Raw genomic sequence first — 72,089 nt, 5'->3', positions numbered from 1 at the left:
ACTACATTTCATTCTGAAGTTATGATAGTAGGCTAGAGTCAGTAGCGTCTTAATATAATTTGGTGTTCAAATCTGGGCTCTGTCCCAGGATTTTCTGCATTTTTGGTTTCCTCGTTAACAAAAATTTCTGATGTATGTGCTATTTGTTTTCCGCATTATATTGTTTATCTTTATAATTGAAATATCATAGGTTATACATAAAATCAATTCAATTAGATAAGTCCATCGCAATTGTTGGATACGACTTGATTGATTCTTGGATATTGATCTTTGGAATCGTCCAAGTAATCTCACGGTATAATCAGGTTCACATACTTATATGTTTACATTATTATTGTAAGATAAATAGATATAAGCTCCCAATACCTCTTCATCATCTTCCTTTGGAAGAAATGGATCATTTTGTACATCTAAACTTCGACCAATCATGGGAGTGCTAGCAGGATGCACCTTGTCCATATTGAATTACCTGAGTATCTTATGGACATATGCAGACTGGTGGATTAATATTCCACAGGCTCGGTGTTCTAGTTCAAGTCCTAGAAAAAACCTAGTTTTCCCAAGATCTTTCATCTCAAATTCAAATTTCAGATAACTTGCGGTTTCTCTTATTTCATCAAGAGTACCTATTATATTAATATCATCAACACAAACAGCTATAATTGCAAATACGGAACTCATTTTCTTTATAAATACGCAGGGGAATAACTCATTATTTGTATATCCCTTCCCAATCAAATAATCACTTAGACGGGTATACCACATCCGCCTGGATTGCTTTAATCCGTAAAGTGAACATTTCAACTTAATTGAAAACGCACTCCGTGGTTTAGAGTTACTTGATTCGAGCAATGGAAGGCCATCATGCACTTTCATGTATATCTATGAATAAATATCCCCGTAGAGATATGTTGTAACCACATCCATAAGCTGCATTTCAAGTCCTTCTGAAACTACCAAGATAACTAAGTAGTGGAACATTATGATGTCCATTACGGGAGAGTATGTTTCCTCATAATCAATTCCAAGGCGTTATGAGAAACCTTGCGCCACAAGGCGAGCCCTATACCTCAAGACTTCATTCTTCTCATTACGCTTTCTGACAAATACCTATTTATGTCCTACGGGCTTTACACCTAGTGGGGTTAGCACTACCACACCAAATACCCGTCTCTTTGCCAGTGAATTTAATTCTTCCTGGATTACAACTTCCCATTTAGGTCAGTCAGTTCTTCTTTGACATTCTGCAATAGAGCGTGGTTTGATGTCATCGTGCTCAATGATCTATTGAGAAACAATGTACGCAAATGCATCATCAATCTGCATGGAGGATCTTTCCATCAACACGTATGCACTCTCATAATCCATAGAGATTTTTTTGTTCTCTCGAATCATTTCAAACATCGGAGCTTCCTCCAGTATTGATTCATGGATATAACTATAATCAGAGACAATTTCATCAGAGGGATTATCTGTATTGATGATAAATGGATCGGGTTGTGCCTTACTCACTCTTTTCTTCCTTGGGTGAGTATCTATCGAACTAGGTGGTCTTACCATCTTCTTTTGGGGGCGACGACCTCAGCTACACTTCCAAAAAGTGTATATTTGACACCTCTATATAAGGTGCATTTTCCCGTATTAGGAATTTCTAACCTTGCAGGCACGTTTGCAGCTGATGTGTGATCTCGTCACTTTAGCGATATCAGCGAATGCATCAGGCATTGAATTTGCCACATTCTGAAGATCAATAATTATTTTCACTTCACTTTCACATTGTGAGGTGCGGGGATCAAGATGAGACAAAGTGTGAACATACCACGACAATTCATGTCGTTCATACCTCCCCCTAACGACGGGTAGGTTGTCTCATTAAAGTGACAGTCTGCAAATCTAGCGGTAAAGAGATCGCCTGTCAAAGGTTCTAAAAATCGAATAATTGTTGGGGATTCATATCCAACATAAATACTTAATCGTCTTTGGGGACCCATATTAGTACGTTATGGGGGAGTAATAGGCACATATACAACACAACCAAAAATGCATAAATGTGAAATATCAGGCTCATATTCAGTTACCAAATGGTACGCATAAAATGGTTGGATAATAGTGGGTCTAAAGAGAATAAGTAATGCTGCATGCAATATGGCGTACCCCCAAGCAGTAATAGGCAGGTTGGAACGCATAAACAATTCCCTAGCTATTATATGTAACCTTTTGATGGTAGCTTTTGCGAGACCATTTTGAGTGTGTACATGGAGTACGGGGTGCTCTACGTCAATTCCGATTGATATACAGAAATCATCAAATCCTTTAGATGTAAATGCTCCAGCGTTATCAAGTCTGATAGACTTGATTGGGTAATCGGGGTGGTGAGCCCTCAAACGTATAACTTGTGCCAGGAGATTTGCCAAGGCAGCATTTCTTGTGGACAATAATGCGACGTGTGACCAATGGGTTGAAGCATTTACAAGAAACATAAAATACGTGAATGGTCTGCATTCTAGATGTATAGGTCCACAAGTATCACCTTGTATTCTTTGTAAAAACAGAATGTTTTGTTTTATGTCTTTAGCATATGATGGTCTCGCTCCTGTCTTTACTAAAGAACAAGTTTTGCGAAATGAGTGGTGTGCTTTTGACAAAGTCCACGAAGTAGAATGAGAGAGGGTTTGCACATCAGTTGCTTTAGATGGCAGTGGCTGGTAGACATTGTTACTTTGCACTGTAAATGTCTTTTGTCCCATTTTACTTTTCATTTAGAAGAAAGGATGTTCGTGTGAGTTCTTTAAAACAAGGATCATCATATGACAACCTGGGTTCCCCAAGCAGTCGTTCCAAAGCTTGTACAAGTCACTGTTCAACAGTTCATCGTTGGTAACAACATGTGATTCGATAATCCGAATAGTAGTAGTGTACAAACCACTAGAGTGACTCATTAAATTCTCTAAAATGTGTTTTCTTCCACACGTATTATAGATAATATTTATAAATTCAATTCCATTTTCACAGTGAGTTTCCAAATGATAACCATTTGCACGAATATCTTTAAAGCTCAACAAGGTACGTTTAAATCTTGGTTCATATAGAGCTTACGTGACTTTAATCATTGTGCCATTTGGCAACAAAAATTGAGCATTGCCTCGCCCAATGATCACTTGTGATGATCCAATCATCGTATTCACAGAGGATTTATAAGGAATTGAGTCAACAAATAATTACCTTTTTTTTAAATAGTGTGTGTGGTGCCACTATTAGCTAGGCACTCAATCTCTTCTGAGGATGACATTCCTACAAGTAAATAGTATTTCAAAGAATTCGGTCACACAATTCAATAGCTCGTGCTAATCTCCTGTTGACTGACCAGTCTTTGGTTTGTCTTTCGCGTTTCATCCATCGTGGGGTAAGGGCCCAGGGCAAGAGGAAACTTAGCTTGCACTAGCTTCTCATGGTCCAGAACAGAGAAGGCATATCATGCAATAGATTATCAAAGTAAAAATTAAATCCAAAGCATAATAAATACCCATAAAAATTAAAAGTTGTTGATCCATCAATAAGAAAACGATAACTTAAGACTACTTAACATAGTCTAAGTCATCAAAAGAAATATTTAAACCAAAGTCTGCTAAACCATAAAGCAAGAAAATAAAAAAATGTTTAGGATCATTGGATAACTAAAAAAAAAGTAGTAATCAATCAAAATCAGGTGTTTCCATTAAGGCATGGTTCTTGTTGCCCGGGAAGTCTGAAATGGTGAGTTGATCTCTGGGGCATGATCATGTTCTTTCACATAGTGAGCTTCTTGATTTATATATTCCCGGTACTTTTTGTAGTTGGCTGCTACCTTGGCACTAGCCCTGCATTGCTGGTACTAATGTCCGGAGATTCCACACCTGTAACAAGGTGCATTGCCATTCTCGACCTTCTTAGGTGTGGGGTTGTTATGTGTTTTTTCAACAGTGTTTCCCCTACCACTAGGTCTAGAAGTAACATCTCTAGACCAGGTATTTGAATGGACTCCACGCCCATGGCCCATTCCACGATGACCCTTTTGTCCTCTTCCACGTGGGTTATTATCCCCACGTGAGTATGGAGCATGAGAATATGAATCAACATTTTTAACCCTCTTTTCTTTGGGGTGTTTTCCTTTGTTATCCTTGCCATAGTTAGCCTCGGGAATTTTTTTATTCCCGGGGGCTCTAGCATTGTTGTTTTCTAGAACTTTGTTGTTCCTTTCGGCCACCGCAATAAGTTAATCAACTTGCTAAAAATTGTTATTCTCTTATTATTAACCTCTACGTGGTATTGGTTGGATAGAATAACATATGACAAAGAGAAAGTAGACAATGTCTTTTGAATCATATCCATATCTGTGAGTTTTATCTCACAGAAATTTAGGCGAGCTTGTAGCTTAAGCATGTCTTTCTGGAAATCACCTACCTTCACATAATCAAGAAAGAGGATGTCATTCCACTGTTCATTCAACTGTGGGAGAAGAGAATCCTCGATGTTCCCAAAACGGCTTGCTAGTTCATCCCATATTTCTTTAAGAAACTTTAAGTGTTGGTATCCCCAAAGCAGATTAGGGTCAATATGTTTCTTCAAATATCGGAGGGCTTCAGCCTTTTATTTTTCAGTTGCTGGGACAACATCTTTGTCAGTAGAGGGTTTGATGGTATGGGAGCATTCTTGATGGTCAAAATGAATGAATTTTTTTATGGTCAAAATGAATTTCTTAGCAACCAATTCCGATACCATCATTCAAGGACATGACCAAACTTCTTTATGGTCAAAATGAATTTCTTAGCAACCAAATTTCTTGATGGTTCTATTTGTGTCCCAGTCAACGGTCGATAATACTTAGTCAACGATGTCAAACAAATTAATTCCAATAACATAAAATAAAACGGCATCAATATTTCATAAAATGAATCCAAATTATTTATGATATTCTACATATATATTATTAATAAACACGTTACAGTCAACGAAGTTCTAACGGATAGAGGGAAGCAAATGTAACGGCATACATAATGAGCAGAAAAGAACATGTTGCAAAAATAAATAAAAATTCTAAGACCGTTTTTTTCTTCATAAAGCAAATAACATTCATAATGACATACAAAAGAAAAGAAACGGGCATGCAAACAGACAGAAAGGTACGTCACAATCAATAAAATTTTAGCAAATATATACAGACACATTAAGAAAACAGTGCAAAGACATAACGCATATGGAGGACCAGAACAGATTAGACGTGATTGATAATAAAATTAAAAAAAATTGCTTATCATATGACGCATACAAAGGCAACCAAGATATACAATCAAAATTCATCGACATATAGAAACCAAAATGACACAAAATTTTATGATCCAGAATGAGATCAGAACAGACAAAACGTATGGCATGTGATTTTAAAAATAAATAAATATTGTATATCATATAGTCTAAATAACGCCCTAGGACTAATCAATGTTCAAATCATCAATCCTATGTATTATCAATTATCAAAACACAACAATCATGTATTAAAAATTAATATGTAATATATTAAACATCATAATATTTAGCAATTGAGATTCTGAAACAAACAGAAGAACAAAAACTTTTTGATTCAAAATTAAAAAACAGTGTGTGATATGTAAGGCGTAAGACGCAATCAATCATCGTTAAGCATATAAATCAATCAAGGTTGTTGATAGTGGATTTTAGGTAAGGACTAAAATCGTAAAATCATGATACTGTTAAGCCTCGAGAAAATGGTGCTAGTGTACTTAGCAAATAATGCACAAACGAGCACCCGAATGCACGATCGAGCATTCGAAAATATGGACAAACGAGGAAACCTGTGCAAAATGGGGAGAAAAATAATATCAATAAAATAATAAAAAGGAGCCTATGGGGACCGGGCCCACCGGCCGGCCGGTCATGCCTCCGTGGCCGGTCCTGCACCTCTTTAAATTATTTTATATTATTGTGTTAGTTTTCCCTCATCTCATGAAGACTCCTTCATTTGAGCAAAGTCCTTCGTTTGAGCAAAACTCTTAGTTTCTCCATACTTTCCATCAAAGTCCCTAGCCGTGGCCGGTCCCACACCTTGCAATCCCTTATTTTCTCATATTATTATTTCCTTCATCTCATGAAACTCCATCGTTTGAACGAAGAGCCTAGTTTTTTCAATATTTTCTCAAATATTTCTCAAACCATGAAAAAGCCAAAAATTCAAATGGTCACATGACTGACTAGGCTTCTCACGTCAAAATTAAAATATTATTATTTTAATATTCTCAAAATATTGGTTGCACGAGCAAAATCGAGAGTTTCAGTCAAGATCAAACTCTTCTGAAAATCCAAAATAATGCTCAAACGCGCATCATAAAATACCAAAACTCTCAGGACTGAGACACGGGCGATATGGTGACACGGGCATGCCACCTTGACCGACCAAGGTCCGCCATTATGCTTGCAAGGAGCTGGTCCCACACTCTTTCATAATTTTGACCTAATTATCTCTCAACAGTTCATATTGGGTCCAAAATCTCTCCAACCAACTTGGGATTTGCTCAATAGACCATCAGCTGGTCCCACGACCACCAAGGGCCAGTCCCATGACCCCTTGGTCGGTCCCTCATCTCTCCATAACTAGGTTTTATTACCTAACGCTCAGACAAGCACTATTTTAATAAATGATTAAACCAGCATTTGATCATCCTTTCACCAACTGGTCAACGAAGGACTTTGGTGCATGCTCACTCGAGCATCTGGGCGCTACATGGTCGTCCATCATCCCATGTAGTCGGTCCCTCCTTCACTCAGTGACTTACTTTCAGCAAACCATCAATTGATTGGCAATTGATCAAAATCAGGGTTTCGAACGAATGCTCTGCAAATCATAATTCTGAGCAAGGTTAAACACTAATAACTTTATGTTGATACAGCAACCAACATCAATATTAATTATATACTATTCGGTCTAGCTACTAATATTTTAATTAATATTTTATTTGTTCATGCAACGAGTAATTCATCGAATGAGCAATATTTGCTCAGATGCTCGAATATTGATTAAGCTATCAATATTCAGTAGTTCATCAAATGAGAAATATTTTCTCAGATTCTCGAATAGTGATTCAACTATCAATATTCAGTAATTCATCGAATGAGTAATATTTGCTCAGATGCTCGAATATTGATTCAACTATCAATATTCAATAATTCATCGAATGAGCAACATTTGCTCAGAAGCTCGAATATTGATTCAACTATCAATATTCAGTAATTCATTGAATGGGCAATATTTGCTCAGATGCTCGAATATTGATTCAATTATCAATATTTAGTAATTCATCAAATGAGCAATATTTGCTCATATGCTCGAATATTGACTTAACTATCAATATTCAATGAGCAATATTTGCTCATATGCACGAATATTGATTCAACTATCAATATTCAACAATACATCATACGAGCAATATTTTCTCAGACGAGCAATAGTTGCTCAGACTATCAATATTCGCTATGTTGATTCAATTATCAACATCATTCATTCGAGAACTATACGTCCCGGCAGACATGTTCAATCCATGAATCGTAGAGCATTCGGCAATAATGCTCGACTGAACAATACTTAGACTCATCGTCTAATCAAGTCAACGACTGACTAATCAAATACACGTCTCCCTTGCAGACTCCACGTTGGTGAGACATCAATCACGTCACATCATGGGGGATATTAATTAAGGTTTTGGTCTGGCGAACTACGGCACGTGTGTTCATCCACGATGAGAAATGTGAGTAAGTCGTGCAAGCAGTTGAGGAAGTTAGCAAAGTAGTGGATAGTCAACCAAGTCTCCGCACGACCTGGAACTGGTTAAACCACGATTTCCTACTTTCCCACTCTTTCACTCGAGAAACCGTCACACTTACTAGAGATCAATGTATCCAAATTCTAGCAATATAAATAAGTTTATAAATTCACGAGTGAACACAACATTGGTCGAATAGACAACATCCATCTTCTAACCAATAATCATCGTGTGAGCAACAATCTCTCTCAATTGAGCAGAATTAAAAACCATTCTTCATTTGCAGAAACCCACAACATATTCACAATCCTTGATCATCATTGATCTCACACACTTCTCATCTTCCCTCCTACATATCAACCCTCTTCCCTCTTTGTGACCGAATTGACTCTAGAATAACCATTTCTTGGTTTAGGACGGAGTCCTACAGATTGATCTCTCGAACTCAAAGCACTCCCGTGCAGTGCATCTGTTTGAGGTTAGGAAGTTTTCTCGGTTGAGGAGGCTCCGTCCGCACAGTCGTTTCTCCACTTTCTGAAAAACTAGCAAATAGTTTTTCCCCATCAACAGATTGGCGACCATACTGGGAGATTAACCTCTCAGTAGCAATCTCAAATTTTCACAAAGATGGTTGGTCTTAGGTCTAACTCAACTACTCCAATTCCAGTCAGAATCTTTCGAATGGTAATGTTCCTCCTTCCAACACTCTATCTGATGGCACGGTCGATGGATAAATCCCAACATTGATCGAGTTGGCACAGGTACAGGAGATCCACACAAGGAACATGGACCTGATAAAGAGACGATAAACAACATACTTAATTTCCTCGTCAGGTTGACATCAGATTTGAGCGGCGCCTCCGCTCAAGAAATTACGACGTTAAGGGCTAACCCCTCAACTGATGATCATCCCCAAGCCAATAATTTCACTACTTTTGATAATCCGGTGAATCAGGAAGTTACACATTTAATCGAGAATCTATGTGAACTCCTGCACTTCTCCAGATATCAACGTATGAACACGTTTGTTGCACTCAACCAAATATCATCTGATGTGCGAATAGTTCCATCATTTCTACTAGTTGAGGAAGTGCCCATGGCATCTGAACATTCGATCAACAACATCACCTTCATTGAAGAAGACCGAATGGCAGAAGAAGGACTAACTGCTTTTATCAAAGACTCTGAATTCAGGAGAGCTCTTATCGATACAGGCGCTTCTAAAATTATCATCACTATGAAGACTCTTAAGGCATCCAAAGTTCCACAAAGCAAAATCGTTCATCATCCCATATTAATGACGGGTTTTGATATAAGCTAGAGCCGCACATACGGATACGCCTATGTGGATTCGAAAGTGGGACATATTCAATCAACGGTCAAATTTCACGTGATTGAGAAAGATCCTGATTATCACATGATACTCGGGAGACCGTGGCTCCATGATAACAAGGTTGTTCCCTCGATATACCATCAATATATGAAGGCTTTTCTCAACAACAAGATCGTCCGCATTGCAGACTTATCTTCTCCTTATGCTCCGTTTTGTGATGCCGAGTTCCTAGAACCACCAAAAAGCATCCCCGAACCTCCAAGCAAGATCTATAGTACTGCACTCCCTGGTTGGAAGCCTATTGAGAAAGATGCTGACAAGCCATCATCTTCAGGTGCTAAACCGATCAAGCCATCTGCCATACCACTCAAGCGTCACCAGGATCAAACTACAATTCTAAGAAATCCAACTTTATAACTAGCTATGATGCGGAAGGAAGAGTCACTTATCTCCAATGCAAAGATTAGTAATTAACAGTGGAGGTCGATGAAAAATCTCCCCGTCCTGAAGAATTATGTCAGAGCGAGCAATCTCCTGATGAAGAAATTCAAGATGCCCCACAGCAGTTACATGATGGCACAGATTCCACTACTGATGACCTTGAGACAATCAACATCGGAACAGAGGAAAATCCAAGCCCAATCTTGATCGATTCTGCACTGTCACCAGAAGAACGAACAAGATTAATAAGCATGATGAAGGAGTATCAAGATATTTTTGCTTGGACGTACGAGGAAATGCCCGGTCTTGACGACAAGTTGGTCACACTTTACTTGAAAATATCTCCTGGCTCCAAGCCTGTCAAGCAACCTCCCAGGCAGTTCAGACATGAAGTTGAGGAACAAATTAAAGTTGAAGTTAAGAAGTTACTAGAAGTAGGATTCGTCAAACCCATTCAACATCCGACCTGGATAGCAAACGTTGTACCGATCAAGAAGAAAAATGGTCAGATCTGATGTTGTGTAGATTTCAGGAACCTGAAAAAATGATGCCCAAAGGACGACTTTACTTTTTCCAATATCGAAATGCTCGTTGACGCAACCAGTGGCTATGGCATGTTCTCATTTATGGATGATTACAATGGTTACAACCAGATCAAGATGTATGAGCATGATGCTAACAAGACTGCATTCCGAACGCCCATCGGGAACTTTCATTACACGGTAATGCCTTTTGGATTGAAGAATGCAGGTGCTTAACGAGCGATGACCGTTATCTTTCATGATATGATGCATAAACAAGTAGAAGACTATGTTGATGATGTGGTAGTCAAATCAAAAACTCGATCATCCCATCTAGATATTTTGAGACAAGTCTTCGAAAGATGCAGAGAATACAAGTTGAAGATGAATCCCATGAAATGTGCATTTGGCTTTTCTTCTGGGAAGTTTCTAGGGTTCCAGGTCACGGCAGAAGAAATCAAAGTCGACCCAGACAAGACCAAAGCTATTACCACCATGCCTCCTCCACGCACTGTGAAGGAGCTTCAGAGCTTTATGGGAAAGTTAAACTACATCCGACGTTTCATCCCTGGATTAGCACAACTTATCGCTTCATTCACTCCTCTACTGAAGAAAAGAGCAAACTTTGCATGGAAGATTGTCCAACAAGATTCATTTCAAAAGATCCAGCAGATACTATTATCACCCACTGTTATGAAATCCCCAGTGCAAGGACGACCATTTATACTCTATACGACCTCTAGTGATATTGCTATTAGTGCTCTTCTTGCTCAAGAGTACGAAGAAGGTGTCGAGCGTCCGATCTACTACTATATCCGTACAATGAGAGATGTTGAACTCCGGTACCCTAACGCCGAAAGAGCATGCTTAGCATTGGCTCATGCGATTCAGAAATTTAGACATTATTTGCTGTCAAACAGAGTCGTACTTGTTGCTAAAGATGATCCTATAAAATTCTTACTGTCAAAACCAGTTTTGATAGGCAGACCTGCAAAATGGTTACTACAGATTTCAGAGTTTAATATAATGTACGTCTCACCCAAAGCAATCAAGGGAAAAGCAGTTGCAGACTTACTCGCTTCCTTTCCAGGGGAAGACATCACGTTACTACACGAAGATGTGTCGAGTGAATTTCCAGAAATCTCAATCATTAAAGAGGAAACGTAGTTGTTATACTTTGATGGATCATCCAGTCCTAGCAATGATCCCGGTGGAGCGGGCGTCGTTCTAGTATCCCCGTCCGGTGAAGTCTTTTCTCATTCATTAAAGTTAGATTTCCACTGCATCAACAATTCAGCGGAATATGAAGCCTTCTTGCTGGGATTATCCTTGGCCAAGCAAGCAGGATCAATGCACCTGGAAATAAGAGGAGACTCAAACTTGTTACTCAATTAGATGAATATTGTACACTCTCTCAAAAAAGTAACAATTGCTCCATTCAAAGCCGAAGCACAAAATTTATTAGCTCATTTCTCTGAGGAAACGATCGTCTATACCGGTCGTACCAACAACAGACATGCTGACTGTTTAGAAACTCTTGCATCCAAACTACAATTTGAAGCGTTAGAGAAGTCCAATGTACAAAGGCGTTATGTGTCATCAACCTGGCTCACTCAAGTTGAAGATTCTCAAACGAGCGACTGGCGAGCACCTATCATTCACGAATTGAGGAGTTCTCTTACATAAGGGAAAAATAGCCTCAAGGAATTGAAGAACTTTTTTCTGCTACATGGAGCACTATATTATCGCAATCCTGATGGATCTTTTTCACGGTGTCTTGGAGATGAAGAAGCGAGTGAGAAACTCAAGCGCGTACATGAGGAAATATGCGGACAAATGTTGGTGGTTACACTTTACATGAGGCTCCAAAGGCTCGGATATTATTGTCCCTCCATGGAAGCTCAGTCGAGAATGTTGCAAGGGTCTTGTCCCAAGTGTCAGACACCACCTCATCATCTGGAAGCTCTAACGGTCCATCATACTGGGGACCGGAGAGAACCTTACATCAAGTACCTGCGCGACAATGATTTACCATCAGAGAAGAAAGAAGTAATCAAACTCACCCAGAGGGATAAGCGGTTTGTCTATCGGGAAGGGATTTTGTATCGCAAAATATTTGGTGGGAACCTATTGAGATGTTTGGCCGAGCATGAAATTCCAACAATTTTGAGAGAAATGCATGAAAGAGAACACCAGGGAAAAATGAAATTATTTATCCAGATCCATGAGAAATATTACTGGCCGACCATGGAAGATGATGCAGCAGCCTATGTTCAGAAATTTCATCAATGCCAAGTCCATGGTAACCTCATTCACACTCCTTGTATCCTATTACATTCTGTGAGCATCCCATGGCCTTTCTATAGCTGGGGACTAGACATCATTGGAAAAATAAATCCAGCGTCTTCGAAACAACACAAATACATCATCACAACGACTGAGTATTTCACCAAATGGGTTGAATCTATTCTCCTTCGAAGCACTACTAGAGTCACTATTGCATCCTTCATCAAGGAATACATCATATGCATATTTGGTGTTCCTAAACATCTCATCACAGATAACGGAACTCCTTTTTCCAAAAAACATGTGAGAGAGTTGCTTGAAGAATATGGTATCAAGCAAATTTTCTCTACACCGTACTATCCTCAAGAAAACGGACAAGCGGAGAGTAACAACAAGACTTTGATCAGGATTCTCAGTCGAACAGTTCATGATAATCCTCGAACGTGGCATGAACACTTGCCTATGGATTTATGGGCCTATCGAACCGCACCAAGAAGCTCGATCGGAACTTCACCATACTCCCTCGTGTATGGAGCCGATGTTATACTCCCAGCAGAGATCAAAATTCCTTTCGCAAGGATTGCAACAGCCAGTGAAGTGCAATGGGATGAAGCCGAAGTGTCTAATTCAAGAATTGCTGAATTGGACATGCTCTAGTCAAGGAGGGCCAAGGTAGAAAAATATGTGGAAGCTTACAGACAGAGGATCTCCGGAGTCTACAAAAAAATGGTAAGACCTCGAACATTTCAAGTAGGAGATTTGGTATTAAAAAAAAACAAAGCACATTCAACAAGACATGTCTGCTCCAAAGTTCTCTCCAAAACGGGAAGGGACATATGATCTCATCAAGGCAGTATCCAGTGGATATTACAAGATCTTGGTTGTTAATGGAGGACTGTAAGGAAATATAATTAACGGTAAATGGCTCAAAGCATATTATGCCTGATCAACAAAAAACAATTACTTTTTCATCATCCAAGCATATTTTAAAAATGTAATTTATTTTCCTCCAAAGAGCGTACAAAATGCTCATTTGTTCATTAAACATTTCATCAATTGAACAAAATTCCTTCATGATCAATTATTCTACCTTACTCAAAGAAAAATCCTATGCCTACTTGAAACAACAATCATAAACGCTCATCTAGAGCACACTATCTAATAACATATAATTCTTACTGGACATCATTTTCAACTTCGTCTGAAGGTTTTCGGTTCTCACCCTCAGATCCTCAATCTCCCTATCGACCCGTATTGAATCTAGAGCTAATGCTCTCTCCTCATCCATGATCGCAGTTGAAGAAGAGATCATACTGGCGACAATGGCGGTCCTATCAATCTTGATAATTTCAAGACGACGATGAAGCCAACCCACATTGAATTTCAGAAGCTCACAATTTTAAATCACGTCATTCCATATATGAAGCTCCATGTTCTTGACATCACGCAAGTTCTTCTTGTTCATCTCGTCGATGATAGGAAGAAAACCTATCCATACTTCCATGGTGGAGATATGCCCATACTTCCTCCAAATTTTGGTGTACAGTGATGCATAACACTTGGGAACGATGAAGCCGCCGATAAGCTGATTATCTGGGCAAGAATTTTCTATAGAAATGTCTAATGGGAGGCTGGCCGTGGGATACTCACAAAATGAAACTCCAAGATCAACGTTTACAGAGTTGATTGAAACGTCGCCAACACGATCGTCATCATCAACTACGACTATAGACTTTCCATTTTTGTTCTTCCATGCTTCAACAACATGAATATCAACCTGCAATAACAAACACTCAAGATCAATAGAGATTTGGATAAACGTTCTTTCAAGGAAAATCTCTACCAAAACTTACAGATGTCCTAGTATCCGCATGAGAAGTTTTGAAACGAGCAGGGACCTTAACAGTCCGCTTGGGTCTCAAGTTATATGGAGAAGAAATGGAAATATCGGTCACCCTGATGCGTCTGCAAAAAATATTTTCTTTTCAATCATCCATTGAGTACACAAAAGAAAAACAGAAGAAAATTACTTCATACCAAGTTGGGCGCTTCACTTCCCCGCTTTGATGGAGATGCACTTCGAGGAGATGACCTACTGTCAAACATACTGTTGTGAGGTATGATTTTGATTAAAATTTCTTCCGCACGATAAGGCTCAGGAATGGAAGAAAGATATTTATGAACTTAATAAGCCTTGAATGTTGTGAGGTATACAAGATGCAGTAGGTACTTATCTTTTACAAATGGTCAAATCAGTTGTGAGTCTTACTGAAACCCTAAATTCCAATTAAAATCGATAATGGAGACACGGAGGAAGTCAATACTATAGTTCGGGATTGACTGTTTGTGTGTATCACATGTTTTTCCCAACTCATGCGATGTTTGCACAGTCTAGCAGACGGATATCAGTAAACATGGGTCTATCAAAGAATTATGATTGGTTGTTGCACATGAACATTCGTTTACTTCTTTTAATTCAATCAAAGGCGCAAGATAAAGGAATCAAATACATAATGAAAGGGTTTGCATTCAAAAAATCCTAATTCAATGCATATGAAACAAGGTTTCTTAAATAATCAAAGAGATATCTACTATGAAGATTTAAAAGATGTTCAACTACTCATGAGCAAATGAGACTAATCATCAGATTCATCATTGTCTCTGCAACTGCCATCTTCTACGGAATCTTCGCCCGACTCCTCTTCAGGGCCATTTTCAAAATCAGGAACTTCCTCCAAGTGATCTTCAGGATCGTTGTAAATTGCATCCAAGTGTAGATGGTGGATTTTCGACAAGGGCTAAAATCGTAAAACCATAATTATACATGCTTTTGATCCAGCAATCAGATGAGTATTGAGGCTCATGTCTCTCATCGAAGCATGAAAGCTCATGCCACAAGAATCTTTGACTGAGAATACTGTCTCTCAGAGTATATGTAGATGTGTAGTCTCTCAGCTGAGGCAACGACATATCTCATGAGTACTGAGCAATTTCATTAATTACTTCTATATATAATCGAATGATTGGACGACTCCTAGACAGCTCGCCTGCTAATATAGAGCAATAACGTCTTCAGGATGTAAGAATGTTTTCCCTGACTATATAAAGAAAATATCACGCTTCAACAAGCTCATATTACTCAATTCTCAAATAATTAATGCTCCTGGAAAACATGCCTGCTAGTATAGAGCCATCAATTAATTATCTCTAATCCTTAAATTCATTAACTGAATATTCAGGAATATTCTACGTTCTTCATAATATTTCGTTATTTCAATTTGTGGTTCTTCCCAGCAGAACTCCATGGGTTAGTGATAAATATTCAACGTACGGGTATCTGAGCCGCTATCGAGTAATCCCCGACCAAAATGGTGCAAGTGTACTCAGCAATAATGCACTAACGAGCACCTGAATGCACGAACGAGCATTCCAAAATACAAAGGAACAATGAACTTATGAAAAATAGGAAGACAAATAATAATAATAAAATATTATCTAAGGCGCTAGGGGACTGGGGCCACCGGCCGGCCAGTCACGCCGTGGCCAGTCCCACGCCTAATTTTATATTTTATCATATTTTTATTATTTTCCTTGATCTCATGAAAATCCCTTCATTTGAACAAATATCCTTCATTTTAAGGAAACTCCTCAGTTTCATGGTGTTTCCTCCGTATCAAAGAAATAATAAAAATTAGGAAAGGTATCGCGAGACCAAGCCTACTAGCCGTCCGGTCATGCCCTAGTTGTGGCCGGTCCCACACCTTGCATTCCTTATTATTTTATTATTATTTCCTTCATCCCATGAAATTCCTTGATTTCATGATATTTCCTTCACATTAAGGAAAAGATATAAAATTAAGGAAGACTCGGGGGACCGGGCCCTAGCCGGCCGACCATGCCCTAGTCGTGGACGGTCCTACACGCCCTTTGTTTTATTATTATTATTATTATTATTATTTATTTCCCTAATCTCATGGAAACTCCTTCACTTCAAGGAAACTCCTTAGTTTCAACAAACTCCTTGACTTCATGGTATTTCCCTAAAATCATGAAAATAACATAAAATTAGGAAAAGTGTCATGGGACCGGACTCATTGGCCGGACGGCCATGACTTGGTCATATCCGGTCCCACAATTCATGATTTCTTTATTTTATTATCATTATTTCCTTCATCTTATGAAGTTTCCTCAATTTGAGCAAAAACCTTGAATTCTTCATATTTTCTCAAAATGTTGCTCAAACGCGCATCAGAAAATATCAAAATTCTCAGGATGGAGACACGAACACTTTGGTGACATGATCATATTACCTTGACCGACCAAGGTTGTCTCTTTGGCTTGCAAGAGGCCGGTCCCGCACATTTTCACCATTTGACCTAATTTGTTCACATTAGGTTCAAACTCTTCCAAACAACTTGGAATTTCATAAAACGATCGACAGTCGGTCCCATGACCAACCAGGGCCATTTTCATGACCCCTTGGTTGGTCCTTCATCTCTTCATAATTTATTAGGTTTTATCACCTAAGGTTCAAACGAACATTATTTTAATGAAGGATTAAACCAGCATTTAATCATCTTTTCACCAACTGGTCTTCAAGGGACTTTGGTATCTTGCTCACTTGAGCATATGGGCGTTACATGGTCGACTCATCATCCCATGTAGCCGGTTCCTCCTTCACTTTATGGTTGATTTTCAATAAATCATCAATTGATCAAAATTAGGGTTTCGAATCCAAAGTACAAAACATAATTCTGGGCAAATTCAAACACTAATAATTTTTCGTTGATCCCGTGATCAATATTTTAAGTAATTATACTCGGTTCAGTTGCCAGTATTCTAAATTAATATTTTACTAATAATTCATCAAACGAGCAATATTTGCTCAGACTAAGAAATATTGGTTCAAGTATCAATATTCAACAATCCATCGAATGAGCAATATTTGCTCACCTTAACTATCAAAATTTACTCGATAATTATACCTTTGTCTCAACAGACACGTTCGATTCACGAGTATTAGAACATTTGTAAATCACGTTCGATTCAGCAATACAAGGACTCATCGTCCCATGAAGTCAGCAACTGACTAACTAAATACACGTCTGCCTTGCAGACTCACAATCACGAGATATCAATCGTATTACATGGGGGGATATTAACTAGGGGTTTGGTCTGGCGGTCTAGGGCACGTGTGTTCATACACACGATGAGAATGTAAGCAAGTCGTGCAATCAGTTGGAGGAGTTAGCAAAATAGTGGATGGAAAATCAACCAAGTATTCGCACGATGAGCAACTGGTTTTAACACAATTTACACTTTCCTACTCTTTGACTCCAACAACTGTCACACTTCATGGGATCAAGGTGTTTAAAATTCTAGAAATATAAATAAGTCTCTGAATCATGATTTAAAAAGAGGATAACCTTTCGTCAAACAGACAACAAGAGATTAACATCTCAACGTCTGAGAAATTACTCTCAACAGAGCAAAATTCAATCAATCAGAACTTATCTTATTTCTCCACTCAGAATATACAATACACCTACAATCTTCAATCACCATTGATCTCACACGTTTCTCAGCTTCCTTCCTACAGATCGACCCATCCTCTCTTGTAACCGAATTGACTCTGGAACGGCATTTTCTAGGTTTAGGTCGGAGTCCTACATATTGATCTCTCGAACTTAAAGCACTCCCTTCTTGCAGTGCATCTATATGAGGTTAAGCATTTCGCTCGGTTCAAGGATTCCTCCGCACGGTCGTCTCCTCAATTCCGTAAAAACTAGCAAATCGTTTTTCCTCATCTATAGATTGGTGACCACAGTGGGAGATCATTCTCTCGGTTGCAACAATTCTCATAAAGATGGATGGTCTTAGGTCTGGGTTGGTTACTAACTCGGGTTAAACACCCGACCCTAATATCGCAATCTCTAATGGTACCGCCAATACCACTCCTTCGGCGCAACCTGCCACTACTAATCCTCCAAACACTTGTACTCCGATAATCACCCATGAAAGTCACGGTACTGGCGCCATCAACAATCCACTCTTCTGTCGATTTCCTGAAAAACCAGAGAAAATACGCCTACCATAGGCGATATCATGAAGGTGCAAGAGACTCTTGTCAAGAATCAGACTGACATGGCTGCCACTCAGAAGGAACTATGCAATTATCTCAAGACTCTTACAGACAAGATGTCAGAGAAAACTCAGGAGAAAGGAAAAGCTAAAGAAACATCTTCGGACGCTGATCCTGAAGTCACTCCAATCTATGTAGTAGATGATGAAGAAGTTCATAAAGCTAAAGTTGCAGACAATCCGCCAGCGAAGGAACAGCCCAAATTCATCACTCGTGAAGACTTGGAACGCCTCTTGGAGGACCGTGGAAAAGATAAGACTTCATTTGTCCATCGTCACCAACCTCCGTACCCTGCTGCTACGCAAATGATTCCTCTGCCAAAAGGTTACACCTCTCCAACATTCACCCTTTATGATGGAACAGGCAATTCCCGAGAACATGTTTCTCGATTTCTGTAAGCATTGGGTGAACATGAGCACAACCATGTTGTCCGTATGAAGGAATTTTCAAAGTCTCTGAAAGGAAAGGCATATAACTGGTACAACAACATCCCACCAGGAAGTATCAAAAATTTGGGGAAATGGTTAATGCTTTCTACAGAAAGTATTCTTCGTTTCAGAGCAAATTACCCTCTCTGATCTCGGAAGGATGTTTCAAAGGAGCAACGAACATCCTAACGACTATGTAAAAAGGTTCAGAGTTCAAGCTTTGGACTGTCATGATCCAAATATCACAGAACAACAACTCGTGGACTTGTGCATCAATGGAATGATTCCAGTCTACATAGCTTTATTGGAAAAACTCAGGTTCCAGACTTTCTCAGAACTTCATGAAGCGGCTAAGAGATCAGCAACTACTGCACCTGCTTTATTGGAGAGAGATAAGACTACAAAGACTGAAGAACCACGAAAAACTCGAGGTAGAAGACGTATAATCAACAAACAATACAACCTCCAACCTTCCACAAATGTTTTTGTAGAAGGGAGCAAACGAAAAGCCGAGCCGCAGCCAAGCATACTTCTCCAACCCCTTCGAAAGCACAAAGGAAGGATAATCAAACTCGAGATGCACAAGCTCCTATCCAACACGCAGGGGATGATCAAGAAGCACCTGATTTCCCTTTTCCCATTGAAGAGGTGATTGAATTATTAGATGTCTGGGTTCAAGAAGGTGCAATCAAGTTACCATATGTCAGGAAAAAACCAACTGAAGAAGACATGGAAAATCCTCATTACTGTCGTTTTCATAGATTCATCAATCATCCCACAAAGGACTGCAGAATCTTGAAGCGCATATTCCAAGAAAAGGTCGAATCAGGAGAACTCAACTTGGGAACTGAAGGAGTACACATAGATCCTCTTCCAGTCAGAACATTCACTCTTTTTGAACCGCCTGTCAAGGAAGCAGTTCAATCCTTAATCGAGCATGTCCGCGAATTACTATACTTATCAAAGGCTCAAAGGGGAGACATGTTTGCTGCATTGAATCACATTGTGTCAGGTAAACGTTTATTGATTCAAGAGACATTTCCTGAGCCTCCTTCAACAACAGACAAAGAGATGTACGACTGGGACTTCTCACCACAGTCCATCTCAAGGAAAACGAGTTCAAACGATCATTGGTTGATGTTGGCACTGCTGTCAATGTTATCCCTCTGAAAACTCTCAGAGTTGCTGGTATCACACGAAAATAAGCCATTCATGCTCCAGTATCAATCACGGATCATGAAGAGACACCTAAAAAGATGCTTATGGCCACATTACTCTTAAGGTGAGCATAAACTCAGCCTGGACAGAAACAAAATCTTACATAATCCGAGAAGATCTAGGGTATGATATGATCCTTGGACGTACGTGGATTCATGCTGGAAAGGTAACTCCAACACCTTCAATTGCACATTTTTCCATCGAGGAAACCTATGATTCGGAAGAAGAAATAGAAGATACGTCACCGTTTGAATATCTGAAGGAAGTCAAAACCTTGACGGAAATGACATAAAAGCCTGAAGAAAATGCAAATGCTTTCATCAAAAGGTTTCGCGCTCAGGAAAGTCTTATTCCTCCTTATTTGTCCATATTATCAGTTTTCAAACATGCTGCTTTGGTTCGAGGGATTTAATACACCAACAACTTAGCTATTGCAAGATGCTATGAATGGATAACCTCACCTCAGCAATATTTCACTAAGTGGTTGGACGCAGAACCTCTCCGAATCGAACACCTCACTAATACAGTCATTGTTGAAATAATGGCTGAATTCAACAAGCAGTATCTCAAATATTCTCCTATGCGCGAATGTCCATATGTACCGTAAAATTAGAAGGCTTCAACAACACGGAATTCCACTGCACGAAGAATTCCAAACCAACAGAAGATATTCAGGGCGCGGACGATCAAGTCTAACAAGTTCCAGGAAGGAGATTTAGTTCTCAAAGCAACTAAGCGTAACTTTCATTATGCAAAGAACTCTAACTGGGAAGGACCTTTTATGATCTCTAAGTCTGTTGCTGGTGGATAATCAACATGGATAGCAAGGAGAGTGTGGCCGTAATACACAAAAATTGGCTTAAGGCCTTTGACGCCTAAGGTCCTAAACGTTTGAGGTATTAGGTGTTCAAGGCACCAATGCCCAATATACCTGAATTTGGCATTTAGGATTTTCTTTCATTGTATTTTAATTCCTCCAAAATGTTTGCAATACTTGCATTCAGTAATTTGAATCCATTAATTTATCAAATTTCAGTTTACTTAAAAAAAATCTCTATCAAATCCAAAGAAAATCTTCAATCATCTACTTATCAAAAACAATCAAAACCAGAAATAAAACCTCACATCTCCCTGAAGTTCAGAAGTCCAAGAGGTTATAGAAGGGAAATCAAAGAAAAACAGCAAAGGAAGATTTTCGCTCCTCTGCATCCTTCAAGACTTGTAAGGCCGCCTTTTCCATGTCCAGCTCTTCATTCAGCCTAGCAATCTTTTTTTCCCTCCATCACAACATCATTGGGAAAGGGTATGTTCTTCTCACAGGAATCCTTAATAGCATTTATCTTCTTACAAAGCCACTTCACGTTGAAGCCAAGCCTCTCAGAATTCTGCAAATTGAACTCCCAATCAAAGAGTACATCTGGAGTAACAGTATTTCTGGCCCTAGCGCATATACCACTCACAACACACAAGATAGCACTTACTTGCATTTTTAAAGAATAAGCATGCTTGGGATCTTTGGTAACGATGATGTGACCAAATTTCTTCCATATCTTCTCGTACAAGCTAGCATATCCAATAGGAACGTTGAATCCACCAACTAGTTCGTGGTATGGGAGTGATGCATCAAAGGGAGGGTCAAAATCAATCCCTTCACTCGGGTGTTCATGCACTGTTATACGATTCTCAATTACTGGAGCAACTTCTACAGTCAGGGCAACAGTTTCTTTTACTCGTGGTTCGACTTCTTCCGCCACTGAAGCAACAACAATTGAAGTCTAGGTCTCTTTAACAACATCAGCAACAACTCCCTCACGAATTTGAAGTGCAGAGATGGTCGTTTCTTCATCAATAACCTCAGGGTTGCTCAGGTCATCATTATCGACTCCTTCCTCATCTAATTGTTGGATCAGGAATATGCAAGACTATGATTTTACGATTTTAACCTTTGTCAAAAATCCACCATCAACACCTACATATTCGGAAGTTAGGACGATTTCCACTGCAACATCTTTTCTTACAACTCTGAACATCTTTCAAACAAGGTCGTTCAGTATCAAGACATCACTGCAACTTATTACAGACAAATTAAACACTTGAATAAAATTCTCTCATTTTGGAGATAAATTTGATTTCGCAAAAACATTATCAAGAGTATCGTGAAAGAATTCATATACTCCATTGAGACTTTCTTTCAGAGTTGGAGTATTCACATGACCTAAAATGATGTTTATAAGTGTAACCCGTTATAGGGCGACATGATTTATTAGAGGGGCGGCATTCTAATAGGACAAAAAGGGTCATTACATGATCATTCAAGGTGTCCCTTATCAAAAAAACTGGAAATGACAAATTAACCCTCATAATTGATAACCTAGTTTAGTGATGATAATCAAGTTTAATGTTAATGATTAATTTCACTTATATTAACTCAAAATCAAAACAAAATCATATTTTAGGGCTTAAAAAATATTTGGAGATGGTAGAGAAGTTTTAACCCAAGGTGAAGGTCAATCTCAATCAATTGAAGAAATTAACCAACAAAGTGAAAACCCAATGCCTGAAAATGACCAGGTATACTTCTAAATTAGTCTCAACTAGATTTTTGTTGCTCAAATACGTAAAAAAATTCAACTTCTTACATTTTCAGAGCTAATTACGGTTGGCATTTTGCTCGTAACCAACCGTAATTCATAGTTACGGTTCGTAAAAGATGAACTACCAATCGTAACTGGTTAAATTTGGGGAAAACTCAATTGTAAAACCAGTTACGGTTGGTAACTAAATGCACGATACGAACCGTAACTGGTAACCAAATGCTCGATACCAACCGTAACTGAGTTACAGTTAGTAACCAAATGCTCGATACCAACCGTAACTGAAGAAAATTCTCAGATATAAGAACATACGGTTGGTAATTGAACTATTACCAACCGTAACAACATGAAATTCTCCAGTTACGGTTCGTAATAGAGTTAAAATCAACCGTAACTCACATAAACCCAGAAATTTCAATTTTCACCTAAAACCTTAATTTCTGATAGAAATTAAACTTAAATGGAACAAAATAAACTGAACCCTAAGGTCCCTAACTGGGTTTTTCATAACATACCTCATATAAGTCATTATACTTGATTAATTTTCGAATCGCTAATTAATCGAAAACGATAAAATTTTGAGTTTTAATGGAGGTTACAGTTGATGGGAGGAGAAGAGAAGAAGAAAGAAAACAGATTTTCAATTTAGCTTTGATTTAGGTTAAAACACGAGGAAGGTAATCTAGATAATTTACAAAACCATTTGGACACCTCCTAACCAACTAGACGGACACTATTATCACACTGCCGCCCCTCTAATAAACCATGCCGCCCCTATAACAAGATACTTATAAGTACATGAGTTTCTTGACCAATGCCTGAGCTAACAACGACACAAACAACATTGGGAGAGCAGCTCATTTTGCGGGGAAAAAAAGGTTTAGCGATGTAAGTATCAACAATTAACCAAAAACACCACACTTTACATAGAGGACTTGCCGAGTAGGGCTAGTAGCAGTCCTGGTTCATTGATGCCATATTCTATGGTTTTTGTGATGTTTTTTTCTCTCTCGATAGGACAGAACACTGGTTCCTAGACTACTGTTATGAACCTAGATGTTCTAACAAGATGGTGATGATAGTAATGTCAAGATCCTCACGTATCAAGCCACCCGGTTCTATTGAGCGAGGTTTAATCGATTGAATGATTTGATTAAGAATTTGATAAGATCCTTCATACAGACTCTAGGTTGTTATAAATCTTACTCAAATAAACTACCCAAGATCTAACGGCTATAATGCCACTAAATGTTTACACCTAACCCCTTCATTTTAAACGACAAAGACAATTTGGTCAAAGGCTACCAACTAAAGATTATGCTAAATAGTTTCATCGAATTGATATGGGCACCCTCATCTTAGGCTTGGGGCATAACAAATACCGTCCCTTTCAGAACATCCTTGTCCTCAAGGATGGATGACATGAAAACAAACAAGTCTGATGGAGAGTCCTTCCAGGTTGCATCTTGAAATACAACTGTTACACCTTGTAGCTGGCTGACATAGCTATTTACCCAACGCCACAAATTGACTCTCATGAATGCAAGTTGATGGCTCTTCTTCAGCTCCAATGGGATCTATATATGGTCGTAGTCGCAGGCCTGCCCTCCCTTTTACTTTAGCGTATCCATCTCTTCGGTTCGTAGTGCTATTAGTTGTAGATGTATGTTTGTGAGATGAGTGGACCTGTGTGTACAATTCCACTTTCCTTCCAAAGAATAACAGTTCTTTAGAACGCCATTTTTGTCGAAGTAAGAAGCCCAACAACTGACAACAAGGCAAGCATCGACAAACATTATCCAAGGTGTGATTAATCAGGTTATAGTGCAGAACAGTTGTATTGATCGTTCCCATGACTTTCCATGATCCAACATAGAAAACTCCTTCATCCTCAGTGAACCTAACATTTACTTGCCCTTTTGAAATACAATCTTCAATGTACAAATCTCTAATTCTTAGCTTGATATCCCTAAGGGTACCCCTACTGTAATTATGAAATGCTACAACACCAAAAAATCTGACAAAGAGGAAAATAATGTGTTGAGCACACAATCTTCTCCTCCTGCTAGGTAGATCGTATAACTGACCTCCTTGTGGTTGAGTTGTTGCAGGCTTTTCAATCAGGTCCATACCCAATTTCGGTTGCACGAGAACTTCAATGTAAACCCTCACTACCTGCGTGAATATTAAAATTGAGGTGAAAGCAATCATTTCAATAAAATAAGAGAACCCCTTGATACAGTAAAGTTAAAATAAGGGTGAGAAGATTTTTAGCAGACAATTTGTGGTTGACAAAATTTTTGCTCCCTAAACACACAATATCTATTTGAAACATTTTTTAACAAACATCTGCCAAGCCGTACTAGAAACACTACCATTAGCTACCATACAAGCAATTCGATCTATAAACCATGAATCTGATTGGTACCCATTTTTGTTAACCAGTTCATGAACAAAATTTCCATTGTAATTATTCGTTAAAATTGAACACGCACCTACCAAGGAACAAGAAATACTTGTAACATGATATAATTCATATTTACCAATAAAATGAGAAAAACCCTTCATAACTTCAAATTTATTTCCACGATCAAGTAACAATCGACTATAATCAAATAGAAGAGGAAAACAATTCTTACCACTTGGATTTTTGTGACCAATAATTAGCTCCTTTAAGAGTTCAACACTCCCACAACTAACCTCAATTATGTGCTGGTTATGGCTGTTGAAGCTTCTTATCATTTTAGTGACAACAATTTCAGTTGGAGAACCCCTAATACAAGTTAAATAACTCAAATTAGGAGGGGGTTTTCCCTCATGTGGGTTAAACGTTGTTGGAGTGTTTTTTTCCCTTGAAGAAAAAGGAAGGAATTAACTCGAGATCAAGAGAATCATCTTCTGTTACTTCTGATATAAGTGAAGGGACTTGGGGTTAAATCAATCACTTTCTCTGAAGTAATTAAATCTATTACCGATTCTTTGTTGACAATCTCGTCAATAATCTCAGCTTTTTCAACTACTTGTTCTTCAGATGGCTGAAGCCGAGTTCATGCAGTAGATTTGTTGAGTGAGTCCAACTGGTTTTTTGTGGTGAAAACGAGAAGATCCATTTGATGAAGAACATGTTCACGATCTGGTAAGCTTCTATCCCACAACACCCTTATTTTCTCCATCTGCGGGTAAAATAATCTCTTCTCTACAAGCCTAATTACCTCCAATTGAGCAAACAAATCCCCCACTGCAGAGTAGGCACAAAATTTTCTGGATGATACAAATTGTTATGAACCTAGCTATTCTTAACAAGATGATGGTGATAGTAACGTCAAGATCCTTACGGGTCAAGCCTCCCGGATCTACTGAATACGGTTTAATCAAGTGACGGTTTTATTTTGATTAATAATTTGATAATATCTTTCATACAGACTCTAGGTTGTTATAATAAAGCTTACTCAATTAAACTACCCTAGATCTAACGGCTATAATGCCACCAGGTGTTTACATCTAAACCCTTCATTTCAAATGACAAAGACAACCATTACATTATTTGGTCCAAAAAGAACTAGTAGAACTGACAAGACAAAGAAGGTTCGTAAGAAAATAAAAAATCATGTTTGGCAAGCATCACAAAAGGACACCTACAAATTAATGTAGATGCATCTTGGATCTCTGACATTTTGCCATCTAGTTCTGCCTTAATCATGAGGAATGATGCAGGAATTTCAGAAGAAGGAAGAGCAGGACAGTCAGCAAATACAGACCCTCAAGAAGCATAAGCTACTGGAGTGATGAAGGCAGCCATTTGGGAAAAGGAGAAAGAAATCAAGAACTTCAACATCGAAGAAAAGTGTGAAAGCCTTTTCAATTACCTTCACGAAAAGAATTCAAACATTTCTTGGCGTGCTAAAGCTTATCTTGATGAGGCAGATAGGATAAAAAATTTATGCAACAACTTTTTGGGTTTTCATTTTGTTCCTAGATTGGTAAATATGGTAACGAGTACTTCAACAAAATCTGTAAGGAGCTTAAATTCAACTTTAAATTCGGAGACTACACCCCACCTTATATTCAGCATCATCTATCAGTAGATATATCTAATATCATGAGATCTCCTCAAAGATTGATATTAGATGGCTCTACTTCTATTGTAATGCAGAATCCTTTTGAGTCTTAGTTGTTTAATGAAATACCTTATTCACAACAAAAAACAACAACCATTATTTAGTTTAAGGCTACCAACTAAAGACTATGCTAAATATTGTCCTCGGATTGATACGGGCACCCTCCTCCTGGGCTTGGGACATGACAATTACATCCAAATTCCTTCAAACGAAAACAACGTATCACCCTGTCCTACGGCCGGGTTTCAACCTTTTCTTTGGCTATTCTAACCTACATTTGTTGCATGGTTAGGTTAATCTCTAGTTACTTTCACATTTAGTGTTAGATGTGCTCTTAAAGTTGGGTTAAACTAATTAATTTAATTTTATCCTCTTTTAGGTGTCATATGTGCTCGCAAGGTTAGGTTAAGCTAGATTTCTTAATTTCTTCAACTTTTAGGATTAGTAGGTGCCAAGGTTAGCTTTGGTCGGTAATGTCATAACCTTGCCAATCCTTTTTCCACGACACAATGCTCGACTATAGCTTTGTTCAATAACCTAGTAAGTAATTAGAACTCTTAATACATTTGATTAGAACTTAATTTGTCTTTTATTGGCGTATTCTTTTTCCGTTTATTTGTTTTTTTAGTATGTAAGAATTTAATTGTTGGGGTTAACAATTGATTATTATTGGTTGATTTTTACTTAACATGTCTTTGGATTTTGTTTATCAGGTAACTGATGCAATCTATACACATCATTGGAAAACTATCGTTGTGGAAGATGATGCAAGTGAAGTGACCAAGGAATGGATAACTCTAAAACATCCCTTGCTTGAGCAGGCTGTATAAAGATGACTATCACAAGACTACTCTAATGCGACCACCAATCCTTTTCCTTCAACGGTATTATTTGTTAGAAATGTTCTACACGTTGGATGAAATCAATATCAAGATGGGTCAATCATGGTTTCTCTGAACATGTCACTACTTTAATCTACCTATAGTGGCGACTTAACATAGTTTTGGATGTATGTTCCAATATGTCTTGTTTTAATTTTTTTCTCTCTACTATACATGGAAGATCTAACCGTGGCGTGATATGCACATCAGAATTGATGGTCAAACGGGGAAAATAAAAAATCATCTGATGAATCCAGAGAGTTGGAACGTTCTAGGTGGAACTTCGCGGAATAATAATGTATATTTGGGTACCTCGCGGTCGCTGAATGATTCATTGGGTTCCACTTAACCATCAACATTTGTGGAGGTTAATACGGGTGAGACAAGAGGGTTAATTAGAGTTAAGACAGATATATGGTTAGGGATTAGTCTTGACGTGATCATCGGTTAAGGTTGCATGTTGGGCCAAAGAATAATTTCTGAATTATAGTTATATAATTAATGTCGGTTTGGTTAGAGATTAGCTATTCTCCGGGTCGCGGCATAATCTCTACTGTCCAACCCAGAATTGATCTCTGTCATTTTTTGTCCATCATAGATACCACATTTTCTTCGAACATTGATTTGTTTGGTAATTGTGGGATTCTAATCACAACATCGTAGTGCGAGGGAGCATGAGAAGCATCAAAGCACTTTTTAGTTCGTCCGGTTCTATGGGCATAACACATTGGTCAAGTTTCTACCCAGCGGTCGAGACTCAACCGTTCGGCGTAGTTTAAACCGGCCGGTTTTGTTTAGACCTCCAACTATTTAGATTCTGCTGGCCGGTCTAGTCTTCACTTCCATATAGAATTTGATCTAACGACCATAAATCTCCCCCTATAAATACCAAATTCCTCTTTCATTTTAACTTACACCTTCTCTTCTCTACTCTTCACATTTGTTAATATAAAACAAATTTCATCATCCAACTCTTTCATTCACTCGTATTGTGTAGTTTTTTTAATATGTCTCAAGCTAATTCTCAATTGACTACAAATAAGAAGATTAGGGGTCCAAAATTTACCTTAGCCGAAGATGAAAGCATCTGCAGAAACTATGTGTTCTTTACACAAGATAGTGTCGATAGTGCCAAACAACAATCTACCAAGTTGTGGGATAACATATTTGCTAAATTTCATGATGAAACTATGAACATCAACAATCGTGATGCAAATGGATTGTACGATCGCTTCATTGTAATCAACGCCCAAGTTTCCTTGTATGTTGCTGCTATAATTCAAGTTGCTCGTGCTCGAGCGAGCGGTATTGTCGATGTTGATGTCGAGCGAAAGTGTCGAAATGATTTGCAACACAAACATAAGAAAAATTTTGGTTATGAAAGTTGTTATCATATTTTAAAAGTGTTGCCTAAATATAATCCAGAAGTGTTAGCAAACATGCAGAATGTACCTGCAATTTCACCATACACTTCTTGTCCTTGAACGTCGGGTTTACAACCATCTCAAACATCTCATCCCCCTTCGTAGAATCCATTTTCTTCACCAGAAATCACAACAAATAACAATTCAAACTTGAATGTCAATGCTGCGATTAACAGAAAATTATTAGGAAGAAACAATGTAAGAGCAGCGAGAAAAGCTGCCCAAGAAGTAGAAGCAAGTGAAGGGTTTTTGGATAGTTTAACAGATCATCAGAAGACCGTCGAAAAATAAAGAGAAGTAGATCGGTAGTTCTTGACTAGGGAGATGAATAAACATCGAAATCTCAAGAGAAATTTGTTTCAGACTATGACAAAAATAAGATTCTAAAAGCAAACACCTCAACAATGACCCCCAGACAATTGATGGTGTGAGAGATGGAGATGGACAGGTTAGCAGAGGAGTTGGAAGAAAAACGAAACAAGAAAAATTTGGAAAAACAATTTGGAGGTCAAGCTGAAGATGAGGATGATGAAGACCACGATGAAGTAGTGCCACTTAAATAATTAATATATCAACTTTAATTTTAATGAAGATTAGTTCGGTTATGGTGAATGAAATTGTTCTAGTTTTTCCTTACATTAAAACTTTGTAGTAGTTTTTTCATTACATTAAAACTTAAACTTGACAACATCCATTAAAACTAAAACTAAACTTAATCCTAATATCCCGTACGAGTTATTAGAAACTCCTTAAGAATTTGGTAATGCGCTTCGTATTTGACAATCCTTCGCATAGCTATAAAATCCACAAGATCTTTTTTGATAGTCATAAATCGGAAAAACAAAGCAGCTCGATCCCGGTTATGAGGATTACATGTCTCTATGCATAAGGCATCATGAATTTTACCCAAATAACTCATACTGGGTAAATCATTCATTTGTCGTTCTTCACCTCTCTTCGGGTAGTATATTACATAGTTTCTACAAAGAGATAAATCTTCATCTTCGGTAAATCTAGGATCTTCCATAAATTAAGTAAAGGTGTGATTTTGAAATGGATGAAGTGGAGAAGTTTTCAAGTGAAGGTGTGATTTTGAAATGGATGAAGTGGTATGTACTTATAAAGATTGTTGGTGATTGAGTCTAGGCCGCAAGCGATTGAGTCTAGACCGTTACTTCTAACGAAACAAACAATTAAACTTAAACAACTTCAAAACAAAACTATGAAACAAACAATTAAACTTAAACAACTAAACTTGAGAACACTACTCAATGCGTCCTCAATCTCTTCCAAACTTAGCCCACATATTCGCTCTGGGATCTTCCCTTAACATGTTATACAGAGTTCTGTTCTCAATATGACTAGTCATTTTCGCATAGTTCCTTGCAGGTAATCCTCTTGCTGATTGAATATCATGCCTTAAGTCTTCATCTTGATGGTTAGTCCAATTCCTATTATGACGGGTTTTCTGAATTACCATGTTATGCATAATGATGCAAGTCAGCATAGTCTTATGCATTTCACGAGCACTTAAACCACGATAAGGCCTACAAATGATTACAAACTTCCGCTCCAGGATTCCAAAAGCCCGTTCCACATCCTTTCTCAGATCCATTTGTCTATTATTGAAATATGAGTATGAACGACCCATTTCGCCGGCAGGTGGTTGAATGTAAACATTCTAAAAGCAAACACCTCAACAATGACCCCCAGACAATTGATGGTGTGAGAGATGGAGATGGACAGGTTAGCAGAGGAGTTGGAAGAAAAACGAAACAAGAAAAATTTGGAAAAACAATTTGGAGGTCAAGCTGAAGATGAGGATGATGAAGACCACGATGAAGTAGTGCCACTTAAATAATTAATATATCAACTTTAATTTTAATGAAGATTAGTTCGGTTATGGTGAATGAAATTGTTCTAGTTTTTCCTTACATTAAAACTTTGTAGTAGTTTTTTCATTACATTAAAACTTAAACTTGACAACATCCATTAAAACTAAAACTAAACTTAATCCTAATATCCCGTACGAGTTATTAGAAACTCCTTAAGAATTTGGTAATGCGCTTCGTATTTGACAATCCTTCGCATAGCTATAAAATCCACAAGATCTTTTTTGATAGTCATAAATCGGAAAAACAAAGCAGCTCGATCCCGGTTATGAGGATTACATGTCTCTATGCATAAGGCATCATGAATTTTACCCAAATAACTCATACTGGGTAAATCATTCATTTGTCGTTCTTCACCTCTCTTCGGGTAGTATATTACATAGTTTCTACAAAGAGATAAATCTTCATCTTCGGTAAATCTAGGATCTTCCATAAATTAAGTAAAGGTGTGATTTTGAAATGGATGAAGTGGAGAAGTTTTCAAGTGAAGGTGTGATTTTGAAATGGATGAAGTGGTATGTACTTATAAAGATTGTTGGTGATTGAGTCTAGGCCGCAAGCGATTGAGTCTAGACCGTTACTTCTAACGAAACAAACAATTAAACTTAAACAACTTCAAAACAAAACTATGAAACAAACAATTAAACTTAAACAACTAAACTTGAGAACACTACTCAATGCGTCCTCAATCTCTTCCAAACTTAGCCCACATATTCGCTCTGGGATCTTCCCTTAACATGTTATACAGAGTTCTGTTCTCAATATGACTAGTCATTTTCGCATAGTTCCTTGCAGGTAATCCTCTTGCTGATTGAATATCAGGCCTTAAGTCTTCATCTTGATGGTTAGTCCAATTCCTATTATGACGGGTTTTCTGAATTACCATGTTATGCATAATGATGCAAGTCAGCATAGTCTTATGCATTTCACGAGCACTTAAACCACGATAAGGCCTACAAATGATTACAAACTTCCGCTCCAGGATTCCAAAAGCCCGTTCCACATCCTTTCTCAGATCCATTTGTCTATTATTGAAATATGAGTATGAACGACCCATTTCGCCGGCAGGTGGTTGAATGTAACACTGAACTAAAGTTGACCATTTTGGATAAATTCCATCTGCAGGATAATAACCATGAATGTAGCGATTCCCGTTGATAGTGAAATTTACCTGAGGACTAATTCCATACTTTAAATCTTCAAACAAAGGCGATTTGTGTAAAACATTTATATTGTTTTGAGATACCGGGAGACCAAAAAAAGCGTGCCATATCCAATAATCATAAGAAGCAGCAGCCTCAAGGATAACCGTTGGTTTTGCGTAGTGACCTTTTGATAGACGCATTTATGTGTCTAATATAGCCCAATTGTATATTGTGTTAGTACCCATTTTTGTACTTATTATGGATTTTTATGTCCCTGTAGGTATTTCTGGAGAAATAAGCTTTTGCGGCGAAATTGGCTAAAAAAGTGGTTTTTGTGATCGTGGGAGAAAATTACTATACGGACTCTCACTTTGGATAAGGGGTAACCTAATTACTAAGGGGTGACCCATTTCCAGGCATCTGCTAAAGGGAGACCGGGACTGGATAGGGGAAGGTCACATTTCTTCACGTTTTCAAAAATGCATTTTTGGCGGGAAAATGCATGCAGCGAGGAGCAGATTTGGAGATCGAATTTCTACGTGATTTTAGGAGATTCAATGGCTGTATTTGGTACGTATGGACTCTACAAGACTCAACAGGTCTGTTACAATCGATTGGACCCAACCAATTGGGCTGGAATGGCCGAGAGAGGGTTTCAAAGTCTCAACAGAGAGACGTGTTCTGTTTCAAGTTTAGAAGATTTTTGAGAGATTTCTGGAGGACTTTGACGCCAGGATATGGATGTACCTGGTCCTGTTCAAGTATTAGTTGGAGTTTAGAGAGTTTAGATAACTCATAAGAGGTCAGAAGACGCGTACAGGGAGGATTGAAGAGAGATATTCTCTTAACTGCAAGGAGAAGAAATCTTGAATTTATACGAGATATTTGGGGTCTGTGGGATATATAAGAGTGGTTTCAAGTCATAAAAAGGGTTGAAAAACCTTAGGAGAGATTTTAGAGTCGAGGAGAGCCGAGGAGAAGCGATTACAGAGAGTTACAGTGCTGTTGTTGCTGCTGTTCGAGGAGGAAGAAGAAGAGGAAGAACAGAGCTGCTAAGGCAGTCGTTCTTCAACAGTCTTAAAACAGAAACGAGTGTCGTTGTTTTACATCAACAGAAAACTATCGTTTAATTTTCAGCACTTACCCCTTTGTAACAGTGACGCTGTAACACTTCTGCAGCGTTGCTAATTCCTGTTTCATCTTATATACATCAATAAAAACACCTATTTTAGCCATGAATTTATCTTGTGAGTGTGTTTTTGGAATGAGGAGCTAAACCTATTAGCCGAGACGACGGAGGAAGCCATTCATCCATATTGATTGGTATAATTCTAATTTTATTATTTATTGCAATATTATTATTTGATTATTTGCATGGAATTAAATTTGAAATATTAGTTTTTATTGAATAGTTGTGAATTATTTTGATGAAGCATGCTGGGTTTTAAAAAAATTTGATGTTTTATACTTTGTGATTACAATTATTACTTCAAAAATATATTTGAGGCAAATATTAGAATTATTTTTAAAGATAGAATTGCATGAATATTATTTAGAGTTTAATATTTATTTGGTCAATGATGGAATCCTAGTCTTGGTATTTTTCTCCAAAACTTTGAATTATTTTATTTAGTTGCCTGTTTAATTTAAATCTATAAAAATTGTTTTCTTCACAAGTCTGAAAAGAACCTGTTTACAACTATCTCTACAACCATTTGAAAATCCATCAAATTTTTGGCGCCGCCGACGCGGATTTGTGTTTAGGTAGCATTTTTTTAGATTTTTTTTTTTATTATTATTTTGTTCTTCTTTACGTTTTTGTTTTTTTGTTTCCTTGCAGATTTTGAAGTTGGAGAAAGAATTTTGCCAAAGCTTGTGGTGATTTACTTAAAGTGGAGTAAAAGCAAAGCTAAAGGAGCGAAAGAAGAAGATTTTTTATTTTGTAAAAAGAGAGAAAAAAAAAGAGAGATTTTTTTTTTTTTTTTTTTTTAGCTTTCTTTTTTTTTTGCATTTTTTTTGGACTTTGGACTTTGGGACTTTTATTTTTATTTTTAAACCCTACGGAAGGGTATCCTTAAATATAAACTGTTGCAGGGAAGGACGACGATTACGATATCGTCTCGGCCCCTCGGGTTCGCACACGACATAGGATCGTGGCCCGAGTCAACAACGGTTCTTCGTCTGGTACGGGAGGTAAAATCTAAACACCGCGAATCTCCTGCAAGCGGGTTACTGACTCCTTAAGGTGATATGTTTGAGGACGAAAGACTGTTTTTAATTCCTAGTAAAGGGCAAGGCTGGACAAGATAAGGGTTCGGATTTCATCACCGCTCCCTTCTTGCCCGCCTTAGGAAAACGAAACCTAAAGCGAACCTAAGCCTAAAATTTGGACTAGAAAGAGACCTATAGGGTATCGAGCTTAACAGGACAATCATTCGAAAAATATTGGTTACTCTTTTAAGCACACCTCGAAGTTCTTGACGGTTTCTGCGAGTTGAATGCGTGACTGCGCCGCATTGGATCGGTGAGGTTTTGGGTATCAAAGCTCCACTGAGCTTCCCTCGCCTCGATTCAACTTTTTAACTCGGATTGATTCCAGAGGGGTTTGCTCAAATTGTAACGAATTCCCTTTCGAAGGATTAGAAGCTGGTCTAGAAACAATCTAAGTGGAGCCATCATGCTTGTTGTTTGCTAGAAATCTTTAGGTTTGCTGTGGTAAAGTCGAGTCAGCCTGCTGTGTGATTGCTAGAACCTTCCTGTTAGGATTTTTTTTATTTCTTTTTGAATTTTAGTGTATGCCCGATTTTGTTAATAGGGCTTGGAAAAGAGATACTCTAGGTCGATTGATTAGCGAAAAACCTAGTAGTTCTTCTGATTTAAGCAGGGAGCTCGAAGACTCTTCTTTGGAGAGCCCTGTTTTTGGAAACTTCAGTTTTGAGAATCTGTCTCTTCGTGAGGAAAGTACCCCTAGTACTTCTGTTGTGCCAGCGATGGCAACTTTGAAAGATTACATGTTCCCAACTAGGACCAACCGAGCTTCATGCATTAAATTGCCAGCCACTACGGCTAATTTCGAGATAAAACCTAGTATTCTTCAGATGATCCCTATATTCTTAGGAAAGGATGATGAGAACCCTTATTTTCATATTAGGGACTTTGAGGAAATTTGTGGGACAATTAGAATAAAAGACCTTACTGATGAAGTCTTGAAACTTAAAATGTTTCCTTTTTCCTTGAGAGATAAAGCCAAGACCTGGCTGAACAACCTACCATCTGAATCCATTGAAACATGGCAGGAACTTATTTGCTTTCTATATGAAATTCTACCCTAAGCATAAAACTGCAGCTGTTAGGCAGAAAAATTAGTGCTAGTGTGCAACAAGAGGGAGAGTCTCTTTATAGGTTTTTAGAGCGATTCAATGATCTCCTATCTCAGTGTCCTCACCATGGATTTGATAATATGAAACTCGTACAAATTATTTATGATGGTTTAGACTATTCGACCAAAGCCATGGTTGAGTCTATGTGCGCTGGTGAGTTCACTAGTAAAAATGCTGATGATGCTTTTACCTTCTTAGGAGCTATCGCTGAAAAATCCCAACAGTGGGAATCTTGTATTGAACCCCCTAAAAGACTCTTAGTCAATAGAAGTAGCACCAATGTGGTAGATACAAGTTTTGGTTCAGATGCTAAGTTTGCTGCTTTATCTAGAAGGTTAGAAGCTTTGGAAATGGGCCAGTCTAAAAATAGGTCCCTTGTTGAACCTAATAGAGCCTCTCAAGTCTCTAGTTGTGGAATAGAGCCCGATAATTCATTTTGGGAAGGTCAGGTTAGTGAAGAGCAAGCCCATGCTGTCTATAACAATGCTAGGTTTGAGAACCGTCAGAAGTTTGACCCATACTCAGAAACCTACAACCCTGGTTGGAGAAACCATCCTAATTTCTCTTGGTCTAAGGGCCAGAGTCAAGGCCAGTCTAGCAATTCTCAGCCTCCCCCAGGTTTTGGTTTTAAGAACTCTTCAGGTCAAACCCAGTTTCAGAACACTTCCGAGAAAAAGATCTCTACCTTAGAGGATACTCTCACTATGTTAGCAAATAACCATGAAATGCTAACAAAGAACCACATGAGCTTTCAACAAGAAACTAGGCAAGAATTGAAGAATAATTCCCAGAGTCTTGCCAAATTAGAACTTCAAGTAGGACAAATAGCTAAGTTCATAAGTGAGAGAGAAGATGGAAGGTTCCCTAGTCGTACTGATCCCAACCCAAAAGGAGAGAAATCGTACAATCATGTGAATGCTGTCACAACCCTTAGGAGTGGAAAGAAAGTTGACAACAAGGTTGCCATGCCTGATAGTGAACATGCTGTAGTTCACCCTGCTGAGCCAGAAAATGAGGAGACTGATAGAGTCTCCAAAGAGACCAATGAGGGTCCTGTTAAGCCCGGCTTTGTTCCCAGAGCCCCGTTTCCCCAGCTGCTAGTTCCGACTAAGAGGGAGTCCAACTTTAATGATATATTGGAGGTTTTTAAGCAGGTTAATATCAACCTTCCATTATTAGATGCAATTAGGCAGATTCCCTCTTATGCCAAGTTCCTTAAGGACTTGTGTACGCGAAAGCGTAAGCTCAGTGTCCAGAAGAAAGCCTTCATAGCTAGTCATGTGAGTTCTATTATTCAGAATACCACTACTCCTAAGTATAAAGACCCAGGGTCCCCTACCATTGCTTGTACAATAGGTAAGTACCGTGTTGAGAAAGCTTTGCTTGACTTAGGAGCCAGTGTGAATTTACTTCCATATCATGTGTACCTTAAGCTAGGACTTGGTGAGATGAAACCTACCCAGATGACACTTCAGTTAGCTGATAGGTCCGTTAAAATTCCTCGTGGTGTGATCGAGGATGTTCTCATAGAGGTTGACAAGTTTATTTATCCAGTGGATTTTTTATCCTAGATACCCAACCTGTCCCTGACCCAGAGAACCAAATACCAGTGATTTTAGGTCGCCCGTTTTAGCCACATCTAATGCGATCATAAACTGTCGAAATGGTATTATGAATCTATCTTTTGGTAATATGACTATTGAGTTGAATATTTTTAATGTCAATAAGCTACATTCTGAGCTAGATGACACGTGCATTGAAGAGGTCAACATGATAGGAACCTTAGTTCCGAAGTCTGTACCAAACACCGAATCGGAAGATCCATTAGAGAGTTGTCTAGCCCGTTTTAGCATGGATTTCGACGATGATAGCAACATTGAACAAGTAAATGCTCTGTTGGATTCTATTCCTATGTTAGATACTGATAGATGGAAATCTAGGTTTGAACCATTACTAGCTACCGAATCTACCTTAAGCCCTTATTTCGAAGAGCCTAAAGATCCTCCTAAGTTGGACCCCAATTATGCATTTGTAGAACCATCTGAGATTTTGCCTATAACTTCCGATTTGGATAGTGATCAGGAGAATAGGCCAGAGACCATGCTTCAAGAAAATAAGGAAGTTTTAGAGTGGACCATAGCAGCTATGAAGCAAGTATAGGATGAACCACCTGATTATAACTTAGAGAAAGCAATTGACCTTTTTCAAGAACCTGATGGTCTAGAAATTAGGAACATTGTGACTAGTCTATGTAGAGGCACCGAAAATTCTAAGTTTGGGGGTAGTGAACTAGAAGAAGCTCTAGAGTATTTTAAATACTCTCCGGATCCGGAAATTCAAGCCATAGTTAAAGGTCTTACGGAGAATAGTGATTACCCTAAATTTGGGGGTAGATATTGTCAATTATCCCCAGTAGAAGTCCCTAACTTGGGACTCAAGCCTAGTGCATCTGAGGTATCGCTTGAGTCTATTCAGACTCCACAACCGATCCTCCTGATACTGTCCAGGAGAAAATCCATATGTTAGAGACCCGTTTTTCGGATGAATCTGTTTGCCGAGACACTCATATGAAGCCCAAGTGGGCACCTCAGATAAATCCAGTTGTCTTGCGAGAAACTTTAGATCAGGTTGTGCTCTATCTGCTCATTTTTCTGATCTTGAGCATTTGTCTCCTATTCGTGGCAGTTCTATTTGGTCTTATGGACCCACAATTGTTTCGACTATTGGTATACGACTTTGGAAGGTGACAATTCTTTTAGAGGTATTTGATGTCTAGCTAATGACTATAAATTTAGCATTTACTGGGAGGCTCCCGCGTTCATGTGATACGGTAATATCCTTCCTTATTTTTTTTCCCTCCAGTGGTAATAGTTTCTCCTTGTTCATGCTTTTAATTTCATCTTTAGAACATTGAGGACAATGTTAGATTTAAGTTTGGGGGTGGGGAAGAAACACTTTTTGTCACCTTTTTGCAATAAATAAACTCCAGAGCCTAGAAATTTATGCGTATTTAGGATGCACTAACAATCTAAGTGGATGGAAGCATTTTGGTTGTAGGAGTTGAGGAACCAATCTGATTAGATGGAAACATCTAGAAGAGTCTATTCATAAAAGCACAGAGCTCAGGTGTTAGAAATAACATGATAGTTTCACCATATCTCGTTGAGTCCTTTTCACTTCTATTTTTATTTTATTTTGTTTTTAAACTATGTTTCTCTAAGTGATAGGTGGGGCCCACGATTCAAGTTGTTACCAATGCTAGGGTGAATTAGAGTGATTGAGATACCATGAAAAAAAAAGTTGAAAAAGAAAAAGAAATGAAAAAAAAAGATGAAAAAAAAATGGTAGTTACCAAAAAAAAAAAAAAAAAAAAAAAAAAAAAAAGAAAAAAAAAAGAGAAATTGAGACCAGACAATTTGACCAAAAGGAATAAATTCAATAAAGTTGACCACTGGTACCCTTGTATATGCCAGTTGTGTTGACCTAGAGTTAGGTTATCGACCACTGGTACCCTTGTATATGCCAGTGTGTTGATATTAGTCAGACTAGTATCTCAATCCATTAGGATAGGTTCATTTTGGCGGAGGCCTTCAGAAACGCCGTTCACTTAGTAAACATCAAAACCATACATGTTTTTCTATATCCATCTTCTTGATCTATCCATGTGATTAGTTTTGACTCCGAATATGATGTCCATAGTGCAACTATCTGAGTAGAGCTCTGTCACTTTATATGAATTTTAGTATGCTTGAGTGCAAACTCGTGTACAACAATTGGAATTTCGCATCATGGTACTTCTTCCTGTAGTCAATAAGTATGCCAACCAAGGAGATTCTTTAGTGCCTTCCAAGGTTCTGCGTAGATAGATAAGGTCTGGAGTACAGGTTTTGTGGGTATATCTCTGGTAAGCCCTCCCGAGACTATAACTCGCCACTAGGGCCACCTAGGGGTTTAAAGGCTTATTGCATACGCTAAATGCAATCGACGATGCCTGCGACAGTGAGTTAGGATTTTATTTTGTAGTTTTGATTTGCTCGGGACTAGCAAATAATAAGTTTGGGGGTATTTGATAGACGCATTTATGTGTCTAATATAGCCCAATTGTATATTGTGTTAGTACCCATTTTTGTACTTATTATGGCTTTTTATGTCCCTGTAGGTATTTCTGGAGAAATAAGCTTTTGCGGCGAAATTGGCTAAAAAAGTGGTTTTTGCGCTCGTGGGAGAAAATTACTATACGGACTCTCACTTCGGATAAGGGGTAACCTAATTACTAAGGGGTGACCCATTTCCAGGCATATGCTAAAGGGAGACCGGGACTGGATAAGGGAAGGTCACATTTCTTCACGTTTTCAAAAATGCATTTTTGGCGGGAAAATGCATGCAGCGAGGAGCAGATTTGGAGATCGAATTTCTACGTGATTTTAGGAGATTCAATGGCTGTATTTGGTACGTATGGACTCTACAAGACTCAACAGGTCTGTTACAATCGATTGGACCCAACCAATTGGGCTGGAATGGCCGAGAGAGGGTTTCAAAGTCTCAATAGAGAGACGTGTTCTGTTTCAAGTTTAGAAGATTTTTGAGAGATTTCTGGAGGACTTTGACGCCAGGATATGGATGTACCTGGTCCTGTTCAAGTATTAGTTGGAGTTTGGAGAGTTTAGATAACTCATAAGAGGTCAGAAGACGTGTACATGGAGGATTGAAGAGAGATATTCTCTTAACTGCACGGAGAAGAAATCTTGAATTTATACGAGATATTTGGGGTCTGTGGGATATATAAGAGTGGTTTCAAGTCATAAAAAGGGTTGAAAAACCTTAGGAGAGAGTTTAGAGTCGAGGAGAGCCGAGGAGAAGCGATTACAGAGAGTTACAGTGCTGCTGCTGCTGCTGTTCGAGGAGGAAGAAGAAGAGGAAGAACAGACCTGCTAAGGCAGTCTTTCTTCAACAGTCTTAAAACAGAAACGAGTGTCGTTGTTTTACAGCAACAGAAAACTATCGTTTAATTTTCAGCACTTACCCCTTTGTAACAGTGACGCTGTAACACTTCTGCAGCGTTGCTAATTCCTGTTTCATCTTATATACATCAATAAAAACACCTATTTTAGCCATGAATGTATCTTGTGAGTGTGTTTTTGGGATGAGGAGCTAAACCCATTAGCCGAGACGACGGAGGAAGCCATTGATCCATATTGATTGGTATAATTCTAATTTTATTATTTATAGCAATATTATTATTTGATTATTTGCATGGAATTGAATTTGAAATATTAGTTTTTATTGAATAGTTGTGAATTATTTTGATGAAGCATGCTGGGTTTTAAAATTTTTTGATGTTTTATACTTTGTGATTACAATTATTACTTCAAAAATATATTTGAGGCAAATATTAGAATTATTTTTAAAGATAGAATTGCATGAATATTATTTAGAGTTTAATATTTATTTGGTCAATGATGGAATCCTAGTCTTGGTATTTTTCTCCAAAACTTTGAATTATTTTATTTAGTTGCCTGTTTAATTTAAATCTATAAAAATTGTTTTCTTCACAAGTCTGAAAAGAACCTGTTTACCACTATCTCTACAACCATTTGAAAATCCATCACCTTTATACTGACGGGCCCAATAGGTAGGGCATCAAGTCCATACCCAATGCATGCAGTCAAGACTACCCAACATTCCTGGAAATCCCCTTTCCTGATTTTGCTTTAATATTTCCCTAACATCCGCGTCAGTTGGTTTTCATAAATAGGTTAAACCAAAATTATTAATCATTGCTTCGCAAAACAACGAAAGATACTTGTATGCGGTTGTTTTGCCTATACGAAGGTACTCATCATTAGAATCTAGAGGTCTGCCATATCTTGGAATCCTAAAGGCCGAAGTAACCTTTTGTTCAGGGCTATGACCTCTAATATTTAGTACATCATACTGATAATTAAATTGAGGTTCTACATGACAAAGCTCACCAATAATATTTAGCACCAAATGTCAGGGCATGCGGAACCAGCCTTGGAAATTTTAACCAGAGAACACAGTCGGGAAGAAAATAATCGTGCATCAGCTTCTCGTGCTATTCATCCCGACCCCGGTACATATATTTTCTTGTGAATACTTCTCCTGGCTCTGGATCTCTAGGTATATGCCCCGATGAATATAGCTGCATCAAATTATTGGTTAGTTCTCTATCTTCATTTGACTCATCATCAATTTGTTACAACGCCTGAACGAATATTCGTTGTTGTTCTTCAAATCGATCCATATAAATACGCACCTCTTCATTAGAAGAATCCATTTATTTGAAACTAAAAATTAAACAGAGGATTAAGGTACAAAATAGTAGGATGATAGAGTTAATGAAAGAATGAAGTGTGATTAAATTGAATTGAATGAGGTGAATTTATAGGAAAACGTGGGGGAAAATAGTCGTTACTTCATTATCTAATAAGCGACAAATTCTACACCGGCCGGTTTTACAAAGACCATTAACGGTATAGCCTTTACCGTTCGGTTGAGGCTCGACCGCTTAACTATTTTCCCATAGTGGCGCGGCTAGTTTGCAAGGCCAGATAGCCACCTTGTAGGAACCGGCCTCAAGGTTTGATTTTGTTATGTGGCCGAAACACCTTTTTTTGTCCAACTCTTGATCGGATCTGTGCTCAATCCCAGAGGATAATTAATCCTCACGTGGTGTCTCTTCTTCTCTGGCAATTCACCTGTAAGGATATTATCGTCCAACAATATTTTACATGAAGCTAGCCAAAAGTTGAATATAGTATATAATTATTTGAGAAACAAACAAATCTCATTGCTCGGTTACTTGTTTTGAAGGTTATTATTGGGACGTCACATTCCATTAAAAGGGCGTCATCTAATGAGATAAAAGCGGGTTACCCATTAGTAATATCAAAAATCCCTTATCTCAAATAATTTTATAATGACTAAACAACCCTTATTAGTTAATTTTAATTTAATTTAATTAAATAATAATTAAATTAATGAATTTTGTTGTATACTTGGTGAATTCTGGGACAAAATTTTTGTGGGAAGAAAAACTAGAGAGAAGAAAAAAAAATTAGTCAATCACATTGGCCGTAAAATAAACTTCTACAGTTAGAAATAATCCAAACCTGGACGTAAAATCACTTCTACGGTTGGAATTAAAAGGAAACTGGACGTAAAATCAGATTTTATGGTTGGAATGAAAAGGAACCTGGACGTAAAATGAGATTATACGGTTGGAATTATCCAAACCTTAACGTAGTTCATTCCAACCTGGACGTAAAATGAGCTTCTACGGTTGGAACTATCCAAACCTGGACGTAAAACTACGTGCAAATAAAATTCTACGGTTGGAATTAATCCAAACCTGGCCGTGATTTCTTCGTAACCACTTTTACTGTTGGAATTAATCCAAACCTGGCCGTAAAACTACATGCAAATAAAATTCTACGGTTAGAATTAATCCAAACCTGGCCGTAAAACTACATGCAAATAAAATTCTACGGTTAGAATTAATCCAAACCTGGCCGTGATTTCTTTTACGGTTTTTAAGTTTTTATTTTAGTTCAAGGGTAATCTAGACAGTTTGTATATATGTTAGAATATCCCATAACCACCTTTCTGGACACTAAAAATCCAAGTGAAACCTTTCTATTGGAGTGTGACGCCCTAATAACAGCCTTCCTCGACAAGGCTCTAGCTTGTTTCTTTCTTTCCCCCACATTACGTGCCTTTCTCGCTCTCTCTAGACCGACTGTGAAAACAAATAATAAACTGTTTCTTTCTTTCTTTCTTTCTTATTTTGTTTTGTATGAATGATGATGCTTTCATCGACTTGTTTCAGAAATTCAATTGATTCCATGATTTTCATTTCAATTCCTTAGGAGATTCTATTTCACTTGAATTGAAGTTCGATTTTAGGGTTCTGTTTTCTTGAGAATCATGAAGAAAAAACCCATGGAAACCATACAAGATCTAATCGAAGAAGCTAAGCTTCGCACTGTTTGCTGGGCTTTATTAGTCTTCTTCATCTCTTACTTCTTAACCCGTAAGTTATCTTTCTTCCTTCCATCTAATTCTATTCATTTGTCAAGTTTCGTGTATGATTGTTGTTTTAGAAGAGAGATCGATTGGAAATAAAAAATGTTTAAATTGTGTGGCATGGTTGATGATTAAAGTTAGGGTTTCTGTTTGCCGAAACATTTGAGTTATCTAGGTTCTGCGTAATGTGTAGGAAATTGGCAAAGAAATTTAGTGCATGATGATTGTTCAGCTAATATTTTTATCTGTGGCGACAACTATGTGGGTTGGTTAAGTGGTAATTGCCATGAAAATCTTGTGGTTAAGGATACCTATGCTCTTGGTAATTATGGAGAGCATGTAGAATCAGGCGATATACAAGTAGTTCTAGGATCGGAATTTTTTTTTGTTTTGGTTGAAGAATCGAGTATGGCTTCTAATAAGCCCATAGAGAGAAATAAAATGACGAGGAAAGAACACATGCACTTAAGTAGCTTAGTAGCATTTTGGACGTGTAAGTAACAGTGAAGAAAGAGGGCTGAGGAGTCTAATTGGTCATTAATAGAAGAAGAAAAAAACCGAAGACTGAATGAGAAATTACTAAAATTACTTTCAATGGGAAAGTAAGAAAGGCACAATTAGAAAGAGGGGAAAAGGAACTTGGGCTGAAAAGGCTCATAATTCTTTCTTGGGAAGTTGGGTTTCGATAGTGATTATATAAAGATGATCAAGTCACTAAATAGTATGGAGAGGGGGCGGGTATCACAATTTTTCTGTTATTTGATTATATTTTTCCATGTTCCTTTTTTAGCTTGTCTTCCGCACTTCGAAATGAAATATTAACCTTTCCCCTCAAGAATTATGTTTGTTTAGGTTAGTTTTTTTTTTTCCGGCAGAATTTGTTAAAAAACTTAGGATGATTTGAATTTTTGTTTCATTGTTGTTTTTTTTCTCTATAAATTTGTAGATTTTGTTCTTTTAATTTGTAGATTTTTTATGTGAGAATTTAATGAACCAATATATCCAAGTTTATGGATATCTTACAGATTTCACCTTTTTGTCTCATTCTAAATAGAACTCTTTGTTAGCTAGGTGCTAGCTATTTTTCGAAGCAATCATCCAATTTTTACATACCCTGCATTTTCATCTGCAGACACTAGCAAATCTATGTGGACAAATATTCCAATAGCAGTTATCTTGCTTTCTGCATTTCGGTTATTATCATATGAGGTGGAGCTCAGGTGGAAGGTTCCACAAGTTCATAGACAGACATATCTATCTCATCTAGAGAAAAAGAAGTTGTCCGTGGATGATCCTCGCCTTTCAACTTTACCCTTTCCAGCGAAAGGGAAGAGAAAGATTGATTCTCCTCTCGTGGAGGATGCTGTTGATGAGTTTATTAATAAGATTGTACAGGATTTTGTCGTGGACTTATGGTATTCATCGATTACAGAGGACACTGAAGCTCCGAAACTGATGTACTCGGTGATAATGGACGTTCTTGGTGAGATTTCAAGAAGGGTTAAAGAGATAAACCTTGTCGATTTGTTAACAAGGTGCTGTTTTTTATTTACCTTTGTAAGTTATCAACAAGTTCTGATGATGATAATTTGATGAGTCGTTTATGTTTTATATTTGGCTAACTTTATAGCGGAATTTTGTGTTGTGTTGCAGGGATATGGTTGATCTAATAGGGAACCATTTGGATCTTTACAGAAGAAATCAGGCTATGATTGGTGTGGAAGTAATGGGAACCTTATCTTTTGAAGAACGTGACGAAAGGTTAAAACACCATTTGATAGCTTCTAAGGAGTTGCATCCAGCTTTGATGTCTCCCGAGTGTGAGTGCAAGGTGTGAGTGGCGTGTTTTGGTACATCCTCCCTTTTTTTTGACTTTATTGTTTTTGTTGTTGCTAATATCTATCAATATTAGGTTCTTCAACGCCTCATGGGAGGACTGCTCGCTGTAGTGTTGAGGCGACAAGAGTCTCAGTGCCCTCTAGTACGATGCATTGCCCGAGAGCTTTTAACTAACTTGGTGATGCAACCTATTATGAATCTGGCTAGCCCTGGGTAAGCTCGTTGGTCGTAATTAATTTTTCTTTCACCATTGTTGGTGCTCCCATAGATGTTCTTGCATCTCAGAATTATTACATTCTGCCTGTTATCATGAATAGTAGACTCCAATGGCGATGATTTAAAGAGGTTTCTTATTTTTATTTTCAGATTTATCAATGAAATAATTGAGTATATTCTGCTCAATCTTAAGGATTTCACCAGTAGCGAGGTGGGTGATAATTCAGCAACTGATGCTTCCTCCCGTCGGCAAGATCAATCTGATTCATTTGAATTTAGGGAGTCTAACTCAAAAAAGAGTATTGTTTCGTCTAATCAAGGTAGTGATATGTCCTTGAGTAAGACCGGCAGTCAGGAAGTTGCACCGGTGAGTAGTTCTGGCCAAAGCCATCCACACAAACTTGATGGAGATTTTGTGCATCCACGCTCTGCTGATTGGGCAAGGGTCTTGGATGCTGCCACTCAGAGACGAACTGAAGTTCTTGCTCCTGAAAATCTTGAAAACCTATGGGCCAGAGGAAGGAACTATAAACGAAAGATTGACAGTCGTGATACAACTAGACATCCACCAGCTCATCCAAAGAAAACCCCTGGAATCTACAGTACTGGTTCCAAAAGCTTGGGGAAAGAACCTTTAATCCACAAACCTGGAGGTTTTGCAGGAGCAGAAGATACAGTTACGGGGCAGTTCTCTCCTGGATTAAGTTCTAATACTCAAACAAGTGATGGGGCAAATACTGATGCAGTATCATGTCAGAATTTGAACAGGGTTAAGTTCATTGATAATGATGACGAAGCTGAGATATTGGAGGAATATGCTACTAAACCAGCTGTGGAGAGCAGAACTCAGCTCAAACGATCCAATAGCACTTCTGCTTTAAGAGTATTTTCTGATGGTGACAAGTTTAAAAGTGAAGGCGTGACTATCATTTCTGAGAAGTTTTACTCCCCTAGTCTTGATGGGCCTAGAAGAGAGCAAGGTGTCATGAGTGCTTCTGATATGATAATTCGCAATGACGAGCAATTGCTTGTCCCTAAACTCAAGTGCCGGGTGAGCTTTTATTTTGCAGTAATGATTAGTCATGGTACAACTAAACTGTAGATTGAATCTTCAAAGACCGTAGGATAGATGGCTAACGAGCTTCTTGATTTCTTTTCTTGTCGTTTTTTCTTAATTTGTAGTTTTATACACGCTTCATATTCATTTGTTTTACTACAATGTCATTGTAGGTTGTAGGAGCATACTTTGAGAACACCGGTTCAAAATCTTTTGCAGTTTATTCTATTGCTGTAACAGATGCAGGAAACAAGACTTGGTTTGTCAAAAGAAGGTCTCGCATTTGTTGGTGTATTTAAGCATTTTTGAAGCTAGTTTTTCGACTTACTTCAGTATCAATATGGTTTAGGTTTCACATTCTATCGATTTATACTTCTGGTACTTTTATCTTGCAGATACAGAAACTTTGAGCGGCTACACCGGCATCTTAAGGATATACGAAATTATACATTACATTTACCGCCCAAAAGATTTCTTTCATCGAGTGTAGATGATAGTTTTGTTCATCAACGCTGCATTCAACTGGACCAATACTTGCAAGTATGACTCCTTATTTCCTAAATGTATGTTGTTTACTGTAGTTTCTGTTCCTTGTGCCTATCATTTTCTGATCCCCTCTCTCATCAGGATCTTTTGTCAATTGCCAATGTTGCCGAACAACATGAAGTGTGGGATTTTTTGAGTGTTTCATCAAAGGTGGGCTTTTCTGGCACATAACTTTATTGGGTTTATCAAACACACCATCAATTAATATGCCCCTTTCAGCCTGGATCCAGGACGTGCTCTAATAGTTTTCCATTTTCGTTTTGAAGAATTATTCTTTCGGCAAATCTACTTCGGTGATGAAAACACTGGCAGGTATCTAGTTCCTCATCTGAGTAGTCTCTAGCTGCTTGTCTACCAACATCTTCTTTTGCTTTTTAGTGTAATTTTTTGTAAATTATTTGTGGATAGTACTATTTGTTCATGGTATCCCTGTGCATCGTCTTGGGGCATGTTGTTTGGAAATTCTCAGTTCAATGCTAAGTTTTTCATAGAAAGTATTCTCAGTTATCTTAAATGTTTTTGTGGTGCTCTCTTCTTGTCAAGTTAAATATATTTCTTTTGTTTTACAGTCAACGTAGATGATGCCATGGATGATATCCTACGCCAGGTGAAAGGGGTTTCTGATGGCCTAATGCGCAAGGTTGTTGGCTCATCTTCATCTCCTTATGACGTTTCTTCTTTGTCGGGTAGAAACTTGTCCTGGAATGGAGATGACATGAATGGTTCGAACTATAGTAAGCTTGAATCATCACAAAGCTGGACTGATAATGAAGGAGGAGGAGACATGGATGGGAGTCATGGTCGTGAGGATGATGTTTCTAGCGCGCACGTCAATGGGTGGCATTCTGACAATGAATTGAACTCAAAAGGTTACCCACCAAGAATTATTAAACGTGATGAGCAGCCCCGTGGAAATGCTACATCTACTTCCCTGGTGATGTCCGAACTTGGGGACGATCCAGTTGGAGTTCCACCTGAGGTACGCCACTTATTTATTGGCTGCTTAAAAGAGTTTGACTTGCTGCTGATAGGAATATTTTGTGAGAAGCATCTAAGATTAACAATTTAATTTCATATGACCTATACTCATTTTTTTAACCCCATGTTTGTGAACAACCTGAAATTTTACTTTCTTTGTGGGATAAAATATGGAAGCAAGTTCCTCTGGTAGTGCTTTCGATTCCTTCGGCATTCTAACTTCGATGACTTGCAACATTTTTACTTATATTGAAAAGTTTAAAATCACTGTATATAGGCATGTGCTGTCTAGGCACTGACTTTACAGCAATTGTAAATTAATATTTGTTACTCTTTGCTTCTCGTGATTCACTCTTTTGGGTGAGTATCTAACACCTTTGTCATTCACTATTACTCATATGCAGTGGACACCTCCTAACGTTAGCGTGCCCTTGTTGAATTTGGTTGATAATATATTTCAACTCAATAGGAGAGGTTGGCTAAGGTAAGGTGGTCACAACTCATGAATGTAATATTTCCTAACTAAATAACCAACAACTCGAAAGTACAAGACTTTCCTTCGAGTAAAAGGTCTGTATCTACTCTACTACAGTTATTAACGAATAGAATGATATTTAGAATGGACTACATTAAGGAAACATAGGCACTCAGATGTATTAAAACCTTTCTTGGTAGAAAATTCCAAAAGCTGACTTCCGAAAATGTCTCTCTAACTAAATTATTTCCTTGTGTATTAGTAGATTTTCAAGTAGTTAGCTTCTGCTTTCTTCACATCAGATGTGGGCTTCTATAGCAGGAAGGGTATCTAGTCAATCCTTCCTGTAATATGTAGCAACTAGAACGGGAAAAACTGAAACATGTTTGTTTTGTGTTCTTTTAAGAAGGATGCTGTCTTAACCCAAAAACTGTGACTTCTATAACTTTGAGCAGAAGACAGGTTTTCTGGATTTCAAAGCAAATATTACAGTTAGTTATGGAAGATGCTATTGACGACTGGCTTCTGATCCAGATCCAGTGGCTACGGAGAGATGATATTATTGCTAAAGGGATCCGTTGGATACAAGATGTAAGGAGATCTGCTTCTATTTCCATATCAAACCCTGATATGAAATGAACACAAATTCTTATGTTTTAATTTATGGAATTCATCATAATTCATGAATGGGAGAATTCACTCTTGGTCGGCTAAAAAAAACGTCTGAACTGATATAAAAAGGACACATCATTTTCATAATATCATAATGAAACGTCTTTAAGGTATCACGGGAATAAAAACATTTGGCCTTTCTCATGTGTTAGGTTCTATGGCCTGATGGTAATTTTTTCATAAAGATTGGACCCCGAGGCAGAATTGATGATACTCCGCTTGATCAGAAGTTAGCAGAGACTGCAAGCAGAGTAGCTGGTAGTAGGATGTCTAAACCAGCTTCATTTGAGATGCAGCTAGAAGCAGCGCGCAGAGCTAGTGATATCAAAAAGATGATGCTCAGTAAGAAATAGCTCCATATAACTTGATGAAAAATTCCTCTCCACATATCATTGACTTTCCATCTTTTGGATCATGTACAATGAAACTAACAGAAGCATGTTGATTGTCAGGTGGGGCCCCAACAGCTTTAGTCAGCTTGATTGGGCATAAGCAATACAGAAGGTGTGCCAGAGACCTGTACTACTTTCTTCAGGTAAGTCTCCTAAAGCACAATATTCACCAGTCACCGCTGAACCACAAAACTCATATTGTAGGGCTCTTCATATCTTGTCATTTCATTTGTCAATTAATCCATTGTCATTTTCTGTGAATATGCAGTCTAATATCTGTGTGAAGCAACTAGCGTACGGAATGTTAGAACTTATACTTGTCTCAGTTTTCCCTGAGCTGCAAGATATCATTCTTGATGTACATGAAAAATCGCGCTTCCAGTTTGCTGCTTAAGGAAGAGGTGAATCCATCATTTTTGACCAAAATCATTTTTTTGTTCTTTAGAGAAAAAGGGTGCCTTTTTCACTCTTCTTCTCTGTTTCATGGTTGTTACCTCCTAATTTGTATATGGGGTTGCATTTGGTGTTATTAACTGTACATGGTTGTAAATTTGAAGTCTTCTCTTAGAATTTAACGTTGGTTTTAGAGTCCTGCTAGCAGAAAAAAAAAGCACTTTTTAGCTTTTGCCAGTTTGTAATCTCTGTGCACGTCTACACGTTAAATGTGTTCATCAGTTGCCTTTTTGTACTTACCAGTTGTAAGTGTAATCTTAGTGTGGTAATTGTACTTATTATGGCGTTTTTGCGCTTTTCTATTAAAGGTTGAAATTCATTATAGATCTTAAGAGTGCCAAAAATGCATGATTTATAAAAGGGATACCAGTCCTACTAAGTGCTAATACCGTTTCATATAGGATAAAAAAATCCCACTGATTCTGGCCGTTGGGTCGATGAAATAGTATCAACATTTAGTAGGATGAAATAGTATCAACACTTAATAGGACTGGTATCCCTTTTATAAATTGTGCAAAAATGCCAAGGCTCCATCCGGCTTTAATCAAGTACAATATTGAAACTAGTCTAGCTGTGCTGCCTAATATTTTTTATAGCCAGACATTTTCCAATTATGCCTGGCTGCCAAAAATAAAATAAAATTGGGGCATCCTCCATTACAGTTTGATTGAAAGCCAACTTGGTCAACAGTGTCAGTGTGGACGCTCTAATGATGTAGTGCCACAATTGAAACTCTGCCTGCACTTCGGCATCTGTGTGATACAAAATGAAGAGAACCACCTCGCTGCTGTATCCTCTTGAATCAAAGTCATCAAAGAATGTTTCCGCATGTTTTGTTTTTACGTTACTAACACAAAATTACAATAGATTCCCCTAGAATCTAGAAATTTACCACCCCCTCTTTCTCCATGCATGTAAGAGAACTAGAGATCACACGAAATGGAATTCACATGCTCACATTTACAACGACAGAAGTGATTTTTTTTATTTTGTGTTTTTAGTGAAAACATAAATTAGAGATATGAGTACCTTCAGCTTTGCAATGCTAGTAGGGAGTGGAGCATTCATCATACTCGACGTGTTAATAACCTCCACATATTAATAAAAAGTATTGATCTCAACATGGCAAGTTATAAATATTAATAATCTCTTTTTTTCCATCCCTCCATATAGTAATAAACGACTTTATATTGGATATATAGATCTTGTTACATAAAAATTTATAACGAATCAAAATACTTATCCATAGTTATTTCAGAAGAATTTTTTTTTATTTTTGGGTTGTTATTTGTAACCACATGAAAGAATTCCAAAATTGATGAAACTACACCTAGTGCTATTTATTATATATAATACATAATAGCCTACAAGTTCCTAGAAACATACATGTATTTGTGTATTTGGAATAATAAAAATATGTGCACATCATCTTATACAACTACAAATACAGCGGACATGCGTTGAACTTAAAATTTCACTTTTACTTTTTGAAGCATACATTTTATATGTGTACCTCTCTATATTAATAACCTCTATGTATTAAAATTTTTGTCAATGCCCAAGAGTATTATTAGTACAGGGAGGTTCTACTATTTATATATATATAATCCGAGGATAATTTAGAAAGTTGTGGTTGAACAAAGTTGGAATTCTAGAGTTTCTGGCTTCACTTGAGAGAATATAGACCAATAGAATTTGTGGGTTTAGAAATTTTTTGGTGACTTTTTGGGTAGACGAAATGGGTAGGTGATCAGTACCTAAACATTATGGTACTAAGTTCTTCACCAGTCCGATATATAGACTCTAATACCTAAACATTATGGTACTAAGTTCTCCTCCAGGCCGATATCTAGACCCTAATTTTTTTTCTCTTCTCTCTTCTCCCCTAATTCTGTTCTCTTCCTCGATCAATGAGAAAAAGGGTGCATCATGCAACCTGAAACCCATATAGGTCGGGTTTCTATCTAGATTTTTGTTTTCTTTTAGTTCTTTTCTTTTTTTCTTTTTCCTGGGAAAGGAAAAACTGTTTAAGGAGGCTCCAACCAACAAACTAAAAGAGATAAGAAAAAAACTAAGCTACGACAAAGTACAACCAATATTCTTAGTGTCTTCCATAAAACTAGTGAGATGAATTCCAACAAACTTCCAGTCGGTCGTATACTTGCAAGCAAGTCAACAACACGATTAACTTCCCAATAATAGTGGGAGGCTGGGCAACACAAAAATTGAACTCTGAATCTTTTAATTGACTCTAATACATGATGACAAATCCAAGGGGGATTATCCAATCTTCTTTAAGATATCTAATAGTCGTCATTGAGTCGGAACGCGAGGATACATCATGTATCCCTTTACTAAGTGCAACTTCAAGACCAGCCTCAATACCTTGGAGTGCGTACAAAATAATTGAAGATGAAATTATTCTACATATCACAACACCAAGCGATACGCATAAATCATCTTGAATAATGGATCCAAGACCACCTCCATCAGCATATATAGACCCATCAATATTAATCGCCACCTCCCTCACTTCAGGCGACTGCTAAATAATGACCTTTTGTGTATGTGTGTACAAATCAGTAAAACATCTCATTCTAGTGGTAAGGTTTCTAGACTTGTTATAGTCAGCCATAAAGCTATTACACGAGCCATACACAACCTAACATTGATAAGCACCTAAGCGCAACTGTTACAGCATTGCTCGGTTGAACCCACCTAGCGTTGGTATGTCAATTTTAGTTCCAAAACTCGGAGTCGCTTGATTTGATTACTAGAGTCAACTTCTTTTGGTTAGACTATGAACATAGAAATGTTGAGACTTGCTCTAGTTACTCACGAAAACGAAAATATCATCCTTCAGTTCAAGGTTAGTAACTACAGACTTTACTTGTTCCATTTCAATCATTTGTTCTTTCAAGTCAGTGCTTAACTTACAAAGTAAAATTTATTTGCTTGTCTCTAGTATTGCTGACTAGGTCATTTTACTATGATCAAAGTATCAAGGAGTGATATACTGGTACTTTCTACAACTTAAGTACGGAGTTCCGAAGTATAGTTTATCTATAGACTTCGTAACACTAACTGGTAGCTCGTTAACATTTAGTGTGTTGAATTTCTGGATGTATCCATACCTTGGAATTATGTTTATTTACATATTTTATGCAAGTACACTTGCGAAACTTGTTTCATAGTTGAAAATGTGATTCAAGGGTCTATTTTAGGGCCGATCTCGAACAAGTTTCTAAGATCCTATGTCTGACTGAAAGTTTCATTTTCTATATGTCTACTATCTTAGAGTTTTCACAGACATCGAAATGCAGTTGGGTTAGACTTGGATTATTCACATAATGTCAACATATTGATTTAAGCATGTGCTAAACTGTAACATCTTAATGTGCAAGTATTTTTCTTTGATATTTACGGCAAGATCCAGAAACCGATTTTTCAATCTTTTAGGAACCTAAAATAATGCTTACCATATCGAGAAATTTGCATATCTCTAGTTATTATATTAGTAAAATACATGGATAGGTGATAGCTAATACTAGTTGTCAATTATGAGTGACATTGGTTTATTAGTTGGAATACAATTGGTATTTTTCAAATTCAGAAATAAATATTCATTGCATATCTTAAGGATTTTCAAAGTTGGTAATGCCGTGTCTTTCAATCAATCCTTAGTCATAACACTATAAATAATTGAGCTTATAATCTTACAAACTCATCCATTGACATACATCTTAAGTGATCATGTGGCAAGCCAACTTATTAACATATAGGAGCAACCTAATTAGTTGAAACATCTTGCATTTCCTTCGTTTAAAGTCTTTTTTAGTATGTATCTTTTTAGTAATACCTTGTTATGAAACTAAACTGTATTATTATTTTAATTTTTTGATTAATTAATTTGATTAATAACTAAAGGTATATGAAAAGGCGAGGGTACCCAAATATACCTCAAGCTAAAACTTTTCCTACCTATAAGTCCTTTCTCCGAAAGTTCTTGTCTATGGACTGAGTCGAGACAATACAACTAATCAATTCACACTTCGTGTGATCGTCTATGGATACGAGATCGAGACAATACAACAATGAAGTATGTTTACTTGATATAAAGGTTCGGACTTAATCAAACACAATATGATTGCTTATCAAGTAAATAGGAATTAACGTTTGTGTAATTTACTTTAATTATAATAAAACAATTATAATGCGGAATATAAAAGTAAATTACACAACAAGATTTTGTTAACGAGGAAACCGAAAATGCAGAAAAATCCCGGGACCTAGTCCAGAATTGAATACTCTCAGGATTAAGCCGCTACACAAAATTACACTAACTTCGTATAGTTGAGACCAAGTAACTAACCCTATAGTTCACCTTCCGCCTGTATTCCCACGCCTCCAACTTATGAATAAGTCACGTACTTGGACCAATCCCTTTGGTTCGTATTCCAAAGAGTAAGGGAATAAGAAATCTGTTTGGTATCAGCTCTATTCACCAAGTGATATGAGTCAGAAAAAGGCTCTTCCGTTTATCTCAACATAAACTCCTTCGTCGGGTCTAGATCTATCTTATGTTCAATCATACAAAGTAATCGTTTAAGATTAAGCCAACAACACTTTTAATCCGAAGAACCGTGTTGATGCCGATCTACTCAATTAATCAATCCAATCTACCACAAGATAAACCGATTATTAATTGGATCCTCTTTTACCCAAACAAGTATTGTGCACACCAAAGATTATAAAACCCAAGTCAGATCTTCAATATCTTATTTGTCTTCAAATCTTCTTAAATCTTCAATAAAAACCTGCACACAATCACTTGAATCTCTTGTGATCAATCATGCACAGAACGGAGTCTGTTAACAATGGATTATCACAAGATCGTCTTTAGAACTAACGATAGTCTAAAGATCCCTGTCGAAACTCTGAACTAGTTTGAGTGAATCTTATATCATAAGAGAAGATTCTCAAGAATAAACAAACTAGGTGCAATCAGATTTCAACCACCGTTAGTCAATCAAATCAATCGAAAACAAAGATAAACCACAATTATCTAGTTTCCCACCAACGGGTCGCGCTAGAGCTTATCAATCCCAAAGAAGACTTTAAACTGAGAGGCCGTAAGATATTTCACCTAATTAGATTACTCTCCTCTCCGATAGGAGGCTACACCAGTAACAAAGACAAAAGAGGAAGTAGGTTGTTACGAAAGATTAGTTTGCTAGAAAGGAAAACTTCGTGTATTTATAGACAAGGAAGTTTGGCCACCAAGGAATTTCCAAAACCGAAAATATTCTCAAGATATTCATTAAAGCACAAATTCGGTTTCCATAATTCCTGGAAATGCTCTGTCCAAAAATAACGATCGAAATCTCTCGGAAAATCTAATTAGTAAATGCACATTACTAATTCTGTAATTTCCCTACAAAATGAAATTAATAACCTTAATTAAAAGATTCTTATCTTACTTATGTTCCGATCCTGGGATTCTCTTCCCTTATCCGTTAAGGAATATCTTTGAACAATTATAGAAATAAACATTCACAACACGTGTTCAAAGTTTGTCGACATCTTTACTTTGTAAGTTCTCTTTCACACTTACAACCTTCAAACCGATTTGCCACACTTACAAACAAGTTTAGAATTGGTTCATCTGACTTTCAAGAACTATGCGATTGATCAAACCAACATTCAATCACAATCATGGGTTTAACGGTTCTACCAAAACAAATTTAGGTTCTACCTCCATGTGAGTATTACGCATAGTCACACTAGCTTCCCAAAGATTCAGTTGACTAGGTACTAGGATCGGTTCCCCACATATATATGGTATCTAACTTATATGTGTTGCACATGTCCATAGGATCGGTTCACCTTTCTGCTATAAACCTTGATGCACCCCATACAAGGATCGATTCCCCTTGATGTACTGCGCCCCTTAGAAAGATCGATTCCATTTACTAGGATAAGTACCTTTCTCTTACAAGGATCGGTTCCCTTTCCCTTACTAGGATCGGTTCCCTTTCCCCAAGGAAGACATAATCCGATCATACCACAGGTGATTACTTAAGATTGGTTTTACTAATAAAAGTTATACCAATACATAAGTCGGGACTTTGTGAATAGTTCTACCAAGAACACAACAAGTTGTGAGCGTTTATACTCTATCACACATATTGGTTGTTCATAAGATATGAAATTAATAACAAAACCAATAACTCATGGAAATTTCATTTTCGGTCCACAAACAAGTTTATGAACTTACTTCCTTAGAACAGATGTAAACATTGTTCCCTAGGATGAAATCCTCACCTCATACCCATACATAATCACAATAGCATTCAAATGATTATGGCGATATGTTATCTACAAAGTTTAATAGTTAGGCAATAAACCTCGTATTGTATTCCTTAATACTATGTCTATCTAGAGGTCATATATACTTTGCAGTTATGTTTTCAATATGCACGACTTGAAAGATACGTTAGGGAATGAAACAGTTCAAGTCAAATATCACTAACCTCAAGTGGAAGGATGATTGTTGTCGTTGTAGCTCCTTGATTCTTCACATCTTCAAGACTTCGCAATACTTGTAATGTCTCATATCCTAATGCTTTCAAGCTAACCTATACGGAGTTTAACTTTAGTACATAATCAAGCGACTCTTAACATGAGTTTTGATTCACTAAAATATGACAACCAAACTTCACATACCAACGCTTGGTGGGTTCAACCGAGCAATGCTCTAACAATCTCCCCCTTTGTCATGTTAGTGACAAAACTCTTACATCACATGGATAAAAAAATTACAACAAATTCATTACAATCCGCTTGATTCCCGATTCAACATCATAGTAAAATTGCTTACATTCAATCCTTGAAAATGCCCCTGTTGGCATTATAATAACAAAGCTAATACTCTCCCTAAGGAAGATAGGTAGGTATTCAATCCACACGTCTTTGTTATACCAATCAATATGACATGTTACTCCCCCTTAGTCTGTGCTTTCACTCTTTCGTTAGATAAAACATTGAAGTACCAATGTTCTTTTCCTTAGTGATACCAATTAATATAAAATCAGTGCCAGTATCACTTGTTTACTCCATATATTTCTCCCCCTTTTTTGTCACAAAAATGATAAAGAAACTAAAAAATAAAGGACAACACAAAAAGAATCTTACAAATCTCAGAATAGACTTGCAAACCTATAGAGTTAGGCACGAGGGTTCCATACATCACGTTCTGATAACCAATATCAAAACTGAAACTACAAGTAGTCTTATTTTGATATGTTACCAAGGAAACAATTGCCCGAAACAATTTTTCCCATTTAGTTTAGCAAACCAAAAATAACTAATCACATTAGTCCCTTTGCTAAACCGATTGTTCAAAAACAACCACTTAATTCGATAAGACCAAAATAAAGATAAACTCCATTTTTCTCATCAGGTTATAATTATCCATAAACTTAGACCTTTCAATTTTAAACAAACCAAATACTAGGTTAGTTAACTAGCATTTCCTTGTTTAATCATTCGATTATACTTGAATAACCGAAACCTCACTTTGATAAGACAAACTAAGATCAGAATTAACTTAGTTTCTTATCCGGAATCGAATTGGACTAAACAACTCATCCCGTACACATAGTATTTCGTTAAGCCATAAATAATTCATGCAAACCAAAATAAATAAACTTGCATAATTATTCACCTTAACTGGAAGCAATTGAAACAACATAGACATTAAAAGCACCGCAATTGCACCGTAATTTTGTAATCCTAAACCATTGAAACTATACAAAAGCAAGATAACAATAGTTTTTCTTAACCGGAACCAATTGAATCACACACACATCAATTGTACCAAAATTTTGTAAGCCTAAACGATTGATACCACACAATAAAGCAAGATAACAATAGTTTTTCTTAACAGGAACCAATTGAAACACACATCCACACACACATCATGGAATAAATATCAATTGAACCTAAATTTTGTTAATCAAAAGCAACAAATATATAATATAAACTCAGGCTTTTCTTAAACAGGAAAACAATTAACTAACAAGATTGTTACCTCAAATTTCGCATCAACTTCTCCAATATGATAGCATCTTCGTCCAGGTAGAATTGATATCGAAATATCACCACGTTTTCATCCTTATGCATAAACAAAATAATAACAACACACCTCAACCTTTACCAGAGAAAGGTTGAAAACCTGTTTTAACAATTGCAAGCAAAAGTTGAAAATCATCGAAACACATATGCTTTTATGCTAAACCAAAACCGATTCAACATATTGTGACTTTTTCACATACTGTTTCTATTAGAACCCCTCATAATCCTTTGATAAAGCCTACCTAATAGGGCTAGAACTTAATCCCGCTAAATCAAAAAGTCACCCAAACCATGAGGGTTCACAATATATGAGATCGAATATTAAGGTAGTAAAACCGAAAACAAACATCCCATAAATCACTTTGCAATACACCATAAATATTCAACATAAAATCAAGTATTGCAATTACCTCAATCTTTTAGGAAATTGAATTATCAAAACAACGCAAAAATAATGAGGTCATTCCGAGTTCAGACGAAGAAGTTATGGGCAAAACAGTTTTACACTTCTTCGTAAGGGGACCTCTCACTAGGATCGGTTCCCTTCCATGACATGGTACTAGGATCGTTTACCATGAGGGTACTTGTAACATATCACAACACTCAACTGTTTTCGACATAACTTTTGCATACAATGTCCGAATCAGTGATTTTTGGCTTGTTTTGACCACAAAAGCAAGAGCTACACATATATGATCAGTAGATATCAACATCATAAACTCACAATTACCGTTTCTATCAAAACCTCAAATAGAGATAGAGAGAGTATGAGTATAGAAGAAAATAAATCTCCTAAAGATGTTAATTAGTCATATAATAACCGAGAGATCAGGTGCTCAGATTTTCATGTGCTTCCTCACCTTTCAAAAGATTGAGCACCAAGGTGAGCATGCACATTCCAACACAACTAGGTTGTGTTGATTTGATCCTTGTCTTGTTCGTCACGAGTGACTAAGGCCGAATCATCATTATTGACCTCTTGCTTGGTTTGTTTTCTCTTGTTCCATCTCTTATTTTTCTTCTTTGACTTGTGATGAAGAGTGTCATTATCACAATCTCACTAGTACAAGAGATTTCAGACATAATGTCTTTCTTTAGTCTTTCAAGAAGACTCTTGTAATTATTGTCACCAACAATTAACAACTGAGAGTCATTCTTGTGACTAAATTTTGGTCCCTTCTTGGCTATGGAGGACTTAGGGACCCATTTAGAGTTGGGTTTCGCATGAGCAGCTTTCTCCTTCACGATACCATTAGGATCATCGCCCTTTTGAATATTTTGCGAAACACCCTTTCTCCAATTTGGAACATCAGTTCTTGTCTTTGCATTTACAAAGTTATCTCTCTTTCTATATTCGAGACTTTTATGAGATGACCTTGTCGAGGGATATGCAAAATTTGAACTATCATTATAATAATTCTTTTGCCTAAACTTAGGGCAATAACGATCTGAGTTCTTATGAGGAGAAAACTTAGCCAATTCGTTTGATACAAAAGAAAGTGCATCTTGCATCTTACGAACTTTTCATCCTCATTGCAAGTGTCCTTTATTTCTACAATAATAACAATGCTTAGTATAAATATACGACGTATGAGTTTTAATGTTACCTTTTTGTGGATCCTCTTGCATTGGAGCTAGACGAGTTTTATTCTTCTTCTTCTTCTCCGTGTTCAACGTTGTTGCTTTCTTGACATTAGTGGAAGCCTATGATTGAGAATTTTTTTTAGATTTAACAAATTTTATGTCTTTGTTAATATTTGAAGCATCTATTCCCTTATAGCCTAATCCTCGTGTATCACGATGATTTCTACTTGCTTCTAACATTGAGGTTAACTTGTTTGAGCTTTCATTGGATTTTTTCAGTTCCAAATTTTCTTCTTCCAACGTCTTGATTTTATCAAGAGCGCCGGCTAGATCAGCCTCAAGGTGTTTTTCTCGTGAGAGATATACACCTTATTTCTCTTCAAAACTCTTTTGTTGAGAGTTAATCCTTGCATCAGATTCAACAAGTTTCTCTTCCAACAAGTGAATTTTTTCTAGAGCAACATCACGCTCTTTCTCTAAAAATTTTGTTTGAGAGAGACTAGCACTGGCTTTTTCTTCAAGACCCTATACTTTTCGAGAATTAAACATTGCTTCCGATTCAGCACGTTTCTTTTCCGACAAAAACAGTTCTCTTCGAAGATTTTCACATTCTAATTTATTAGAATTTGGATCGTTTGCACGATCTTTAAGAAGATAATCATGGTTTTGGAAACCAATATAATAACTTTGAAAAACCTTCTTCAGTTTCTTGTTCTCACGACAAAGAGGAGTCATAAAACCAAGAAAATCCGAAGTTCTCAGCTTTTCATTTTTCAAAGGTTCCAGCAGTTTAGAGTATTCTAAGATATCCTTTTCTACTTCTTGTTCAAAATCTGAGTCATCATCATCGAAAATTTCATCTAACCCTTCTTGTAGACGTATTTTCCAGTCGTCATCGGTTTCTACATTATTAACAAGATTAACTTGTCTCGTAGAATCTCTAGAGATGATTTCTTCAGATATTGAATCGTAAATTCCATCATCAAGTGTTAATTCAGAACTCTTGATGTCTTGCTTTACTTTAACTGAATCATTCATTAGATTCAATTCTTATAGGTTGGATCGCACCAAACACAAATTGTTAGATCTTTTCGCGTTTGCCTGCTCTGATACCAATTGAAAAGGCGAGGGTACCAAATATACCTCAATCTAAAAATTTTCCTACCTATAAGTCCTTTCTCCGAAAGTGATTGTCTATGGACTGAGTCGAGAAAATAAAACTAATCGGTTCACACTTCGTGTGATCGTATATGGATACGAGATCGAGACAATACAACAACGAAGTATGTTTACTTGATATAAAAGTTAGGACTTAACCAAACACAATAGGATTGCTTATCAAGTAAATAGGAATTAACGTTTGTGCAATTTACTTTAATCATAATAAAAAAATTATAATGCGGAATATAAAATTAAATGACACAACAAGATTTTGTTAACGAGGGAACCGCAAATGCAGAAAACCCCCGGGACCTAGTCCAGAATTGAATACTCTCAGGATTAAGCCGCTACACAAAATTACACTAACTTCGTATAGTTGATACCAAGTAACTAACCCTATAGTTCACCTAGTTCTGTATGTATTCCCACGCCTCCAACTTATGAATAAGTCACGTACTTGGAACAATCCCTTTTGGTTCGTATTCCAAACAGTAAAGGAACAAGAAATCTGTTTGGTATCAACTCTATTCAACCAAGTGATATGATTCAGACAAAGGCTCTTCCGCTTATCTCATCATAAACTCCTTCGTCGGGTCTAGATCCATCTTATGTTAAATCACCCAAAGGTAATCGTTTAAGATTAAGCCAACAACACCTTTAATCCGAAGAACCGTGTTGATGCCGATCTACTTAATTAATCAATCCAATCTACCACAAGGATAAACCGATTATTAATTGGATCCTCTTTTATCCAAACAAGTATTATGCACACCAAAGATTATAAAACCCAAGTCAGATCTTCAATATCTTATTTGTCTTCAAATATTATTAAATCTTCAATAAAAACCTGCACACAATCACTTGAATCTCTTGTGATAAATCACACACATAACGGAGTCTGTTAACAATGGATTATCACAATATCGTCTTTATAACTAACAACAGTCTAAAGATCCCTGTCGAAACTCTGAACTAGTTTGAGTGAATCTTATATCAGAAGAGAAGATTCTCAAGAATAAACAAACTAGGTGCAATCAGATTTCAACCACCGTTGGTCAATCAAATTAATCGAAAACAAAGATAAACCGCAATTATCTAGTTTCCCACCAACGGGTCGCGCTAGAGATTCTCAATCCCAAAGAAGAATTTAAACTGAGCGGACGCAAGAGATTTCACCTAATTATATTACTCTTCTCTCCGATAGGCGGCTACACCAGTAACAAAGACAAAAGAGGAAGTATGTTGTTACAAAGGATTAGTTTGCTAGAAAGGCAAACTTCGTGTATTTATAGACAAGGAAGTTTGGACACCAAGGAATTTCCAAAAATGAAAATATTCTCAAGATATTCATTAAAGCACAAATTCGGTTTCCACAATTCCTGGAAATACTCTGTCCAAAAATAACGATCGAAATCTCTCGGAAAATCTAATTAGTAAATGCACATTACTAATTCTGTAATTTCCCTACAAAATGATATTAATAACCTTAATTAAAAGATTCTTAACTTACTTATGTTTCGATCCTGGGATTCTCTTCCCTTAGCCGTTAAGGAATATCTTTGAACAATTATACAAATAAACACTCACAACACGTGTTCAAAGTTTGTCGACATCTTTACTTTGTAAGTTCTCTTTCACACTTACAACCTTCAAACCGATTTTCCACACTTCCAAACAAGTTTAAAATTGGTTCATATGGCTTTGAAGAACTATGTGATTGATCAAACCAACATTCAATCACAATCATGGGTTTAACGGTTCTACCAAAACAAGTTTCGGTTCTACTTCCATGTGAGTACTAAGCATAGTCACACTAGCTTCCCAAAGATTCGGTTGACTAGGTACTAGGATCGGTTCCCCACATATATATGGTATCTAACTTATATGTGTTGCACATGTCCATAGGATCGGTTCCCCTTTCTGCTATAAACCTTGATGCACCCCATACAAGGATCGGTTCCCCTTGATGTACTGCGCCCCTTACAAGGATCGGTTCCCTTTCCTTTACTAGGATCGTTTCCCTTTCCTTTACAAGGATCGGTTCCTTTTCCCTTACTAGGATCTGTTCCCTTTCCCCAAGGAAGACATAATCCGATCATACCACAGGTGATTACTTAAGATTGGTTTTACTAATAAAAGTTATACCAATACATAAGTCAGGACTTTGTGAATAGTTCTACCAAGAACACTTTGTGAATAGTTCTACCAAGAACACAACAAGTTGTGTGTGGTTATACTCTATCACACATATTGGTTTTTCATAAGATATGCAATGAATAACAAAACCAATAACTCCTGGAAATTTCCTTTTCGGTCCATAAACAAGTTTATGAACTTACTTCCTTAGAACACATGTAAACATTGTTCCCTAGGATGAAATCGTCACCTCATACCCATACATAATCACAATAGCATTCAAATGATTATGGCGATGTCTTATCTACAAAGTTTAATGGTTACGCAATAAACCTCGTATTGTATTCCTTAATACTATGTTTATCTAGAGTTCATATATGCTTCGCAGTTATGTTTTCAATATGCACGACTTGAAAGATACGTTAGGGAATGAAACAGTTCAAGTAAAATATCACTAAACTCAAGTGGAAGGATGATTGTTGTCGTTGTAGCTCCTTGCTTCTTCACATCTTCAAGACTTCACAATACTTGTAATGTGTCATATCCTAATGCTTTCAGGCTAACCTATACGAAGTTTAACTTTAGTACAAAATCAAGCGACTCTTAACATGAGTTTTGATTCACTAAAATATGACAACCAAACTTGACATACTAACGCTTGGTGGGTTCAACCGAGCAATGCTCTAACAGTATAGTTATTCTTGATAGATCAAACTTGTTTATTCTATGGTGCTTCTCTTCTAATATAAGGTCACTCAAGTTTATTTGAGGATTTAACTATTAAAGATCTTATGATTTAAGATCTTCTAGATAGAAGTGCTGATCAAGCCAAAATAATAGACCGCGTTTTGTGCGTGTTGATCAATAGGGGAATCAAGTTGTTTATGAGGCAGTTATGTTGAAGATTTGAGACTTGAAGACTTTTATTTTATGGTTTCTGATCTTTGTGATTCTTCTTACACACTTGATTCCCTTGGATCGAAACAAGCAGTTTATTTCGATAGACTTAAAGACTTTTTGTAAAGATCTAAAAAACAGTCTAGTTGCTAATTCTTGTTAAGTTTCTTGGGTAGAGCTTGTTCACTGAGATTGATTATTTATATAATCACTATGTTTGTTTGGTCTTTGAGCAAAGAAGTTTATATTGATTAAACTGATGATCCTTTACCCTACTTTATTAATGATCTAAATATTAATTTGGGAGATTGATAAGTGAGCTGGTTACTGAAACAGATTTAGTCCTTTGTTGTTTCAGGTTACGATCCAAAGGATTTAAAGAGGAAGTATTCAAAGAAGGTGAAGCAACTCATGATAGCGGACTCTGTCCTGGGATTTACGTGCATAGACCGGATTGGTTGTAGGAAGGGATACTGAAGAAACTAATTAGTGGAGGAGTATTTAATTACTTGATCTCAACTATACGAAGTTGCGATAGTCAATTTGTATAACGACTTAATTATGAAAGTATTCAAAATTGGACTAGGTCCCGAGATTTTTCTGGTTTTCCTCGTTAATAAAATCGTTGTGTTGGTGTGCTTTTCTAATTTCCGTACTAAAATTATATTCATTGTATAAGAATTACCTATATTCGTATGCTTGAAATCCATTGGATTAAAAATATTTCTAGTGTACTCAATACCATCTTATTTTCAATTGATATCATAGGGGGTTTCAGACGAAACATATTAACATTCGGTACGAAAATCTTGGATAATACGAGCGGAGAAACCGATTCAAATTCTAATACCACAAGGTTAGATGAGTCTCTATCAAGCTTTGTCAAAGATCTTGATACATTTTTCATGATAAATTTATAGGATGATGAAAAGGATTGATAGTTTCTATAATGGTTAAAAAACCTCAAAATTGTAATTACATGATGCATCTGAAAGGGAACTGGCGTTTAAATCAATGTTACAAGAAAATTTGAAACAAAACAAGTATTTTTTGGAGAAATTTCTAATATCTTGGATGAATTGAAACTCTTAAAAAAAGGAATACTCGAAACTTAAAGATTTTTATGTTCAAGATTCGCCTTTGATTTCTAAACTGATAACTGTTATCGTAAACCAGGAGATATATGAATAATTAGATATGTGAAACCTGCCGGAAAGTCAATTTTGAAAGAAACTAATGATCACACAAATCAATAAGGTTTTGTATACACCTGTATCTGTTGAAATGTACATGGTCATTTTCAATGATCTTGTGAAATATACAATCAGGAAATTTATTAAGTAAAGGATCCGTTTGAACTGGCTCAACAACTATCTAAGAAATTAAAAAACTTTATAAGGTTTAAAAATCAGTTTAACATAGATGGTTCTGTTAAATATGATTTACTACTTTAATATACCTCTAGTACTAACAAAACGGTTGAAAAGCGTATGGGTGCTTTGCATTCAATCCACTTTTGTATTTCAGTGGTTTCTGGGTATTGGATGCATCAGACATATGAAAGGTGTTCTCTCATGGTCCGTAAAAACTGAAGAATACAAGAAGGATTTGTAACCTACAAAGATGGAAGTAGTTATCTCATTAGAAAAAATGGGACTATAAAGCTACCAGGTATGCCGGAAATTTATGATGTTGTATATATCCAAGGAATGAAAGCCATCTTCTTTATGTAAGTCAAACTTGTGTTCATAAAGTTATATTCGACATGATAGGATGTGAAGATAAGTCAATAAATATTATCTTTCGTGGACGAAGAAATATGAATAATTTTTATCTTCTTGATAGTGTAGATGGTAAAATTTGAATAAGGGACAAAAGCGTCATTTCAAGACCATAGACAAAACTGAACTCTCATAGGAGAGATTAATCCCTTGGTCCTCAAGGTACTAATAGCCACGATTTCTAGTATACGTCCCTGCGAGACACTGCTGGTCGTGATGCCGTGACTCCTAGTGCACATCCTCAACGAGATACTGCTGGTCACATAGGTTCTATAGAGCGTAAAACGTCCTCAGTAGACTTATGAACCAGAGCAGCCAAAATTCCAGCATATCTTCGCGAGACGCAGCTGATTGTGATGCCATGATTCCTAGTATACATCCTCGACGAGATGCTGCTGGTCATGTAGGCTCTGTAGATGCGTAAATACGTCCCAGGCGGACTTATGACCCAGAGCGGAGATATGCATATCTCCTGTAAGCAAGACTCACCCTATTTTATACCGAGGACTGATTCCTAGTACATCGTCACGACATATACTGGTCATGTCTATTCTAGGCCCTGACTCGACTTACCGAGGCTTCCGAATAACTCCTAGGACATCCCCGCGAGATATACGCTGGTTATTCTGCCTCCGAGCCCTTTAGACAGACTCCTAGAACATCCCTTCGAGATAGACTGGTCTTGTTGGCTCTTCATATGGACACAGTTGATTCCTAGCACATCTCTGCAAGATACGCTGGTCAAAGACAAGTGAGCCAAAGTCTCGCAGAGGCATTAATCGGGCGTACAAAACCTTTTCTCTCTCTCTAGGATGAGTCCCAGCTGACCACAGAGAGATTCGGATCCGTTAAGAAAATATTTGTAGAGATTTTTATCTGCCTGCAAAATCTCTGAGAGATTCAAATCTCTCTTCAAATATCCAATAAGGATGAATATTCTTCATGGTAGGCACGAGCCTCACGTAGGAGTAAAGTCTCCTCTCCACACGAATTCTAAGGCATCTCACGCCTTTTCACGTGACTCATCCTAATCATTTTTACAAATCGGAGAATATCTCTCTATCTCGGCCAACTCGGCTAAAGAGAATATTTCTCTCTACGTGTCATTATGAAGGATGACTCAGCTTCTCACAAATTGGGGGATAACAATTAGGGTTTTGATCTGGCGGTCTACGGCACGTGTGAGAAATACCCGGCTTATTTTTCACCGCACAAGAGAGTAAAGGGGATGGAATAATAAGATTGTTAGAGCATTTCTCGGTCAAACTCGCATGCGTTTTTATCTCAAGCATGTTTGTCAATGTTAGTGATTAAACTATAAGTCTTGATTTCTAGTATATTATAGCTAAGTCTCGGACTAGGATAGAAAGTTTAGTAGAGCTCAAGGACTTCATGGCGATTCATCATACAAGTAGAAGAACTACTCAAGGAACCGGTGGAACTTCTCGATAAAAAGGTATGTGAAGACTTGAACTTATCTATCACTCAAAAGTCTATCTACTCTATCTCATATTATTTGAGACAAGAAGTCGTATGTTATATATATAGACTTGGATTATACACATTTGGTATTTCGAGCCGAGTATACCTCGCCTGTCTATATCTCGAAATATGTGTTGGTAAGCTTTTCGCTTCGATCAAGTTTATCTTTACCATGTGACGAAAGTCATGATATGTTTCAATCATCTTGAAAATTGTTTTGACGAGAAATGGTGTAACAATTGTATAACGTCCTCTAAGAATATTTCAATGATTGAAATGAGAGTTTAGATTACATAACCAATGGTGGACATAATCATTGTTTTGGAAACACATCTATGTATAAGTCTTATTCCTTGAACCAAAGTTTGAGAACTTTGTTGATCAAGAGAACCGGAAGAATGGCGTGAGCCAAGTCCGCGAACTACCGAAGTTCTCAAACCCTAGAATTTCTGCTGGAGTTAACAAACTACTTGCGTGATGGTAAGTCCGCGAACTCAATCCGCGAACCGGCGAAGTTATCATACCCGAGAATTTCTGTTGGAGTTTGTAAACTCTGCCCGGTAACTTAAGTCCGCGAACCTAGTCCGCGAACTTGAGAAGGTTATATATCTGAAGATGATTTCTGAACTTAAACTTAAAACACTAAGGAATGCAGTTTGCAAACCGTGGCTATAAAAGTTCATGAACCGATTCAAGTGAATCAAATCATCTTTGCTTCAATTGTGTCTTGTGTAGTACATAAGATTTCCTTGCAATTGAACAACTCTCTAACTAGTTCATTTGAAGTCATTTGAACTAGTTACGGTGAAGAAGAACATGGTTGATATGAAATGCTCATATGGCTAACCATTTGGTTAACTATTGTTGAACCAACAAGTGCATATGTTTGGGTACGGTTAACAAACCTAGAAGCATGCATTGTCAAGTGTGTGTAACAAGCTAAGTTTTTGATCTAACGGTTGAGAAATATTAGCTTGAATCTAAATCAGGTTTTCATCTAACGGTGGATATTGATTGCTTTGTTACCAAGGTAACTTAATTGAAAACCCTGATTTGAAAGACTATATAAAGGAGACATCTAGTATTGTGCAAAACTAATCCAAACACCTTACGTGTGATACTAGTTTTCATACTAGAGTCGATTCTCCTTTAACCTTTGGTTTTCTTCTTCTAAAACCAGGTTAACGACTTAAAGACTTCATTGGGATTGTGAAGTCAGACCGGTACTACTTTTATCGTAGTTGTGTGATCTGATCTTGCATCTTCTATCATACGAGTACAATCAGATTGATTGGCTTGAGATTGATATCTCCGATAGGCAAGATATAAAAAGTAATCACAAATATCTTCATCTCATTGTTTGTGATTCCACAACATCTTGTTTCGCTACCATACGATTAAGATTGCTGTGAGGTGATTGATAACTCTAGGCTATTCTTCTGGAATATAAGACCGGATTACAAATTGGTTCCCGTTCACCTTGATTATTATCAAAAGACGGAACAAAACCTTTAGGGTTTATCTGTGGGAGACAGATTGATCCTTTGATAGACTTGTCTGTGTGAGACATATTTGTTTATTGTCAAAGCCTGCGATTTTGGGTCATAGCAACTCTTAGTTATGGGTGAGATCAGCTAAGGGAATCAAGTCCGCAGTATCCTGCTGGGATCATAGGCGTAAGGAGTACAACTGTACCTTGGATCAGTAGGAGACTGATTGGGGTTCAACTACAGTCCAGTCCGAAGTTAGCTTGGAGTAGGCTAGTGTCTGTAGCGGCTTAATACAATGTGTGTTCAATCTGGACTAGGTCCCGGGGTTTTTCTGCATTTGCGGTTTCCTCGTTAACAAAATTTCTGGTGTCTGTGTTATTTCTATTTCCGCATTATATTTGTTTATATAATTGAAATAATACAGGTTGTGCGTTTGAATCAATTAATTGGAAATCCGACCTTTGGTTGCTGATTGATATTGATTGATCCTTGGATATTGGTCTTTGGTACCATCCAAGTTATTCCTTGTATTTGATTAGAACTCGCAGTTCTTGCTTGAGTAAATCAAATCAAGAAGAGAGATATAAACTCGTTGATATACTTTTAATTGATTGAGTCTTGTTGATTCTCTTAAAAGTATATTCGAGTTTGTCCATACAGATTGCTAAGCAAAATATTGGATGGTGTTGTTAGACCCCCGCTTTTTCAGAGATAAAATCAACCTAGTTTATCCCTATTCCTGAAGAGACAGGAGAATTGCTTCTCACGGAACGTAAAACAATTCTTATCTTCACCGACTTGAGATTAGAGAATTCAGCTAAAAACAGGTCATTTATTTTCTAATCTACGATGTCTTTATGATAACCTCTCAGTTGCCCTCTTTTAGTTATTGGGTTCCCTGTTTGATTGTTTGTATGCCTTTATCAGTTGTGGTGTAAGACAGGACCAATGGGTTGATATTTATAGCCGGCCTATCATTGGATTCCTTAACAAATTATTAATCTAAAAACTATTTCTCTCTCCTTCTGCTGCTATCCTCTCTTCTTATCTTTTTCTCTACTTCTCTTCTCTTCTCAATTTCATCTTCAGATCCAATTATCTTCCCCTTTGTAGTGTAGATCACTACACATTTCTGTATCAGAAGCATCTATCCTTGGACCAAAAATGGCTAACAAAGCAGCTATTGAAGAACTAACTCGAAAAATTGAAGAACTTACTTCATCTCAAGCATATTTCACTAAGAAGATGGATGAGCTCACCAAAATCGCAGAGTGATTCTTCAGTAAAGTATGACGCAGTGATGCAATCAATTACAGAGATCAAAGAAGCTCAGGGTAAACCAACTCCAGAGCTCATGACTGCCATTAGTACAGTTCTAGCTACTCAGGTAGATCGTTTCATCGAGCTTACAAGTCGAAATCAAGCCAACAGAAACATTCCCACCAACGGAGCTGAAGGTATTTTGGGTCAAATTCCATCCAGCAACCACATTCCCTCTCCTTCATGTGAAAACATTCTTAACCAACCTCGTTAATTGTTTGGAGATCAAGATCATAATCAGTTTCACCAACCCAAACCTAAGGTTGAGTTTCCGAAATTTGATGGTACAAACCCTCGTTCATGGATTCGTAAGTGTAGGAAGTTCTTTACTATGCATAATATGACAAACTTACAAATGGTGAATATGGCTTCTATGTATTTAGAAGGAAAAGCAGATGTGTGGTTTAAAGATTATCAAATTGGTAGACAAATGAGTTTGTGGGAAGATTCCCTTCGGGATATATGTCTTCGGTTCCAAGAGTTAGGACATGATGATATTGTAGGAGAGTTTAATAAGCTTCAGTAATTAGGTTCAGTTCTGGATTATCAGGAAATTTTTGAAGAATTGAAGGCCTTAATACTAGCAAAATATCCTCATCTTACAGAGGAGTATTTCACTTCAATCTTAATCAGTGGTCTCAAGGAGGAACTGAGACTACGTGTACAAATGTTTTCACCAAAAACTTTGGCCAATGCAGTCTATCTAGCTAGAATGCAGGAAGCACTCATTGAAAATGCACCAAAAAAATCAAGAAACTCTTATAGACCCTCCCCACTCCATGTTCCCAACCACTACCCTCAAAGAACCATTCCATCTCCAGCTACCATTCCTAGAAACTTTACCAAAAATGTACCCTCCACCTTCCCAATGTTCCCACCACCAATTAAAAGGTTATCTTATGCTGAAATGAGGAAAAGAAGGGAGAAAGGGATATGTTACAACTGTGATGAAGTATTTCAAGCAGGACATAAATGCATCAAGAAACAAATTTATATGCTAGCTGCTGATGAAGAAGATACAACTACCTCTGGAGAAGAGTCACCTTGTGATTCTCCCATGTCACCTGGAACTGAAGAGGAAGTAGAAATATCAGTGCATGCCTTGGCTGGAAATGTGTCATAGAACACCATCAGGATTGAGGGCATCAACATAAAACAATGTTTAACTATCTTGATAAACAGTGGGAGCACCCACAGTTTCTTAGATCCTAGAGCTGCTGCTAGATGTGGAGTCCAAATCAATCCTGCCATTCCCTTATTAGTAGCTGTTTCTAATGGGACCAAAATGGTAAGTGATGCTAAGTGCTCTTACTTCTCATGTCAAATGCAGGGACATGACTTCCATTGGGACATATGAGACTTTTGAAGTTAGGAGGTTGTGACATGGTACTAGGTGTGGATTCGATGAGGAATATGAGTCCAACGTCATTTGACTTCAAACAGCTCACTGTAACTTTCAACAAGGATGGAGAAAGCATCAAACTACAAGGTAACACTCCATCAACTCAAATTTCCATGATGTCAGGCAAGGAATTAAATAAATGGCTTAGGAAGAACAAGCATGGGTTGATTGGTAGCCTTTTTTCCATTACTGCTTGTGAAAATCAAGCTGAAATACCTGAAACCATTAAACTCATTTTGAAAAAATATGATTCCATCTTCCAAGAACCTAAGTCATTACACCCCTCTAGGTCTCATGACCATCACATACCCTTGAAACCTCTCACTACACCTGCCAATCAAAGGCCATACAGAATTCCCTACATACAAGAGGTAGCAGTAGGGATGCACATGGGCGGGTATTAGCTAAAACC

At 37.3% G+C, this 72,089-nt stretch overlaps 2 protein-coding genes and 1 long non-coding RNA gene across 3 annotated transcripts; 1 reads left to right on the top strand and 2 right to left on the bottom strand.

Annotated features, from left to right (window-relative positions):
* Positions 1 to 23,905: 23,905 nt before the first annotated feature.
* Positions 23,906 to 26,159, bottom strand: LOC113349735. Its single transcript, XR_003360345.1, has 2 exons — positions 25,414 to 26,159; positions 23,906 to 24,949 (listed from the first exon to the last, which is right to left on the bottom strand). It is a non-coding gene; the product is annotated as an uncharacterized LOC113349735 (long non-coding RNA).
* A 5,615-nt stretch (positions 26,160 to 31,774) lies between these two features.
* LOC113352405 lies at positions 31,775 to 32,434 on the bottom strand. The gene has a single exon (XM_026596226.1). It carries the CDS (start codon positions 32,432 to 32,434, stop codon positions 31,775 to 31,777), a length of 660 nt encoding a protein of 219 aa, XP_026452011.1.
* Positions 32,435 to 43,356: 10,922 nt separating this feature from the next.
* LOC113349734 lies at positions 43,357 to 50,612 on the top strand. The gene is made up of 15 exons (XM_026593766.1): positions 43,357 to 43,667; positions 44,793 to 45,195; positions 45,314 to 45,491; positions 45,573 to 45,712; positions 45,866 to 46,766; positions 46,946 to 47,046; positions 47,168 to 47,312; positions 47,400 to 47,468; positions 47,585 to 47,630; positions 47,888 to 48,297; positions 48,701 to 48,780; positions 49,227 to 49,362; positions 49,596 to 49,785; positions 49,896 to 49,978; positions 50,104 to 50,612. Exons 1-15 carry the CDS (start codon positions 43,562 to 43,564, stop codon positions 50,227 to 50,229), a joined length of 3,114 nt encoding a protein of 1,037 aa, XP_026449551.1. The 5' UTR covers positions 43,357 to 43,561; the 3' UTR covers positions 50,230 to 50,612.
* The last annotated feature ends 21,477 nt before the right edge of the window (positions 50,613 to 72,089 follow it).

This window comes from Papaver somniferum, chromosome 2, assembly GCF_003573695.1.
Source record: "Papaver somniferum cultivar HN1 chromosome 2, ASM357369v1, whole genome shotgun sequence".
In the NCBI taxonomy this organism is placed as follows: Eukaryota; Viridiplantae; Streptophyta; class Magnoliopsida; order Ranunculales; family Papaveraceae; genus Papaver; species Papaver somniferum.
The sequence above is the reverse complement of the archived record's forward strand: the minus strand, read 5'-3'. Positions and strand labels throughout refer to the sequence as shown.

Excerpts from the sequence above, each read along its gene's own strand:
- LOC113352405 (XM_026596226.1), bottom strand. The coding sequence starts at position 32,434 with ATGCGTCTATCAAAAGGTCACTACGCAAAACCAACGGTTATCCTTGAG.
- LOC113349734 (XM_026593766.1), top strand. The coding sequence starts at position 43,562 with ATGAAGAAAAAACCCATGGAAACCATACAAGATCTAATCGAAGAAGCT. Across the intron at positions 45,492-45,572 it reads CTCCCGAGTGTGAGTGCAAG|GTTCTTCAACGCCTCATGGG; the intron begins GTGTGAGTGGCG and ends TATCAATATTAG. Across the intron at positions 47,313-47,399 it reads AACTGGACCAATACTTGCAA|GATCTTTTGTCAATTGCCAA; the intron begins GTATGACTCCTT and ends CTCTCTCATCAG.